The sequence below is a fragment of the Salvelinus alpinus genome, chromosome 31 (assembly GCF_045679555.1).
Source record: "Salvelinus alpinus chromosome 31, SLU_Salpinus.1, whole genome shotgun sequence".
In the NCBI taxonomy this organism is placed as follows: domain Eukaryota; kingdom Metazoa; phylum Chordata; class Actinopteri; order Salmoniformes; family Salmonidae; genus Salvelinus; species Salvelinus alpinus.
In genome coordinates this window covers 19,276,666-19,348,754 of record NC_092116.1, presented here as the reverse complement: position 1 = coordinate 19,348,754, position 72,089 = coordinate 19,276,666, and the positions used below count along the sequence as shown (strand labels likewise).

Sequence of the window (72,089 nt, the reverse complement as noted above, 5' to 3'; positions counted from 1 at the left end):
CTCACTCTTGTTAAAAGTAGACTTGTCAGATGTGATTTTGATAACCAAGAGGACAGCATTGGGCCCATATTCACATGACTTTACAGATGCTTTAATCCCCCCAAAATGATTTGCTTTACTCAATTTGAGTCCAGACTGACTCCAGTCTGACTCCAGTCTGACTCCAGTCTAGAGAGCAGATCACTGTTATTTCCCGATGTTTTTTCTTCACACGTTGTTTCTTACTTAATGTCCAGAGAGTGAATGTCTTGTCAAGGATTATGTTTGCTGCAGTACTCTTTCCAGCATCTTGACCACCAATGATCACAAAGTCCAGACGACTGAACAGGACCTCTGGTGATGATTTAGCAGGGAAAAGACAAACAAAAACTGAGGTAAGAGTAGATGATAACAGATGTTATGATAACTATAGATAAACAAATGTCATGATTCTTTCTCTAAATCTGCAATCAGCATATAGTATATACATTGAGGTACAAAAGTATTTGGACAGTCACAAATGTTTTCAACGATCCATCCTCTCCATCATAAGATCCATTGCTGATCCAATACGATGAAGGATGGACGTGTGATGAAGGACTCTCTCCTCCATCGTGGGGAGAGGGGTGGTCGCTGCTCCTGCTGGCTCCATTCTTGGTGCGGGCTTCTGTTACGCTCGATGAGGATAAAGGTAAGGAGTCAGGCGCAGAGAGCAAAGGTAACGGGAAAAAACCACTTTTAATGTCCACCCAGAAATACAACTGGTAATGTCAAAAAAAACATTGGCGTACAACTCCAACCTGAATAAAGTCCAAAACTGGAAACATAAATTCAGTCTGTGGTAAATCCCAATGAAAAATAGCAACCTCAACATACAAACAGAGAAACAAGCCCGCACAAACATAAACGGGCTAAACGAACTTAAATAACCCCACCCTAACAACCAAACACTAAACAGGTGAAATCAATTAGACAAAAACAAACGAAAAGGAAAAAAGGATCGGTGGCAGCTAGTAGACCGGCGACGACGACCGCCGAGCGCCACTCGAACAGGAAGGAAGGCCACCTTCGGTAATACTCGTTACAGTTATTTTGGATTTGAAATGATACAATGATACAGTCAAATGATACAGTCAAAAGTTTAGTATTTGGTCGCATATTCCTAGTACGTAATTATTACATCAAGCTTCTAACTCTGCATACTTGTTAAATGCATTACGGATAATCATGAATGAATCGTGAATAATGATGAGTGAGAATGTTAGAGGCGTGAATATATATATATATTTTTTTTACCTCCCCTGTTATTGGTAATGGTGAGAGGTTAGCTTGTTCTGGGGGGTATGATTTTTGTCCCTCAAACTTTCTCACTCATTATTTATGATTCATTCAGGATCATCCGTAATAAGGGTAGCATCCACATTAATGTAGAAGTGTGCAGAAACGTTGTATTCTTATTTACAATAAAAGTAACTCCAAAATGACACTACATTAATTATTTCTATTTCTATCATATGATGGAAAATGCATCATACGGGCCAGATTTCTGTATTTTGAAAGTTACATATCTTGAAAACTTGATTGCTGACATGCAAAACATTTTGGGGCAATGTCAACAAAGGACTAATGAAAAAAATACCAAAATAGTTTTGGGGTGGAGTTTTCCTTTAACATTTAGAATGAATCCACAGTACCATTACTCTTTGTTTGTAATTGATTGATTTGGGAATTGGGCATTATAATTTCTTAAAAGATTAACCTATCGTCTTTATCTAACTCTTCATTTTTTATTATTGAAACCTTATCAGTGGCTGGGGAGAGGACACAGCGCTGCAGGGTAATTTATTATTTCATATTAATTCAAAAAATGATTTTGATAAAGAAATGTGCATTAATATTTTTTGGGGCAAGTAATGATCAGAAACATACAATTTTTACTGTGTCTGCCTCCCATACCGCAATGTCATGTAGGATTCTTGTTTAAAATGCACTAGATCCAAGGGAACTACGGCAGATTCCATTTGATAGAAGACAATGGCAGCCGGGTTCTTTATATCATTCCATGGAGAGAGGACACATTAAGTCAGGCAAGGAAAATGTCAACCTTTAGATATAACTCCCCAGTGCTTTCACAAGTGATGCAGAACCTGCATGGTTTGGAGACTGCCAATCTGCCATTTCTTGCAGTTTAATATTTGATGTGTCATCAGTTTTAGAACTGCTTATATTTCAAGCTTATATACATCATGTTATTTGTAACTTTAGTCATTCTTACGTTTCTTACCTCACCTGGTCATTTTTGACATAAAGGGGAAGTTCAGTATTTTACAACCTTAATTGGTTTCTCACCCTGAACTATGGGCTAGGAGAAACTCTAGTCCTTGGTCCAGTTCTTTAGAAAAGCCACTACAAACTTCAGCCAAGTTCCGCCACTGCTATCTAAAATAAATCAATGGGAGTGATAGGTGAATACTAATCGTGAAATCAAATATCATGTCAAACCACATAATATACACTACCGGTCAAAAGTTTTAGAACACCTACTCATTCAAGGGTTTTTCTGTTTAAAAAAAAAACTATTTTCTACATTGTAGAATAATAGTGAAGACATCAAAACTATGAAATAACACATATGGAATCATGTAGTAACCAAAAAAGTGTTAAACAAATCAACAGATATTTTATATTTGAGATTCTTCAAATAGCCACCCTTTGCCTTGATGACAGCTTTGCACACTCTTGGCATTCTCTCAATTAGCTTCATGAGGTTGTCACCTGGAATGCATTTCAATTAACAGGTGTGTCTTAAAAGTTAATTTGTGGAATGTCTTTCCTTCTTAATGCATTTGAGCCAATCACTTGTGTGATGGGAAAAGACCATGTCCATATTATGGCAAGAACAGCTCAAATAAGGAAAGAGAAACAACAGTCCATCATTGCTTTAAGACATAAAGGTCAGACAATACGAAAAATGTCAAGAACTCTGAAAGTTTCTTCAAGTGCAGTCGCAAAAACCATCAAGTGCTATGATGAAACTAGCTCTCATGAGGACCGCCTCAGGAATACAAGACCCAGAGTTACCCTGCTGCAGAGGATAAGTTCATTAGAGTTACTAGCCTCAGAAATTGCAGCCCAAGTAAATGCTTCACAGAATTCAAGTAACAGACACATCTCAACATCAACTCTTCAGAGGAGACTGTGTGAATCAGGCCTTCATGGTCGAATTGCGGCCAAGAAACCACTACTAAAGGATACCAATAATAAGAAGAGACTTGTTTGGGCCAGGAAACACGAGCAGTTGACATTAGACCGCTGGAAATCTGTCCTTTCGTCTGGAGTCCAAATTTTAGATTTGTGGTTCCACCCACCGTGTCTTTGTGAGACACGGTGAGTGAATGGATGATCTCTGCATGTGTATTTCCCACTGTAAAGCATGGAGGAGGAGGTGTTATGTTGTGGGGGTGCTTTGCTGGTGACACTGTCTGTGATTTATTTAGATTTCAAGGCACTCTTAACCAGCATGGCTACCACAGCATTCTGCAGTGATACGCTATCCCATCTGGTTTGGGCTTAGTGGGACTATCATTTATCAACAGGAAAATAACCCAACATTCTTCCAGGTTGTGTAAGGGCTATTTTACCAAGAAGGAAAGTGATGGAGTGCTGCATCCGATGACCTGTCCTCCACAATCCCCCGACCTCAACCAAATTGAGATGGTTTGGGATGAGTCGGGCCACAGAGTGAAGGAAAAGTAGCCAACAAATTCTCAGTATATGTGTGAACTCTTTCAAGACTGTTGGAAAAGCATTCCAGGTGAAGCTGGTTGAGAGAATGCCAAGAGTGTGCAAAGCTGTCATCAAGGAAAAGAGTGGCTATTTGAAGAATCTCAAATATAAAGTATATTTTATTATATTTCATGGGTACTATGATTCCATATGTGTTATTTCATAGTTTTAATGTCTTCACTATTATTCTACAATGTAGAAAATAGAAAAAATAAAGAAAAGCCTTTGAATGAGTAGGTGTTCTAAAACTTTTGACCAGTAGTGTAGTTGATTTGAGTTGATGTCTTTAAAAATGGTACACTTTTTATGAACAATGTTAGATGAACTTTCCAAATTGTTCCAATAGTAGTTTAAACTAACTGAAAGTAGACTATGGTAAGCTTTAGTTTCAGTTCTATAATTATTTCAATAATTATGTTCAATAATTATATTATATGCATATTGTCTATGGGTAACATTCTTAAACACTTTTGGTTTGGTTCTTTTCCCTTTTTTTTTATTTATTTTTATTTATTTTTATTTTATTTTTTTATTTTTTTTTAAATTTTATCCCCTTTTCTCCCCAATTTTTTCGTGGTATCCAATCGCTAGTAATTACTATCTTGTCTCATCGCTACAACTCCCGTACGGGCTCGGGAGAGACGAAGGTCGAAAGTCATGCGTCCTCCGAAGCACAACCCAACCTAGCCGCACTGCTTCTTAACACAGCGCGCCTCCAACCCGGAAGCCAGCCGCACCAATGTGTCGGAGGAAACACCGTGCACCCGCCCCCCCGGTTAGCGCGCACTGCGCCCGGCCCGCCACAGGAGTCGCTGGAGCGCGATGAGACAAGGATATCCCTACCGGCCAAACCCTCCCTAACCCGGACGACGCTAAGCCAATTGTGCGTCGCCCCACGGACCTCCCGGTCGCGGCCGGCTGCGACAGAGCCTGGGCGCGAACCCAGACTCTGGTGGCGCAGCATAGCACTGCGATGCAGTGCTCTAGACCACTGCGCCACCCGGGAGGCCCCTGGTTCTTTTCTCTTAACATGATTTAGTTTTGTTATTAACTAAGCTCTTTTCTCTTAATATGATATAGTTTTGTTATTAACTAAGCTTGTAAATGAACCAAGAAGAGTGAAAAGACTCCTTGGTCATTACAGCATCGGTTCTCCAAAAGACAGTTATACTGTATATAGTGTGTACTTAATTATGTGGTGGTCAACACAATCAACAGGCACTCACCAGACAGTGAAGCCATCTTCTCATGAAGATAAGTGTCTTCTACTATAACAGAACATGAACATAAAACTTCATGAGGTTTTTTAAGCAATGTTTTATATCCGGTATTCTACAGTCACCTGTTCAATCCATTCAGCTGTGTCAAAAGCTTTGTTTTTACCTGGTGCTGTTATGCTTCCTTGGTCCTGATCTTTTAGACATTCTGAATTAGACCACATTTTCAGATCTGTGTCTACACACGCTATTAAAGTGTCTCTTACCCACCCACTGTGTCTGCATTGTGACCAGATATCATTGTTGTCCCTCCCTGTATGCAAATTATTTGACAGATATTCTTTTAAAATCCTTTTAAGACATATATTGATGTCATAAGCCAATGGTGCCACCTGTCAATGTTTTTATAGTTGCGGGATAATGATGATTTAAATTGTTTCACTGTCCAGATCTGTCTGCTGGCAGGTAGCCTACCAGTGAGAGCGTTTGAATGCAAGTTCGAATCCCGAGCCAACTAGGTGAAAAATCTGTCAATCTGCCCTTGAGCAAGGCATTCAACCCTAATTGCTCCAGGCCCGATGTCAATAATGGCTCATCCCTGGCTGTGACCCAACTCTCTGAGGGTGTTTCAGGAGGAGTGGGTTATGCAAAAAACACATTTCCATTTCACACCACACACTCGTACATTTTACACAATTGTACATGTGTCAAACAGGACAAATATAAGTACCCCCTATTCACACTTGTGAGATACCAATCCAGGATGTGTGAAGTTCTGATCCTAATCATCTCAAAATGTGCCTTTTGTTCATCTACACTAGTCTACAAATGTGGGCACAATCAGGACATGGGTCACATCTTAGCACCTTGTATAAACAGAGCTCAAATGTTTTCTCTATGAGGAAGGGTGTGGTTGTTGTTGAACCTTTTGAAACTGTGTTGTCAGCATGTGCCTTTCTCTCCTGCTGCATTCTTTCACTCCTCTTCACCGATCTGAGACAACTGGTAAGGTGTTAGCAGCTCCATCTAGTTTCCGCCACATTGTTTTTACATTTCCAGTCCTATCAGATTTGTGGAGGGGAGAAAATGATAGCAGAGGGGAGGGAACATCTTCTAGTGATAAAACACAGCCATCTTCTATATTGTCCTCTCTGTAGTTCCCCATAATCACATGACTTCTCATATCCTCCCAGACACATATTGTGGTTTGTATCATCATGAACTTAGAAACAGTTGCTCGAGTCTGTAAAACATCTTTGCTTTCACTTCCCTTCCCTTCATAAAACTGCACGTTGCTCAAATATGATTACTATTCTTTCATTTGCATGTGTTGATAATTGTTTTGCTAATAGAAGTATTTGATTATAAATATTGGATTATTATTTTGGATAAGCCTTGGATATTTAAAGATACAGGAATAGTGTAATATGATGAAGTTAATGTTTTGGGTAGTTTTTAATGATTGTTTTGGAACAGTTTACCACCTGTCAGTTGTTGCATTTTTTGGTGCCCTGCTACCAGAGTCGACATGGGTTCGAGTCCGACCCATACACTTCTGACTCGACTTCATCTAGGGCCTAACACCCGTGCCAATATATCCTCCAAACACCAGCTTCTCTGGCATTATCACTTATTGGGACCCTAGGACTAAACACCTCCCTCTGCAACTGGACCCTGGACTTCCTGACGGGCTGCCTGCCGGTGGTAAGGGTAGGCAACAACACATCTGCCACGCTGATCCTCAACACTGGGGCCCCTCAGGGGTGTGTACTTAGTCTCCTCCTGTACTCCCTGTTCACCCACGACTGCGTGGCCAAACACGACTCCAACACCATCATTAAGTTTGCTGACGACACAACAGTGGTAGGCCTGATCACCAACAACGTTGAGACAGCCTATAGGGAGGAGGTCAAAGACCTGGCCTTGTGGTGCCAGGACAACAACCTCTCCCTCAATGTGAGCAAGACAAAGGAGCTGATCGTGGACCACAGGAAAAGGAGGGCCGAACAGACCCCCATTAAAATCAACAGTGCTGAAGAGGAGCGGGTCGAGAGTTTCAAGTTCCTTGGTGTCCACATCACCAACAATCTTGGTCCAAACATGGTCCAAACACACCAAGACAGTTGTGAAGAGGGCATGACAAAACCTTTTCCCCCTCAGGAGTCTGAAAAGATTTGGCATGGGTCCCCAGATCCTCAAAATGTTATACAGCTGCACCATCGAGAGCATTTTGACCAGTTGCATCACCGCTTGGTATGGAAACTGCTCGGCATCTGACCATAAGGCGCTACAGAGGGTAGTGCGTACAGCCTAGTACATCACTGGGGCCAAGCTTCCTGCAATCAGAGGAAAGCCCATAAAATTGTCAGAGACTCCAGTCACCCAAGACATAGACTGTTTTCTCTTCTACTGCACGGCAAGAGGTCCTGGAGCGCCAAGACTATGACCAAAAGGCTCCTTAACAGCTTCTACCCCCAAGCCATAAGACCGCTGAACAATTAATCAAATGGCCAACAGACTATTACATGGACTCCACCCCCTACCCCCTCCATTTGTTTTGTACACTGCTGCTACTCGCTGTTTGGTATCTATGCATACTCCCTTCACCCCTACCTACATGTATATATTACCTATAACCTGTACCCCCGCACATTGACTCAGTACCGGTTCCCCCTGTATATAGCCTCGTCATTGTTATGCTATGGTTACTTTTGATTATTTTTTACTTTTAGTTTATTTGGTAAATCTTTTCTTAACTCTTCTTGAACTGCATTGTTGGTTAAGGGCTTGTAAGTAAGCATTTCACGGTAAGGTCAACAGTTGCTGTATTTGGCGCATGTGACAAACAACATTTGATTTGATTTATTGTACTATTTTATCACCCACAGCCTGCACTCGGAATGACTGCTATGGTGAAGGACTTCACAAGCAAGACTACCTAAACCATCTAAATTGTAACAACCATCTCAGGAATGGGTGTAATAAGTACAACCCCTTACAGATTGGATTAGTTTAGAAAAATGTCAGTTGTTTATCTTTGTATAGTATAAGCTCAATGAATCAATCATGTGCATTGGTTGTAAACTGACTGGAAAAAGCTGACTATCCTGTTTAATCTTTCATTCTAAATGCCTGTATTTAAGATGAGAACACTTATTGGCAAATCTAAATGCTTAAGTTTTAAACACTGTTGTTTAGGTTATAAACATGTCACATGTTTCATGGTTTCACCTAGTATACTGTATACGCTCAGTGTACAAAACATTAAGAACACCTTCCTAATTTTGAGTTGCACCCCCTTTTGCCCTCAGAACAGTCTCAATTCGTCGGGTCATAGACTTTAAATGGTGTTGAAAGTGTTCCACAGGGATGCTGGCCCATGTTGACTCCAATACTTCCCACAGTTATCAAGTTGGCTGGATGTCCTTTGGGTGTTGGACCATTCTTGATACACATGGTGAACTGTTATGCGTGAAAAACCCAGCAGCGTTGCAGTTCTTGACCAAAACCTGTGCGCCTGGCACCTACTACCATACCCCGTTCAAAGGCACTTAAATATTTTGTCTTGTCCATTCACCCTCTGAATGGCACACATACTGTACACAATCCATGTATGAATTTTCTCAATGCTTAAAAATCCTTCTTTAACCTGTCTGCTCCCCTTCATCTACATTGAGTATGGTTACATGCACACAATAATGAGATAATTGTGAATAGTCTGATTAATATAATAGTTTGTTTACATGCTTTGCAAGAAAAATGATTTTCTTAACAATCTTGTTTACATGGACACATCTGAAATCAGGCTACCTGACGGCACTCTGATAAATGGAGAAAATCGCCAATCAAAATAATGACACAAAACCTGTTAGCAAAGGTGTCAGTTAGATATGACGTGCAGGAGCTTGCAGGGATTTGTAGTTTTGCATGTCTACTTTGATGCTAAATAGCATTTTCAAATCTGAGAGTAAATAAATCCGAATATATTGATAAGTCACCTTGTCCGAGAGAGACATGGTTATCAAAACATCACGCCAAGGTAGGCCTACACAACCCTTATTTTAAGTGTTTCTAAAATCACTTTGGGAAAAATCTATAGTGGAAAAACGATTGTAACCATTTCCCTGTTTGACCGCTAGGTTTTATGGGTATTATGACACCTCCACTGTGGGGCTCCATACTGTACCTAAGAGCCAATCCACTTGATGCGAGCTCACCCACCTTAAGCACATGGCAGTCTTCCTGAAGTCCTCATTCACTCTCTGATAGTCTGTGTAGTCTGGTACAAATCCAAAATAGATTCATTAGTTGTCAATGGACACTTCCAGACGTATGAAAATAAAGAGGATGTGAAGAAATTCTATAACTTTGTATCGGCAAATGCTCACAGACAAAATGTTTGTTATGTTTCCGATTGCCATAGTAACATTGTAAGTACTGTCAGACATTTGTTTGGACAATAATAATCTAATGGCTAAAGGTGTGTGTAAGAAGTTATAAAGCACTTTTAGAGAAGAAGAGTGAGCAGAGGTCAGAGATTTAAATAATTCAGCTCCTCACCGACAACGTTCTCTGGGTGTTTCAGCTTGATGACGTGTTTCAAATCCTGAGCAGTGGCAGTCGCCTCCATCCTCCTCACATCCACGGCTCACCGGCCTCTCTGTCCATCCAACCTGTGAATGGCCTCCTTGGGGAGCCTCTCCTGGTCTCTCCGCCTTCCCAGGATGCACCACGCCATGCGAGCGTACACCTTTTCCAGCTCCCTCTCCCTCTGCAGCGACCCCTGGAAGCACCCCTGGAAAGGTACAATTGAGTGGTTATAGAATGAAATTAGATTATAGAATGAAATGACTGAAAACGCAGTCATTTAAGATATACAGTATGTCAAATTATATTTGAAACCCGATGCCTTTTATGATGTTTTTTGATTTAATAAATCAAAATCATAAATCATAATGCTGATAGGAACATGATGTTTGTACTTGTTAGTTAGTGTTTTTTCACACACACACACACACACACACACACACACACACACACACACACACACACACACACACACACACACACACACACACACACACACACACACACACACACACACACACACACACACACACACACACGCACACACACACACTATGAAATTAAACTCCTTACCGTCTTTATCCCTGAAGCGACCTTATACGTGTTGTCTCCCACCTTTCCACAATCCCCTCCACCAGAGTTTCTCCTTATCTGTCTCTTGATCTTCTCCATGTCTTTGTCAGTTTATTTTCCTCAAAAAACACAGAATGCTGGTTCTCAGCCATCTCTCTTCAATCCACTGGCAACTGTGGCAATTGTACTGTACCATTGTCTCTGAACAGTTGTTTGAGTATGTGTGTGGAGTTTCTTATCTTGAATCAAGTCAAGTCATCCATAACATTTTTACTTTAATTTTCTTTTTTGTCCACTCATGTCTCTGGTCTGTTATTCCGGCACACTTATACACCAGCAGTGACACATCTTTGTGTTTAGAAAAATATCAAAGGGCTAATATAATACAATATCAAAATTGAATATGGAAAAGGAAACTGATATTTCTTATAGTTACAATATTAACAAGAAATGGGTCCAAATACATATATGACTATAAGAAATCTAACTGAAAAGATGACAAAGATCCATGACATTGACTGTTGCAAAAATTCTATTGAGTCTGAAGTGAGTAGCACATACACTACAAAGTATGTGGATACCACTTCAAATTAGTGGATTCGGCTATAACTGTATAAAATCAAGCACACAGCCATGCAATCTCCATAGACAAACATTGGCAGTAGAATGGCCTGTACTGAAGAGCTCAGGGACGTTCAACGTGGCACCGTCATAGGATGACACCTTTCAAACAAGTCAGTTAGTCAAATTTCTGCCCTGCTAGAGGTTAACTGTAAGTGCTGTTACTGTAAAGTGGAAATGTCTAGGAGCAACAACAGCTCAGCCGCAAAGTGGTAACCCACACAACCTTACAGAACTGGATCGCCAACTGTTGAAGCACGTAGTGTGTAAAAATCATCTGTCCTCAGTTGCAACACTCACTACGAGTTCCTCTGGAAGCAACGTCAGAACAAGAACAAGAACTGGAGCTTAATGAAATGGGGTTTCCATGGCCAAGCCTAAGATCACCATGCGCAATGCCAAGTGTCAGCTGGAGTGGTGTAAAGCTCTCCGCCATTGGACTCTGGAGCAGTGGAAATGCGTTCTCTGAAGTGATGAATCATGCTTCATCTGGCAGTCTGACGGACAGATCTGGGTTTGACGGATGACAGGAGAACGCTAACTGCCCGAACTCATAGTGCCAACAGTAAAGTTTGATGGAGGAGGAATAATGGTCTGGAGCTGTTTTTCATGGTTTGGGCTAGGCCCCTCAGTTCCAGTGAAGGGAAATCTTAACACCACAGCCTACAATGATATTCTAGACAATTCTGTGCTTCCAACATCGTGGCAACAGTTTGGGGAAGGCCCTTTCCTGTTTCAGCATGACAAGCGAGGTCCATACAGAAATGTTTTGTCGAGATCGGTGTGGAAGAACTTGACTAAGCTGCGCAGAGCCCTGACCTCAACTTCATCAAACACTTTTGGGATGAGTTGGAACGCCGACTACGAGCCAGGCCTAATCACCCAACATCAGTGCCCGACCTCACTAATGCTCTTGTGGCTGAATGGAAGCAAGTCCCTGCAGCAATGTTCCAAAATCTAGTGGAAAGCCTTCCCAGAAGAGTGGAGGCTGTTATAACAGCAAAGAGGGGACCAACTCCATATTAATGCCCATGATTCTGGAATGAGATGTTCAATGAGCATGTAGTGTATTTAATTAATTATGTTTAAACCACCATGCTTCACCTATTTCTGACAGGAAGGGTGTCACGTTCCTGACCTTATTTCCTTTGTTTAGTCTTTGTTTAGTTGGTCAGGACGTGAGCTGGGTGGGTACATTCTATGTTTTGTGTTTCTATGTTGGGTTTCTTTTTTGGCCTAATATGGTTCTCAATCAGAGGCAGGTGTTTGTCATTGTCTCTGATTGGGAACCATATTAAGGTAGGCTGTTTTCACTGTTTGTTTGTGGGTGATTGTTCCTGTTCATTGCATTCTTTGTTTTCAATAGGTTCACATGTTCAGGTCTGTAGCGTCGTTGGTTTCATTCTGTTTATTGTTTTGTTCGTGTTTATAAGTGTTCCAATAAATATGGAAACGTACCACGCTGCGATTTGGTCCTCCTCTCCTTCATCCAACGACGAGAGTCGTTACAGAATCACCCACCAAACTCGGACCAAGCAGCGTGGTAACGGGCAGCGGCAGCAGCAGCAGCGATGTCAAGACTCCTGGACGTGGGAGGAAATCCTAGACGGGAGAGGACCCTGGGCACAGCCAGGGGAATATCGCCGCCCCAAGGCAGAGCTGGATGCAGCGAAAGCAGAGAGGCGGCGTTTTGAGGAGCTAGCTCGGCAGCAGAATGAGGATCTGGGTTACACTACTTGGGAGGAAATAGACAGGTGGTCGGTCGACCCAGGGAGAGTACCGGAGCCTGCCTGGGATTCTATGGAGCAATGTGCGGAGGGATACCGGCGAATGGAGGCAGCACGGCGACACGGTAGGTAGCCCGAGAGACAGCCCAAAACATTTCTTGGGAGGGGGCTAAAGGGGAGTGTGGCGAAGTCAGGTAGGAGACCTGCGCCAACTTCCCGGGCTTACCGTGGAGAGCGAGAGTACGGGCAGACACCATGTTATGCGGAAGAGCGCACGGTGTCTCCTGTACGTGTGCATAGCCCGGTGCGGTACATCCCAGCTCCACGTATCGGCCGGGCTAGGTTGGGCATTGAGCCAGGTGCCATGAAGCCGGCTCAACGCATCTGGTCTCCAGTGCGTCTCCTCGGGACGGTGTACATGGCACCAGCCTTACGCATGGTGTCCCCGGTTCGCCAGCACAGCCCAGTGCGGGTTATTCCACCTCCCCGCACTGGTCAGGCTACGGGGAGCATTCAACCAGGTAAGGTTGGGCAGGCTCGGTGCTCAAGGGCTCCAGTACGCCTCCACGGTCCGGTCTATCCGGTGCTACCTCCTCGCCCCAGTCCAGTACCACCAGTGCCAACACCACGCACCAGGCTTCCTGTGCGTCTCCAGAGCCCTGTTCCTCCTCCACGCACTCGCCCTGTGGTGCGTGTCTCCAGCCCGGTACCACCAGTTCCGGCACCACGCACCAAGCCTCCTGTGCGTCTCCAGAGCCCTGTACGTCCTGTTGCTGCTCCCCGCACTAGCCTTGAGGTGCGTGTCCTTAGCCCGGTACCACCAGTTCCGGCACCACGCACCAGGCCTACTGTGCGCCTCAGCAGGCCAGAGTCTGCCGTCTGCCCAGCGCCGCCTGCGCTGCCCGTCTGCCCAGCGCTGTCTGAGCTGCACGTCTGCCCAGCGCCGTCTGAGCTGCCCGTCTGCCCAGCGCCGTCTGAGCTGCCCGTCTGCCCAGCGCCATCTGAGCTGCCCGTCTGTCCTGAGCCTTCAAAGCCGCCCGTCTGTCCTGAGCCTTCAAAGCCGCCCGTCTGTCCTGAGCCTTCAGAGCCGTCCGTCAGTCAGGAGCCGCTAGAGCCGTCCGTCAGTCAGGAGCCGCCAGAGCCGCCCGCCAGACAGGAGCCGCCAGAGCCGCCCACCAGACAGGAGCCGCCAGAGCCGCCCGCCAGACAGGAGCTGCGAGAGCCGCCCGCCAGACAGGAGCTGCCAGAGCCGTCAGTCAGCCAGGACCTGCCAGAGTCGTCAGTCAGCCAGGACCGGCCAGAGTCGTCAGTCAGCCAGGACCGGCCAGAGTCGTCAGTCAGCCAGGACCGGCCAGAGTCGTCAGTCAGCCAGGACCGGCCAGAGTCGTCAGTCAGCCAGGACCGGCCAGAGTCGCCAGTCAGCCAGGACCGGCCAGAGTCGTCAGTCAGCCAGGACCTGCCAGAGCCGTCCGTCACTGCCCCTCAGTCCGGAGCTGCCCCTCAGTCCGGAGCTGCCCCTCCGTCCAGAAGCGCCCATCAGTCCAGTGGGGTTAATTTGGAGGGTCGCCGTTAAGAGGAGGCCACGGAAGCGGGGATTAACTATGGTGGGGTGGGGGCCACGTCCAGCGCCAGAGCCGCCACCATGGACAGATGCCCACCCAGACCCTCCCCTATAGGTTCAGGTTTTGCGGCCGGAGTCCGCACCTTGGGGGGGGGGGGGGTTAATGTCACGTTCCTGACCTTATTTCCTTTGTTTAGTCTTTGTTTAGTTGGTCAGGACGTTTCTATGTTGGGTTTATTGTTTGGCCTAATATGGTTCTCAATCAGAGGCAGGTGTTTGTCATTGTCTCTGATTGGGAACCATATTAAGGTAGGCTGTTTTCACTGTTTGTTTGTGGGTGATTGTTCCTGTTCATTGCGTTCTTTGTTTTCAATAGGTTCACATGTTCAGGTCTGTAGCGTCGTTGGCTTCATTCTGTTTATTGTTTTGTTCGTGTTTATAAGTGTTCCAATAAATATGGAAACGTACCACGCTGCGATTTGGTCCTCCTCTCCTTCATCCAACGACGAGAGTCATTACAAAGGGCTTCAGCTTGTCTTGCACAGCTGGGTCATTGCGTGGTATCTTCTTCATGAGGTCTCGTGTTTTTGTGATTGATCCATTAAATCCAAAGGCTTTTATCATAATTTCTGTTACATCCAGTTGATTTGCATGTTCCAGTTTTCCCCTGGGGATTTCAGTCAAAAAGTGTTTCAGTCTTTTGAATTCATCTTCAAGGAGTTCACACAAGATGTTGTAAAGTGTGTCCTGCCACTCCCCACTTTCGGTGACTCCTAATATGATAGAGAATTAGGATTATAATTTTGAGCTCTATAAAATGTTTTTGTTTGACTAAAATAACATTATCAAATACTTTGGGGGTATTTTTAGGCCCCCTGTACAATAACTGTATTGTATTATTTTATATAATCTACAAAAAAAATACAGTGGTGTAAAGTACTTAGGTAAAAATACTTTAAAGTACTACTTAACTCGTTTTTTAGGGTATCTGTACTGTACTTTACTATTTATATTTTTGACAACTTTTACTTTTACTTCACTACATTCCTAATGAAAATAATGTACTACATTCCTAATGAAAATAATTACTCCATACATTTTCCCTGACACCCAAATGCTTACCAGAACAGGAAAATGGTACAATTCACACACATCAAGAGAACATCACTGGTGTCAGTGGTCATCCCTACTGCCTCTTATCTGGCAGACTCACTAAACACAAATGCTTTGTTTATAAATTATGTCTGAGTGTTGGAGTATGCCCCTGGCTATCCGTAATAAAAAAAATGAAAGAAATCGTGCCATCTGATTTGTTTAATATAAGGAATGTGAAATGATTTATATTTTTACTTTTGATACTTAATTAAGTATATTTAAAATCAAATACTTTTAGACTTTTACTCAAGTAGTATTTTACTGGGTGACTCACTTTCTTCAGTTGCTGTCAACTTGTCTTGTGTTTGCTTCAACGTTTCTTTTGTTTGCTTCAGCTCTTCTTTTGTTTGCTTCAACTCTTCTTTTGTTTGCCTCAACTCTTCTTTTGTTTGCTTCAGCTCTTCTTTTGTTTCTTTGTCCTCTTCTGTCTGTTTATCATTTTTCTTTACTTTGGAACTTGACTGTTCAATTTGAGCCTCTAATTCTTGTATTTCTTCAGTCTTCTGTTTAATGATCTTGGTCAGTTTTTCTATCTCAATCTCAATGGATTCAATTTTTTTCTTATTCGTATAGCTTGGCAGATGTGATTTAAGTTCTTTGTACTTCTTTTCAAGTTTTTTTTTCAGAGATGTCTTTTTCTTCAGTTTATTCTCTGTGGCAATCTCTTTCATGTTGAAATTCTCATTTTTGTTCTCAGCTATTTTTACCTCTAAATTGTAGATCAGCTCCCTACTCTGAACCTTCCATGAATTTATGTCAGAAAGACAAAAATACCTTCCTTCACATTTCTCTATCAACCAGTCAAGTTTAACTTTAGTAATGTATTCGTCAATAGGGATATTTTCTTTCATCAATCCTTTCTCATTCGTGAACAGCACCATTATATTCTCCCATACTTGTTCAGTGAACATTTCTTCAAACATGCTTTTTCCTTCTTCATTTGTGAAAATAGCTAGAGAGTCTGTACAACCAATTTTAATAACCAAGAGGAGAGCGTTAGGTCCATCTGTAAATGACGACTGGACAGATTTTAGAATCTGCTGTTTTGTCTCCTTACTTAATTGTCCAGACCAACCTGGAGTGCGGATCACAGTAATTGTACGACTGCCTAGCTTAGTCTCTTTCTTCACAGCTTGTTTTCTCCATGATGTCCAGTAACTGAATTCCTTTTTGTTCAGGATGATGTTTCCTGCTGTATTCTTTCCAGCACCATGGTAGCCAATAATCACTAAATCCAGTTTTTCAAAAAGGACAACTGTTGGTGACAGGGTAATGACAAACCAAAAATAGTGTTAGATTATTTTTATATTATGTTTTTTTTCTAAAGAGATTAAGAATTTAATGATTTAAACAATATAACAAGTTCATACCACCATCTTTTGACTCATCCTTTTCAACCAATGGAATATTATCAGAAGCTATGGAGAGGACAGAGTATGGTTAAGTATATAAAACATTTTTTTGAATGAACATGTTGCTGGTAACTAAGTAAAGAAACCTACCACTTAATCCACATCCCATTTAAGCCACTGCGATGTAGGACTCCCAATGAATTCAAAACCACTGTGTTAATGTTTGGCTGCAGCTTCTACCGGTATTTGAATCCATCACAATGCCATCCTGTTCTTCTCCATGTTATGTTAATCCTCGGAGAGAATATAAATAATAATTGACAGTTAGTCAAGAAAGCTTTAGAATTATAGTTGTTTATCTCCTTGGTGTCTTTATACGTGATACAGCACCTACCCACTGGGCACAGACATCAGTTAAACTTATAGTTTTGAATTACATTTGGTTGAGTTGTCAACTAGCCGTTGATGACTTGCAAATCGAATCAGTTTTCCATGTTGATTCAATGTCACCACATAGATATTTGGGGAATTAAATGTGTAAACAACGTTGATTCAACCAGCTATTGTCCACTGATATTTTCCCCACAGCAGTTAAATGTTGTTGCATAATCATTGTCTCTTACATTACCTTGCCTAGTAAGTCCAAGGGCGTGGTTTGGTTTTATAGTTCAGTTGATAAGAAACTGCATCATGACAGTGTCAAACACAAACATACATGTACAACTGAGGATATAGTATTTTCTAGTTTTTCGTTTTGAATTGTCCTCTTAAATACCACATAAATTAGATATTTTTCTTCTGCATACTGCTTAATGTCCAGTAAGGTACACTGATGCATAGGCAATCAGCATAGAATATCACAGTGCATTTCCCACTGAAAGATCAGAGTTGTGTGATGAAATACTGCTAACAGCAGTTGAGATGAAATACTGTTGAGATCAAATCAAATATTGTATGAAATATTTAAAAAAAAATCTACATTCATGAAGTACTGAAGATAAATATTGAGTTAAATGTTTATAAAGAGTAAACATTTCAAGGTTTACATTCAAGAAGGATACCAGGTTTTGTCTGAGCATGTAACAGTTTCAGTTGATGAGAGCACATGACTAATGGAGTTTGTTTGAGCTGAAGTGAGACCTTTAAGAAAATGGACAAATCACTTCCTCTGCCCTTTTTGTTTTCCTGGTTTGGGTTTGGATGTTTGTCTGATATCAAATAGCGTGGTTTTTAGAATAAAAAGTAAGAGACAATTATATTTATGAAACAAAGCAATTGATCGGAATTATGTTGAAGCGGAATTGTCAAAAAACATATACATTTTTAAATACAAGTATTTTGCTGTTTGCCTCTGCTTCACTCTGCCTGCCCACACCAGACCTAGAACCTGACATTTTTCCAACTTTTGACAATTGAATAATTGTAGACCCAGGGTTCTGAAGCAACCTCCCCAAAAATACGTATTTTCCAGACGATGCAGTTAGGTTAATTTTGCAGTTAGGTACCTTTTTTAAGTAGATTTCAATGCAATTTCACCGGTTGTTGTTGTAGTGGCACGCTAGCAGGACACCGATATTTAACTGACTTGCCTAGTTATATTAAAAATATATAAAATCAGAGCCCTGTGGAGTGGGTGTGTGTCCATGATCATGTTTGTGTTTACTTGCAGCCTTTTTATCAACATGTCCTGTATTGATTCCAGGCTGCAGCAAATTATAGCACCAGCTTTGTTAATGATTTTGTCAAGTCTTTCTTAATTTAACTCTTGGTCTTCCTTTGCTGTGGCGGTCCTCATGAGAGCCAGTTTCATCATAGCGCTTGATGCTTTTGCACTTGAATTAACTTTCCTAGTTCTTGAAATGTTCCGTATTGTCTGACCTTAATATCTTAAAGTACTGATGGACTGTTGTTTCTCTTTGCTTATTTGATCTGTTCTTGCTATAATATGGACTTGGTCTTATACCAAATAGGGCTATCTTCTATATGCTACCACTATCTTGTCACAACACAACTGATTGGCTCAAACGCATTAAGAAGGAAAGAAATTCCACAAATTAACTTTTAACATCTGTTAATTGAAATGCGTTCCAGGTGACTACCTCATGAAGCTGGTTGAGAGAATGCCAAGAGTGTGCAAAGCTGTCATCAAGGCAATGGGTGGCTACTTTGAAGAATCTATTTGGTTACTACATGATTCCATATGTGTTATTTCATAGTTTTCATGTTTTCACTACTATTCTACAATGTAGAAAATAGTACAAATAAAGAAAAACCCTTGAATGATAAGGTGTGTCCAAACTTTTGACTGGTACTGTATTTTTGTTACATTTTCCCTTGGAATGGTCCTCTTAGACATCATACAGCCTTTCGATTAGAGTTTATTTAACTCAACCCGTACCGAAGTATGTAACAAAGTATGTAGTCTTCCATGCAGGTATTGGCTGCATTTCATTCCAGGAAGATGTTCCCTTCCCTCTGCCCTCGTTCTTCACTCCCCTTCACAGATCTGAGACAACCTGCCATATTGTTTTCACATATCCAGTCTGTGAAGAGGAGTAATTGAGAGCACAGGGGAGGGAACATCTTCCTGGAATGAAACACAGCCATTGTCTCGTGTTCTCTCTGTAGTTCACCATAACTACATGACATGTCATACAGTAACACTGACCTTGATTGTATGACAGTCATAAAACCAAACAGAATGGTTAGAGTTGTGTGATGAAATTTTGTTTATAGCTGTTGAGATTAAATACCCTTGAGATTAAATCCTGGAAGATGTTGCATGGAACATTTTCAAAATATCTACAGTACATTAAAATGTATTAACCTATTGAGTTAAATGTTTATAAAGAGTAAACACTATGAAAATGTATCATTTCAGAGATCCAGTATGACACAATGAGCAATAAATTGTCCCATTAGTGTAATGTTAACTAATGGCCCTCTTAAACATCAAACACCTTTTGTTCAAAGTTTGTTTGAGGTCAACCATTACCAAAATATGTAAACAAAGTATGTAATGTATTATTATTATTATTTCCTCAGTGTTCCATTCAGGTGTTGGCTGTGTTTCATTTTAGGAAGATGTTCCCTTCCTTCTACCTTTGTTCACTCCCCTTGCAGTAGCTAGAACTAAGAAGTATATATGTGAATAAGCTAAGCTGAACTAACATAGACCAGACTGTCTGGGGCCACATAGAATCTAGTCAATGCTATTAGACAGGTACATCGGTTAATAATTTCCAAGTGACACAGATCTGAACTGGTGTGGGACAGTGACTTTGCATTTTTACCAACCAATACAGTGGCCACAAGCTATGTATATGTATTGGGAAGACATGGTTGTATTAAATAAAAACTATTGGAAATATACTTATAATGGGAACATATATATGTAATAAATGTATTCTTTTTTATAGTGAACCTAGTGAAACTCCCTAAATACAGGTGTGCCAAGCTTATAGCGTAGAAGAGGGCTCATGTCGTTTGAAGAACTAAAGGGAATATTTATTTACATAAAAAAAAATGTTTAATTACTTACTTATTGAGAGGCTTTATTTTTCTCTGTTAATGTGTTATGGGAGAGGACAAATTACATCACTATATGGGAAAATGGTAGCTACTCTTAAAGACAACTCCGATAGTAAAAGACTTCAGTGGATACAAGATATTTCAGCAGAGGACTGGGGTATGATGCTCTAGAGCTCAGATACAGACAATAAACACCCGCCTGAGATTGGTGGAATACAATTGGTTAATGAGAACATATTTTACCCCAGTTATAAATTTGACTCTAATATCCCAGACCTGTGTGTTAAATGTAACATGCATCTAGGCACCTTGTATCATTGCCTGTGGAAGCTAGACATTCAATTGCCCTCCACTGGAACTATGTCAGTCACCCTCACTTGGTCATTGCTTTTTTTTAAATGACATCAAGCCTGGCTCTTGAAAAATTTACTTATATAGTGAAAAAGAAAGCCCCAGAGTTTCATTATATTTGGGATCTGTTTTTCGCATTTTAGCAAACCGGTGATATTGTAGAAGCATTGGAACTATAAATCTGTATATTCTGTATTTTTTTTATGTGAACATTGACTATAGTCAGTAGCGTAATCTGCATGTTTGTCACGACTTTCGCCGAAGTCGGGTCCTCTCCTTGTTCGGGCGGTGCTCGGCGGTCGGCGTCGCCGGTCTTCTAGCCATCATCGATCCACTTTTCATTTTCCATTTGTTTTGTTTTGTTTTCCTCACACCTGGTTTCAATCCCCTCAATCACTTGTTGTGTATTTAACCCTCTGTTCCCCCCCATGTCTTTGTGTGGGATTGTTTATTGTTTCATGTATGCGCACGTTAGGCTGGTTGTGCTGGGTTATGTCAACCTTTATTGTATTTCGTGTTTGTTGTGCCGTGTGTTTTTGGTTCGCCAAATAAAAGGCTCTGTTTTGCTACCCAATATCTGCTCTCCTGCGCCTGACTCCCTTTCAGCCATTCATGCATACCTAACAATGTTCTTCAATTATAATTGCTTATTTCTTTTTATTATTGAAAATGTGAGGACTTTTTTTCTGTTAATGTTCGGTTGTTGTTATGTCTTTGGGTTGGGGGGGGGGTGAAAAAACAAAAATGTCACACCCTGACCTTAGAGAGCCTGTTTATTTCTCTATTTGGTTAGGTCAGGGTGTGATTTGGGTGGACATTCTAGTTTTCTATTTCTTTGTTGGCCGGGTATGGTTCCCAATCAGAGGCAGCTGTCTATCGTTGTCTCTGATTGGGAATCATACTTATGCAGCCTGTTTTCCACCTGAGTTTTGTGGGTAGTTAGTTTCTGTTTAGTGTCTGCACCTGACAGAACTGTTTCGGTTTTTCACTTTGTTATTTTGTTCGAGTGTTTTTTGAGAAATAAAATATCATGAACACTTACCACGCTGTGCTTTGGTCCGATCCAGCGCCTCGAACGTGCCGGGCTAAAGTGGTGATTCAGCCAGGCTCTAAGCTCTAAGCTCCAGACCTTCAGTGTGCTTTCACAGCACAGTGCGTCCTGTGCTGGTGCCCTGCACTTGCTGGATTGAAGTGGGTATCCAGCCAGGACAGGTTGTGCTTGCTCCCCGAACCACGCCTCCAGTGTGTCTCTCCAGCCCGGTGAGTCCTGTGCCTGCTCCACGAACCAGGCCTCCAGTGTGTCTCTCCAGCCCGGTGAGTCCTGTGCCTGCTCCACGGACCAGGCCTCCTGTGTGTCTCCCCAGCCTGGGGAGTCCTGTGCCTGCTCCACGGACCAGGCCTCCTGTGTGTCTCCCCAGCCTGGTGAGTCCTGTGCCTGCTCCACGCACCAGGCCTACAGTGTGTCTCCCCAGCCTGGTGAGTCCGGTGCCTCCGGCGACGGTCCCCGGTCGGGAGCCTCCAGAGACGATCGGCAGTCCGGTTCCTCTTGTGAAGGTCCATGCAGGGCCGCCACCAAAGCGGAGGGATCTGCGGGCGGAGGGGGGTCTACGTCCCGCACCGGAGCCGCCGTCGTGAAGAGATGCCCACCCGGACCCTCCCCTTTAGAGTCAGGTTTTGCGGCCGGAGTCCGCACCTTTGGGGGGGGGGGGGGGTACTGTCACTAGGGTGGGCATTCTAGGTTATTTATTTCTTTGTTTTCTATTTCTTTGTTTTTGGCCGAGTGTGCTTCCCAATCAGAGACAGCTGTCTATCGTTGTCTCTGATTGGGAATCATACTTAGGCAGCCTTTTTCCCACCTGTGTTTTGTGAGTAGTTAGTTTCTGTTGAGTGTCTGCACCTGACAGAACTGTTTCGTTTTTTCACTTTGTTATTTTGTTCGAGTGTTTTTTGAGAAATAATATATCATGAACACTTACCACGCTGCGCTTTGGTCCGATCCTCATTCCGACGAGAGCCGTGACAATATCAAATAAAATTCACCCTTACTGAAAAGTAATTATAGCCTGTGTTCATCATTCATACCCAGAACACTTCAGGGTGAGCATTAAAACATTTACACAAAATGGTCATCATCTTGTAGAGGGGAATAATACACTAAATTTGTACCGTAAAACTTCAAATAAATGCCCGGGCTAGTAATTTAAGTTTTACGGTAATTGTCCACCATGGATTGTGAATGTGGAAAAATTATTCCTATTTAAACTCGATGTCTCTTTCAAACATATAGCTTGTGTTCATGACTAAAGTTATCAAATTATACTTTCTATCAGGAAAGGCGTCAACAGTACTTGAATCACCTCATCATTGTATGGTATCTTCTCCATAAGAGCCTATGCCTGGTCTACTGAGTTACTGCCACACAATTCAATCATCCACTCTGTTACTTCCTTTCTTGTAGCATTGTTCCGCTTTCCTTTTGGAGTTACTGGCACATGAAACTTCATGTCATAAAATTATTAATCACTGAGTTGATCCAGAATGATGGAAAGGGCCTCCCTCCAGCTATTGTTAACAGAGTTTTTCTAGAGTTTGTAAAGGATCTTTCACTTTGCCTCCCATCATAAAACTGCACTTTATACTATGATGGATCACTTTGTTGCATCATTTGCATGTGTACATCACTGTTTTACAAATATAAGTGCACAGAATATTTCCAAACCATTGTGTATTCTTTTATTTAGGTGATATAAAAAATGTTGTGCTAGAAGTCAAAAGTAAAAACAAAACAATGACACTTAACTTGTCCTTAACGTCATTACATTACATACTGTAGTTCTATTTTGTGAAAGAACATGATCATAGATGCATTGATTAATATTTAACAACAAAGCAACCCAATCTCTAAACTGTTGGTAGCTGGGTTACAGTAGCTACATGTATGATGTAGTTGTCTTTTACTTGTAGGCTATAGAAGTCATATGAAAACAAAACAACTGCATTGAACTACACTAAATGTTGCATAGTTAGAAAAAATATATATTTTGTGAAGCTACATGATCATTGTCAGCTCTACATGATCAGCTCTATTCAATCTGTATTGCTGAAGCGATATAGATTCCACGATAAGGTCATTTCCGATTGAGCCGACATATGCAGCGTTTAACGTGATTGCAGACTCCGCTAAAGGGGGAACATTGCCTTTAAATTTGAATCACGCAGTAAAGCTGAATTTCCGCGATGCGGATTGAATAGAGCCCCTCATCTCTAAACTGTTGCTAGTTGGGCTGTAACAAGGCTGTAACAGGGCTGTAGACGTGTTGTCTCCTGTATTGCTCAGGGCTTGACGGTGAGTTGGGCCTGTCCGTACACCTGTCTGAGGGCAGCACAGTCCAGACTGGCCATCAGCTTAGTTGGCCCCGCCCTACGGGGGGTGAAACCCTCCGTCCACGTCAGGGACGAGCCTGCGGAGATCAGACTGGAATAGAAACATACATACAGTACATGAGTGCAATCCCACACAAGTTCACACATACACACACACACCCACACACACGTAAGCTAAGGACCCTGGGACTAAACACCTCCCGTTGCAACTGGATCCTGGACTTCCTGATGGGCTGCCTCCAGGTGGTAAGGGTAGGCAACAACACATCTGCCACACTGATCCTCAACACTGGGGCCCCTCAGGGGTGTGTGCTTAGTACCCTCCTGTTCTCCCTGTTCACCCACGACTGCGTGGTCAAACACGACTCCAACACCATCATTAAGTTTGCTGATGACACAACAGTGGTAGGCCTGATCACCGACAACGATGAGACAGCCTATAGGGAGAAGGTCAGAGAACTGGCAGTGTAGTGCCAGGACAACAACCTCTCCCTCAATGTGAGCAAGACGAAGGAGCTGATCGTGGACTACAGGAAAAGGTGGCCCAACAGGCCCCCATTATCATCAACGGGGCTGTAGTGGAGCGGGTCAAGAGTTTCAAGTTCCTCGGTGTCAACGAACTAGTTTGTGTCACCAACAAACTATCATGGTCCAAACACACCAAGACAATCGCGAAGAGGGCACAACAAAACCTTTTTCCCCTCACGAGACTGAAAAGATTTGGCATGGGTCCCCAGATCCATGCATCAACGCCTGGTATGGCAACTGCTCAGCATCTGACCGTAAAATGCTACAGAGGGTAGTGCGTGCGGCTCAGTACATCACTGGGGCTAAGCCTCAACGTCAACAGTGAAGAGGCGACTCCGGGATGCTGGCCTTCTAGGCAGAGGTCCTCTGTCCAGTGTCTGTGTTATTTTGCCCATCTTAATCTTTTATTTTTATTGGCCAGTCTGAGATATGGCTTTTTCTTTGCAACTCTGCCTAGAAGGCCAGCATCCCGGAGTCGCCTCTTCACTGTTGACGTTGAGACTGGTGTTTTGCTGGTACTATTTAATGAAGCTGCCAATTGAGGACTTGTGAGGCATCTGTTTCTCAAACTAGACACTCTAATGTACTTGTCCTCTTGCTCAGCTGTGCACCGGGGCCTCCCACTGCTCTTTCTATTCTGGTTAGAGCCAGTTTGCGCTGTTCTGTGAAGGGAGTAGTACACAGCGCTGTACGAGTTCTTCAGTTTCTTGGCGATTTCTCGCATGGAATAGCCTTCAATTCTCAGAACAAGAATAGACTGACGAGTTTCAGATGAAAGGTCTCTGTTTTTGGCCATTTTGAGCCTGTAATCGAACCCACAAACACTGATGCTCCAGATACTCAACTAGTCTAAAGAAGGCCAATTTTATTGCTTCTTTAATCAGGACAACAGTTTTCAGCTGTGCTAACATAATTGCAAAAGGGTTTTCTAATGATCAATTAACCTTGTAAAATGATAAACTTGGATTAGCTAACACAACGTGCCATTGGAACACAGGAATGATGGTTGCGGATAATGGGCCTCTGTACACCTATGTAGATATTCCATAAAAAATCTGCAGTTTCCAGCTACAATAGTTATTTGCAACATTAACAATGTCTACACTGTATTTCTGATCAATTTGATGTTCTTTTAATGGATCTTTTTTTTGCTTTTCTTTCAAAAACAAGGACATTTCTAAGTGACCCCAAACTTTTGAACGGTAGTGTATATAATAGGCGGTGTCAGAGGAAAGCCCATAAAATTGTGAGACTCCAGTCACCCAAGACATAGACTGTTTTCTCTGCTACCACACAGCAAGCGGTAGCGGAGCGCCAAGTCTAAGACCAAAAGGCTCCTTAACAGTTTCTACCCCCAAGCCATAAGACTGCTGAACAATTCATCAAATGGCTACCAGACTATTACATTGACCCCCCTCCTCCATTTGTGTTGTACACTGCTACTACTTGCTGTTTATTATCTATGCATAGTCACTTCACCCCTACCTACATGTACAAATTACCTTAACTAACCTGTACCCCCACACTGATTCGGTACCGGTACCCTCTGTATATACCCTCGTTATTGTTATGTTATTGTGTTACTTTTTATAATGTTTTACTTTTATTTATTTGGTAAATATTTTCTTAACTCTTCTTGATCTGCACTGTTGGTTAAGAGCTTGTAAGTAAGCATTTCACGGTAAGGTCTACACTTGTTGTATTCAGCACATGTAACAAATAAAGTTTGATTTGATATACACACACACACACACACACACACACACACACACACACACACACACACACACACACACACACACACACACACACACACACACACACACACACACACACACACACACACACACACACACACACACACACACACACACACACACACACACACACACACACTGCTCACCTGTAATGTTTATACTTGGGTGGCATGACTCCTGGCCCCTCCACACGAACATACACATCCTCCAGGTTAAACTTGAATGGGTTTGTGAACTCCACGGTCACCATCATCTCCTCACTCACCTTGGCCAGACCAGACACCTACAGGGAGGAGGATGACAGTTTAGAACGGTCCTGACCCTAGCCGTGAAGATCCAGCTAGGATCGAGAAATGCAGCATATTTGTAAAATCCAGTGTACTTTATATACAGTACAAATTGATTCATTTTGTGCTTTCCACGATGTTCACAAAGTTACCACCAGGTGACCAGACCAGGAAAAAGTCCATCAAACCAGGTCAGGTCACATGGTCAGGTCACATGATCAAATGGTCAGGTCACATGGTCAGGTCACCACATGGTCAGGTCACATGTTCAACAAAAAATTCTCAGCCTCAGATGAGTGTCCGCAAAAATGTCCCCCTATGTGGATTAATACGCTTTTTAATTGAATGTAATTTCATTTAATCCAATATAAATTAATGGTTGAACATTGGTTGGATGGAGAGTTTGACGTATGTAGCATTATATGACCTACCTCTACGGAGAGTTTGGGGTATGTAGCATTATATGACCTACCTCTACATAGAGTTTGGGGTATGTAGCATTATATGACCTACCTCTACAGAGTTTGAGGTATGTAGCATTATATGACCTACCTCTACAGAGAGTTTGGGGTATGTAGCATTATATGACCTACCTCTACATAGAGTTTGGGGTATGTAGCATTATATGACCTACCTCTACAGAGTTTGGGGTATGTAGCATTATATGACCTACCTTTACAGAGTTTGAGGTATGTAACATTATATGACCTACCTCCTAGAGAGAGTTTGGGGTATGTAACATTATATGACCTACCTCCTAGAGAGAGTTTGGGGTATGTAACATTATATGACCTACCTCCGAGAGAGAGTTTGAGGTATGTAGCATTATATGATCTACCTCCGAGAGAGAGTTTGGGGTATGTAGCATTATATGACCTACCTCCTAGAGAGAGTTTGGGGTATGTAACATTATATGACCTACCTCCGAGAGAGAGTTTGGGGTATGTAGTATTATATGACCTACCTCTACAGAGTTTGGGGTATGTAGCATTATATGACCTACCTCCTAGAGAGAGTTTGGGGTATGTAGCATTATATGACCTACCTCTACAGAGTTTGGGGTATGTAACATTATATGACCTACCTCCGAGAGAGAGTTTGGGGTATGTAGTATTATATGACCTACCTCTACAGAGTTTGGGGTATGTAGCATTATATGACCTACCTCCTAGAGAGAGTTTGGGGTATATAGTATTATATTACCTACCTCTACATAGAGTTTGAGGTATGTAGCATTATATGACCTACCTCTACAGAGTTTGGGGTATGTAGCATTATATGACCTACCTCTACATAGAGTTTGGGGTATGTAGCATTATATGACCTACCTCTACAGAGAGTTTGGGGGTGTGTAGGGTGACGACCCTCATGCTGGTGATGATCTGGCCGGTCTCCTTGACCTTCCCGGTGGCAATGAAGTGGAGGTTGGCCTGCTCCACCAGCTTTTTCATGTAGTCCTGGGAACGCACCTCCATCACCTGCTTCTCAGCTGGGAAAACACACAGGGATGACTTAGGATATGCTTTGTCTCCTTGAGTTTTATTTTCATTTTCATGTATTTTCTGGGTCTCCTGCTTAAGAAATATTGTAGAGCAACTAGCTTGCTGCTAGTAGAGAATATTGATCTTACATGCACCCCTTACACATACGGACATACACACACACCCTCCTCAGCCCCTCCTCCCTCAACCCGCCTACCTTTCTTGGGATCCAGAATCACTCTAGGTGTCTTGAAGAGGAACTCAGAGCTGGTGACTCCAGTGTAATACACCACGTTGCCACTGACGTACACGTCCACGGTACGCGCCTGGTCACTCGTGTTGTTGAACTCCAGCTTCAGCTCAAAGTCATCCCCCACCCTCACCTCCATCAGGGGCATGTCCAGCTCCACGTCAGCCTCCGGAGGGGTGGCCTTCTCACGATGACAGCCGTACTCCTCCGCCTTCTCCAGCACCGTGCGCTCCTCGGGACTACCTGTTGATGTGGCGAGAGGGAGAGATTATAAGGTCTCTCTCAGAAGTTTCTAGTGTTGGTACCCAATTTACAAAGAGGCAAAACCCCTTTTTCCATTTTGTTACCTTCTTTAGGGGGTGTCAGCACAGGAATTACAATAGTATGTTATAATGCTGTTATTGCATCAAATGGTTGTTTTATGCAACAGAATAAGGGGTTGTTAGAACACTCATCTGTGTGTGTTCTACTGAGGAGGGGAGTCTGGAAGATTTACGATGTCTTTGGGTGATACCGCATTCCAGATCATGATTTAATGTTTCTGTTCAATAAGGTAACAGGGAGAGATCTTTCAGTATCTTTCATACAAATCTTAACTGTGTGACCTATTCCATACATCTGTTGTTCGTCATGTAGACTGAAGGGGGTGTATCTTGGCTATAAAAGACCTTTGTACTTTTGTCTCTGGGCTCTCAACGAATCATCTGAGGGTGATTCGTCGACCAGCCATCGGTAACGTATAGCACTCAATCAATTCACTTTATACAGTATGTGTGTGTTATATTGACCTGCTCCCTTATTAATAAGTGAATAAAGATTTGGTTTAAGTATAACTCTGACTTGTGTGATAAGTTTGTCTCGCCTCATTTGATAGTAAAGAAATGAACCATGACAGGGGTAAGATCCACGTGATGAAAATTCAGATATGGCGGGGTGTTAATACTTTTTATGACACTGGAGTAAGCAGGAACTGACAAAGACTGACACTTTTTGCGCCGGTATCCCGGACCCAGACAAAGCCTAGTTCTGAACTTTAAAACACTTCCAATGGAGACTCTCCATCGAGCATGCCTTTTAGTCCAGGACTAGGCTTAATCTGTGTCTGGGAAACCGGCCCTTTAAGTGTTTGCTCTGTGACTCTCCCTCCATCCCTCCACCCCTCCTCTCCTACCCTCAGGGAACTTGTACTGATCAGTGATGTCACGGCGAGCGTCCTGGCCGGGCACTTTGGTCACCACCATCCTGCCAACATGGCTGCTGTTGACCTTGACCGGCTCCAGGGTTCCGTCTCTGGGGTTCCGTGAGTAGAACACCACATCACTGTTCACCTACAGAACAGGAAGAATGGAACACGTTCATCATGTAAAACCAGTCATTAGTCACTTAGTCATATATTTGGTCATATATTTGGTCATTATTGTAATATATGGTAATATAAAGTGCATTCGGAAAGTATTCAGACCCCTTCCCTTTTTCCACATTTTGTTATGTTACAGCCTTATTCTAAAATGTATTTGAAAAAATCCCCTCAACAATCTACACAGAATACCCCATAATGACAGGTTTTAGATTTTTTTGACACAAAACAAGAAACTGAAATATCACATGTACGTACATAAGTATTCAGACCCTTTGCTATGAGACTCGAAATTGAGCTCAGGTGCATCTTGTTTCCATCCATTATCCTTGAGATGTTTCTACAACTTTTGAGAGAGTCCACCTGTGGTAAATTCAACTGATTGGACATGATTTGGAAAGGCACACACCTGTTTATATAAGGTCCCACATTTGACAGTTCGTGTCAGAGTAAAAACCAAGCCATGAGGTAAAAGGAATTTTCCTTAGAGCTCTGAGACAGGATTGTATCGAGGCACAGATCTGGGGAAGGGAACCAAAACATTTCTGCAGCATTGAAGGTCCCCAAGAACACAGTGGCCTCCATCATTCTTAAATGGAAGAAGTTTGGAACCACCAAGACTCTCCCTAGATCTGGCCACCCGGCCAAACTCCCGATGGTCACTCTGACAGAGCTCCAGAGTTCCTCTGTGGAGATGGGAGAACCTTCCAGAAGGACAACCATTTCTGCAACACTCCACCAATCAGGCCTTATGGTAGAATGGCCAGACGAAAGCCACTCCTCAGTAAAAGGCACATGACAGTCCACTTGGAGTTTGTCAAATGGCACCTAAAGGACTCTCAGACCATGAGAAACAAGATTCTCTGGTCTGATGAAACCAAGATTGAACTATTTGGCCTGAATGCCAAGTGTCACGTCTGGAGGAAACATGACACCATCCCTACGGTGAAGCATGGTGGTGGCAGCATCATGCTGTGGGGTGGTGCACAATTGGCCCAGCGTCATCCGGGTTAGGGGAAGGTTTGGCCGGGGTAGCCCATCATTGTAAAATAAGAATTTGTTCTTAACCGACTTCCCTAGTTAAATAAAGGTTAAATAAAAAAATCTAAATTCAAACGGTAGGGACTGGGAGACAGGATCAAGGGAAAGATGAACGGAGCAAAGTACAGAGAGATCCTTGATGAAAACTTGCTCAGGACCTCAGACTGGGGCAAAAGTTCACCTTCCAACAGGACAACGACCCTAAGCACACAGCCAAGACAACGCAGGAGTGGCTTCGGGACAAGTCTCTGAATGTCCTTGAGTGGCCCAGCCAGAGGCCTCACCATCCAACCTGACAGAGCTTGAGAGGATCTGCAGAGAAGAATGTGAGAAACTCCCCAAATACAGGTGTGCTAAGCTTGTAGTGTCATACCCAAGAAGACTCAAGGCTGTAATCTCTGCCAAAGGTGCTTCAACTAAGTATTGAGTAATGGGTCTGAATACTTATGCAAATGTAATATTTCAGTTGTTGCTTTTTTATACATTTGCCCATTATGGGGTAGTGTGTGTAGATTGATGAGAGAAAAAAAAAAATTTAATCCAGTTTAGAATACAGCTGTAACGTAACAAAATGTGGAAAAAGTCAAGGGGTCTGAATACTTTTTGAATGCACTGAATATTACCATATGTATTACCATATATATAACCATATGTATTACCATATATATAACCATATGTATTACCATATATATAACCATATGTATTACCATATATATAACCATATGTATTACCATATATATAACCATATGTATTACCATATATATTACCATATGCCTTACCATATATATAACCATATGTATTACCATATATATATAACCATATGTATTACCATATATATAACCATATGTATTACCATTTATATATTACCATATTTATTACCATAGTAATAACCCCCAAATATGTATAGGTACTGCATATTCACTGTTAGACGAAGAGTTCACTGATTCAAACTTTAAATTAGCTTTCTTGGTAAGTGGCCAGTAGGGGTTGTAACATTTTGTATACTGTCCTGTGCAGTTAGTGCCCTGCTCCACTAGGGTGGCTCATCGTTGTAGTCTTTACCTCGGCAAACACGAATGGTGCGTCGAACGGGAAGCAGATCTGTCCGTGTTTGATGGCCTGGACAGATGCAGGACCACACCTGTACATCCCTATAGAAAGACACATTAGGTATTTTATTACAAATAAGTATTAATACAGTATAACATAGTTACTACCTCTTAAATTAGCTAACAAAATGTAGCAACTGTATAACATGGTCAGCAAGTTCAGTAAAAGTGTACAGGCGCATGTGTGTGTGCGTGCATGTGAATGTGTGTGTGGGCACGTGGGTGCAATTGCGTGTAAACGTGTGCGTAGGAACACCTCACCATCGCTGGTCTCCTGGGGTGTAGCATCCACAGCCTGCCAGCCCCCAAACCCTTGAGGAAGGTCTGGCCTGCTCATGTAGCACTCGTTCCAGCAATGGTAGTTCCTATGGCAACATAACCATCCCTTCATTTCACTGTAACATCCAATGATTTTAAATGCAGTGTATGTACTCTTTAAATGCAGTGTATGTACTCTTTATATGCAGTTTATGTACTCTTTAAATGCAGTGTACGTACTCTTTAAATGCAGTGTATGCACACTCGTGGATGAATTGTGTTTTTAAATGGTCAATTCAAATCAGAAGGTGATTTCAACATTGTCTGTCACTGAATCAGTTCTACCAAATTAAGTAGTGCTGAGCGATTCACCAAAATTTTGTTTTTTGGGAGGGTTACATTACAATAGTTCACAAAAAAAATAAAGTTGAACTATGTGGGACGCTGGCTGAAGGGAGTTGTAATGTTCATTAAGCAAATATTCAAGCTAGTTCGGTGCAGAAACGTGGTAATGAACTACTTAAGCAATAATACATGAGGCCATGTGTTATGACATTTTATCATGGCTCTGAAGTGGTCATAACCACGAGGCGAAGCCGAGTGGTATTTGTTATTTTATTAGGATCCTCATTAGCTGTTGCAAAAGCAGCGGCTAGACCACCACAGCCATGATAAAATGTCATAACACATGGCCTCAAGTGTATTATTGCATTTATACAACGGGTTACCAGCATTAAAAATCAAGATTATTTCCCAAACTATCCATTTTTACACAAAATATGATGTTACATTCACTAACACTGATTGTCAAATGATTTCATTTATCGTCTGTCACTCTGAATCAGTTCTACCAGATGGAGTCTTTGGTGCGGTGCTTGTCAATTCTGCCGTTCTCATCCAGGATAACATCAGTCTTCAGGTTGCCGTCGTTGTCGTGGGCAGAGTAGAAGTTGGTGACAACCCTGGCGGGGATGCCCAGACAGCGCAGGACTGGGGAGGGGGAAGGGAAGGGAAATGATTTCATCAGAAAATACAAAGAAATATAAGGAATTCTGCACATCAAAGAGGGGAATAAATTATTTAAATTCTGTTTGTTACAATAAACTAAACAGCAGCAGATTGTTAATCCAAACCATAGACTACTACTGAACCCCACCCACCCCTAGTCTAACACTCTTCATTCTCTAATAATGGGTGGTATAGCCATTCATACTAAGGCAATGTCTCTCAATCCTGGTCCTGGGGACCCAAAGGGGTGACATTTTAGTTTTTGATCTAGTACTAAAACAGCTGATTCCACTAATCATCTCATCATCAAGCCTTTGATTATAATCAGGTGTATTAGTGCTAGTTGCAAAAACAAAAATGTGCACCCCTTTGGGTCCCCAGGACCAGGAAACCTTAGTATGAATGTCTTGGAAAACACTGGACTAAGGGTTGAACGGTAGTGTTGCGAGTCTCACAGGTGTTGAAGACGGCAGCATAGACCCAGCACTGGGCGTAGCAGACGGGTGTCTTGCTGCTGGAGTAGTTGAGGAGGATCTCAGTGCTTCCTGTCCAGGAGGTGGGTGCCACTCCGTAGGTGTAATCACCGCTCCAGTTCCCCACCAGCACCCCATCGTCATCATGAGAGTTCAGCTGGGAGAAAGAGAGGTAAATATGCTGTAGTTTGAGTCTGAAATGGCACCCAATTCCCTTTATAGTGCATTAGTTTGACCAGAGCCTTATGGGCCATGTCAAAAGTAGTGCACTATATGCTAAGAGTGGCATTTTGGATGCAACTGCAGCCTTTTACATGCCTACATTGAGTTGTAAGTACAAATCTGTCTTCCGTACAAATCTCTCTTCTGTACAAATCTGTCTTCTGTAAAATCTCTCTTCTGTACAAATCTCTCTTCTGTACAAATCTGTCTTCTGTACAAATCTGTCTTCTGTAAAATCTCTCTTCTGTACAAATCTGTCTTCTGTAAAATCTCTCTTCTGTACAAATCTGTCTTCTGTACAAATCTGTCTTCTGTTCAAATCTGTCTTCTGTAAAATCTCTCTTCTGTAAAATCTCTCTTCTGTACAAATCTCTCTTCTGTACAAATCTGTCTCCTGTAAAATCTATGTTCTGTACAAATCTGTCTCCTGTAAAATCTCTGTTCTGTACAAATCTGTCTTCTGTAAAATCTCTCTTCTGTACAAATCTGTCTTCCGTACAAATCTCTGTTCTGTACAAATCTGTCTTCTAATATGTCTTTTTAATTTCTCCATTGAGTTTTACTTATAAATGTACTAAGTGAAAAGGTTGTAAGAATGTTATGTGAATGGATTCTCTGTATTGTATTGACTGGTGGTAACCACGTAACCCTCACCATGGCGGAGGCCTTCCGGGCTACTTTGATGGCGTCGTCCCGGTTGGTGATGGGCATGGCAGCTTTATCCATGATGAACAGACAGGCATCCAGCACCCCATAGTCAAACTGCAACAAGCAACGTTGAAAATTGAGGATTAACTTGTAAAAATGCATATGAGGGTTTTATGGTCAGTCTTTGTATTCAAATTAATACATGCGTGGAAAACATCTTGTGTGGAACATGTGTGGAAAATCTCTGTTGCATGTCAGGCCAACTAACCCCATTTATCTGTGACTATATCCACAACACAGCATGGCCTCTTGGGCTTTATTAACAGACATACACTATGAAATTGTGTTTTGAAATGATTGTCCAAACAATGTCAAATGATTTGTACCTGACCAAAGTTCCAGGGCCGCTCAGAAATGTCGTCATATGCCCCGTGGTAGATGACCCCCACCTCGTTGAGAACACACTCCTCCCTATCATCATCATCCAGGAACACAGAATCACCTGATGGAAGGAAAACAGAACGTTAGAATTTTGAATTCCATTCTATGTTCAGAATGTACAGTTGAAGTCAGAAGTTTACATACACTTAGGTTAGAGTCATTAAAACTTGTTTTTCAACACTCCACAAATTTCTTGTTAACAAACTATCGTTTTGGCAAGTCGGTTAGGACATCTACCTTGTGCATGACAGAAGTAATTTTTCCAACAATTGTTACAGACAGATTATTTCACTTATAATTCACTGTATCACAATTCCAGTGGGTCAGAAGTTTACATACACTAAGTTGACTGTGCCTTTAAACAGCTGGCAAAATTCCAGAAAATTATGTCATAGCTTTAGAAGCTTCTGATAGGCTAATTGACATCATTTGAGTCAATTGGAGGTGTACCTTTGGATGTCTTTCAATACCTACCTTCAAACTCAGTGCCTCTTTGCTTGACATCATGGGACAATCAGAAGAAATCAGCCAAGACCTCAGAACTTTTTTTGTAGACCTCCACAAGTCTGGTTCATCCTTGGGAGCAATTTCCAAGTGCCTGAAGGTACCACGTTCATCTGTACAAACAATAGTATGCAAGTATAAACACCATGGGACCACGCAGCCGTCATACCGCTCAGGAAGGAGATGCGTTCTGTCTCTTGGAGATTAATGTACTTTGGTGCGAAAAATGCGAATCAATCCCAGAACAACAGCAAAGGACCTTGTGAAGATGCTAGAGGAAACCGTAAAATTAGTCCTATATCGACATAACCCGAAAGGCCGCTCAGCAAGGAAGAAGCCACTGCTCCAAAACCGCCATAAAAAAAGCCAGACTATGGTTTGCCACTGCACACGGTGACAAAGGTCGTACTTTTTGGAGAAATGTCCTCTGGTCTGATGAAACAAAAATAGAACTGTTTGGCCATAATGACCATCATTATGTTTGGAGGAAAAAGGGGGAGGCTTGTAAGCTGAAGAACAACATCCCAACCATGAAGTACGGGGGTGGCAGCATCATGTTGTGGGGATGCTTTGCTGCAGGAGGGACTGGTGCACTTCACAAAATAGATGGCATCATGAGGTAAGAAAATTATGTGGATCTATTGAAGCAACATCTCAAGACATCAGTCAGGGAGTTAAAGCTTGGTCGCAAATGGGTCTTCCAAATGGACAATGGCCCCAAGCATACTTCCAAAGTTGTGGCAAAATGGCTTAAGGAAAACAAAGTCAAGGTATTGGAGTGGCCATCACAAAGCCCAGCTCTGTCAGGAGGAATGGGCCAAAATTCACCCAACTTATTGTGGGAAGCTTGTGGAAGGCTACCCGAAACATTTGACCCAAGTTAAACATTTAAAGGCAATGCTACCAAATACTAATTGAGTGTACATAAACTTCTGACCCACTGGGAAGGTGATGAAAGAAATAAAAGCTGACATAAATCATTCTTTCTACTATTATTCTGACATTTCACATTCTTAAAATAAAGTGGTGATCCTAAATGACCTAAGACAGGGAATTTTTACTAGGATTAAATGTCAGGAATTGTGAAAAACTGAGTTTAAATGTATTTGGGTAAGATGTATGTAATCTTCCGACTTCAACTGTATGTTTTTAAACAAGATAGAGGTAGCTTGATCAATCAATCAATTAATCAATCAGCACAAACAACTGATGTGGGACCAGACTAATGGGGTAGCTGTCATCAGTCAGTGTCGATCACAGACCTGTTGCCCAGGCGTTGAAGAGGACGTAGAGGTCTCGACTCTCGTCCCTCCTGGTCCTGCGGATTCCGTAGGGCGTCACCACCGCCACGTACGTGCGCCACTTTCCCACAATGCAGTCTGGCGCGGGGGTGATGCCCACTGTGACTACATTGTCGGTGCTGTCCACCACCCGGCCGGCCCACGGGCTCTGGCGGTCCTTGGCCACAGACACAGGGATGTAGGTGCCCTTACTGAACTGGGGACTGCCCCCTGGTGGATTGGTGGAACAAGAGGAATGACATGTCTTGCTAGCTTGCTAACACTGAGACTTCCACTCCGGGGGTGAAGTTACATCTAGGATCAGCTCCCCCTTCCCCAATCGTTACCTTAAAGGCCCAATGCAGTCAAAAACTAGATTTGATTGTGTATTATATGTATTTCCATGCTATGAGGTTGGAATAATACTGTGACATTGTGAAAATTATGATAATGTCCTTTTAGTGTAAGAGCTGTTTGAAAATGTTTGAAATTTCTGCCTGTTTTGCTGGGATGGGGTTTTGGCCTTCCATGGTAGCATCACCAGGTGGTAAATGAGTTAATAGACCAATAAGAAAGAGAGTTCCAAACCTCTCTACCAATAACAGCTCATTTTCAGTTTTCCCCTCCCCACTCAGACCACTCCCAGACAGTTCTAGCAAAATTCTTGTTTGAGAAATTACTCTTTGCTGAGAAGCAATTATTATTTTTTTTTTGCATTTTAATTGAAAACAATCATAGTATGGTACTTCATTGTTACCCAGAAATGATTTGATATTGAGATACAAATGGCTGCTTTGGACCTTTAACCATTAGTGGGGAGAATGCAAAACTGACCCCAGATCAGCAACTTCACCTTACACCGAGCCTTCGCATTAAGCTATGGTAACACCCTGGACTAGAGATGTGGTACTAGAGACATAGTAACACCCTGGACTAGAGATACGGTAACACCCTGGACTAGAGTTATGGTATTACCCTGGACTAGAGCTATGTAATACCTTGGACAAAAGCTATAGTAACACCCTGGACTAGAGCTACGGTAACACCCTGGACTAGAGCTACTGTAAACCCTGGACTATAGCTGTGGTAACACCCTGGACTAGAGCTACGGTCAGTCAACCCTGGACTAGAGCTATGGTAGACCTAACCACTGATTCAAGAAAGAAAGATAGATACAGTACTACTTATTTTTTTTTTTTTTATTTATTTTTTACCGTTATTTTACCAGGTAAGTTGACTGAGAACACGTTCTCATTTGCAGCAACGACCTGGGGAATAGTTACAGGGGAGAGGAGGGGGATGAATGAGCCAATTGTACACTGGGGATTATTAGGTGACCGTGATGGTTGAGGGCCAGATTGGGAATTTAGCCAGGACACCGGGGTTAACACCCCTACTCTTACGATAAGTGCCATGGGATCTTTAATGACCTCAGAGAGTCAGGACACCCGTTTAACGTCCCATCCGAAAGACGGCACCCTACACAGAGCAGTGTCCCCAATCACTGCCCTGGGGCATTGGGATCTTTGTTTAGACCAGAGAAAAGAGTGCCTCCTACTGGCCCTCCAACACCACTTCCAGCAGCATCTGGTCTCCCATCCAGGGACTGACCAGGACCAACCCTGCTTAGCTTCAGAAGCAAGCAGGCAGTGGTATGCAGGGTGGTATGCTGCTGACATGCACACTGTTGAATCCCTCCTTAGTTTAATTATGTTTCAAGCTGTTGGATTAAAAACTGCAGGAGCATTTAACAGTGTACATTTCTTTCATGACATTACTTTTGAACTGCTTCTAAACTAGTAACTATGGATACAGAGTGAGATGTTTTTGATTCTGGGAAGCGTTTTAGGTGGGGGTTTATTTATCTCACCAATAACGAACTCCACAGCGAACTGATCATCGGAGGGTTTGTAAGGACGGTCAAAGGTCACCTTGAGCTGGAACTCCTGGCCCCTGCGGACGATGAGGTGGTCACTGGCATACAGGTGTGTGCTGTGCTGTGGCGTATTGACCTCATCTGGCCTCCGCAGCATGTTCACGTCCCAGATGTCCAAGAACTCTGGAGGGAGGGAGCGAGAGAGGGAGAGTGAGAGAGAGATGGGCGAGAGAGAGGGGGCGAGAGAGAGAGAAAGGGCGCAAGAGAGAGAGAGGGGGCAGGAGAGAGAGCGAGAGAGAGAGAGGGGGCGGGAGGGAGGGAGAGAGAGGAGCGGATGAGAGAGAGAGATAGATAGAGGGGGCGGGAGAGAGAGAGAGAGGAGGCGGGAGAGCGGAGGAGAGAGAGAGAGAGGGGGCGGGAGAGAGAGCAAGAGAGGGGGCAGGGGAGAGGGAGAGAGAGAGAGAGAGCAGGAGCGAGAGAGAGGGGGGGGCGGGAGAGAGAGAGAGAAGGGATGGAAAAGAGAGAGATAGGGGGTGGGAGAGCGGGGGAAAGAGAGAGAGGGGGGCGAGAGAGAGAGAGAGAGGGGGCGGGAGAAAGAGAGAGAGAGATGGCAAGGGAGAGAGAGATAGAGGGGGGGTGGGAGAGAGAGAGAGAGAGAGAGGGGGCGGGAAAGGGGGCAGGAGAGAGAGAGAGGGGAGGGTGGAAGAGAGAATATATAAGTGTATAAGGAAAGAGGAGAGACTTGAAGACTGGAATTACTGACTTTTGTCATCGTAACTTGGGCCCTGAGTTTTTCCTGGTCAAGTTAGGTGGTCATGGAAAACTCTGGGCCCTAAATTTATGGCTATATGGGATACAGTTGAAACATACAGATGCAGGATGCAATGCGGGAAATGTCAAATGTGGTAGCGTTTATAATGTTACCTCATAAGCATAGCAGGTATTTATATGGGAGTGTTCATGTTGATTCACTAGCATAGGGCAACCTGTCATCATTATCTGGCTCCAAGGAGCATTCCTCGGAGATGAGGCCATACCCCAAACTATTCAATCTTTGTTGTCATTCAGTTAAGCCTGTACTTGATTGAAGTGTATTTGAGATTTAAAAAGGCTTCTGAAAGTTTGTAATTTCCAAAATGTCAATTACTTATAATCCACATAATTCACATTTCCTGTTGCTGCAGGATTAATTTCCTGCAGTAGCAAATTTACTCAAATTAAGACCCCACATTAAGAGTGGGAAGTATTGTTCGAAGTGGTCCGTAGTGGGGCTATGCCCCCCCCCCATCCATAAATTTGAGAATTTTATTTTGCATTTTTCAAACACCTGAAACAGCTTTTTCCTGTAATCCAGAGCCATAATCGTTATGCTTAATTTTAAGTAAAAAATATGTATATATTTCAGCATATCTATGCATACCTCTTGTGCTCTCTGTGTCCTTCTTACTGCTGGTTCTTTAAAAATATATATAAGAAAGAAAAGGATTTTCTGCATCTCTGCTAAAATATTGAAAGGAATGTGAGTCTTATTCAGTATATTTATTTATTGCTTGCTTTTCTAAAGTCTACCAACCTTGCCAACAGGCATGCCAGCTAAGATAGTTAAACAAGCTAGCTACTCCAACTTGATTGATAGCCTGAAATGTCTTCTTGTTAGCTAGTTAGGAGGTTGGGAGATTGGGAATCTATCTGGGTTAGCTAAAGCAAACTTCATAAAATTGCTAGGTGGCTATAGTATTTGTTTTAAAACAGCACACATCTGAGGGGGCACACACACAGCGCCTCCTTATCCTCCTCACACACACACACGTACGCACATACATACACACACACACAAGCTCATTCTCCTCCTCACCCCTGAGTGGAGGAGGTCCTCGGGGTCCAATTATGCCGAAGGAATCGAACTCAGGCACCTCCTCCCCCTCTGCATTGGAGCTGGCGATGGGGGCGGCGCTGCGGCCGCGGTGGGACACCTGGGGTGGTGGCTGGGCTGCGGGCTCCGGGTTAGACATGGTACTAGCGCTGAAATGTCACCTCACAGGCCTGGGACACATTCAGATGGACGGACAGACAGACAGGCAGAAGGACAGGTAGACAGGCAGACAGACATATGGGCAGACACACAGGCAGACAGGCAGGCAGACGGGCAGACAGACAGACATAGTGATAATGTTATAAGATACCGCAGAACAGTTCAGAAGTTCATAAAGAATAATATTAAATGGGCAGGAGGGGATCTGATCCCAGATCAGCAATCTGAGATGCTTAATGAACACCGGTCCTGAATTCCATCGATGGTAGCGTATCACTGACAACTCCATTCATATTCAGCTAACCCTTTGAGAGGACAGTTGTACTGTGGATGCTAAGGGATTAACTGTTTCGACAACCATCTGTTTCACATTGAGGTATGGCAGCAGTAGTGAACGTGAGTACGGAGCTGGATGAGACACACGTAAACTTTAACACAAGCCACATGTATATATATAAAAAAAATGATTTGCATATCAGTGACTAGATCAGCAAACTTAGGTATGAAATGGTTTGTGGTTTCACTGAGAGGAGCCTGTGTTTTTTATTTTCTTGTTGTTTATTTATGTGCTGTACAAAGAAAACGAGGGCTCAATTCCAAAAAGCGGTTGGCAAAGTCAAACATTTTGTGTGTGTTGTTTGTTTTGGCGTTGTGTTGTTCTGAGTGCCATTAAACTGTGCAGTTCAACTGAACAAATTAAAGAGAAAAAATGGTTGTTAACGATCAAGGAATTCTAAACTTGAATCATCCCTGATTTTGTATCAAGGTGGGTCACAAAAGTGATGTCATCACATTTCTTTGTTTAGAATCAACATGTTGGATTCATTTTAAAAAAATAGTAAAAACATTCCATTTGCTGTGGGTCATTTTGATAATTTGGGCATGTAGTGAAAAAGACTATGTACCAATAAAAATATACCAGTATTTGTGGTAAAATTAAGTAATATTATGGAACAGATTTACAAGTAGGACGTAATAATAGTAATAGTAAGTAGGGGGTTATAATATAAATTAACAAACTATATACTCTGTATCCAAGTCTAAACCCGGCAGTTCACGAAATAGGCTTTGCATTTAGAGCAGGTCCAGCAGTCATAAAACAACAAGCTATTAGACCCATCATAAACTACAAGCAGTGGTGCAAAGTTACTAATGTTGGATTAGTTCAAACTCCTTTGAGCCACAAGCTTCCATCTAATAGGGACTAACATCAAAACCATGGAAGTAAATTAAGTCTCTAGACACATACTGTAAGTCGATCATCCACAGATGATGCAATCTCTATTGCACTCCACACTGTGCTTTCACACCTGGACAAAAGGAACACCTATGTGAGAATGCTATTCGTTGACTACAGCTCAGCGTTTAACACCATAGTGCCCTCAAAGCTCATCACTAAGCTAAGGACCCTGGGACTAAACACCTCACTCTGCAACTGGATGCTAGACTTCCTGACAGGCTGCCCCCCAGGTGGTAAGGGTAGGTAACAACACATCCACCACGCTGATCCTCAACACGGGGGCCCCTCAGGGGTGCGTGCTCAGTCACCTCCTGTACTCCCATTTCACTCATGACTGCACAGCCAGGCACGACTCCAACACCATCATTAAGTTTGTCGATGACACAACAGTGGTCAGCCTGATCACCGACAATGAGACGAGCCTATAGGGAGGAGGTCAGAGACCTGGCCGTGTGGTGCCAGAATAACAACCTATCCCTCAATGTAACCAAGACTAAGGAGATGATTGTGGACGACAGGAAAAGGATGACCGAGCACGTCCCCATTCTCATCGACGGGGCTGTAGTGGAGCAGGTTGAGAGCTTCAAGTTCCTTGGTGTCCACATCACCAATAAACTAACATGGTCCAAGCACACCAAGACAGTCATGAAGAGGGTACGACAAAACCGATTCCCCCTCAAGACACTGAAAAGATTTGTCATGGGTCCTCAGATCCTCAAAAGGTTCTACAGCTGCACCATCGAGAGCATCCTGGTGGTTGCATCACTGCCTGGTATGGCAACTGCTCGGCCTCCGACTGCAAGACACTATAGAGGGTAGTGCGTACGGCGCAGTACATCACTGGGGCCAAGCTGCCTGCCATCTAGGACCTCTATACCAGGCGGTGTCAGAGGAAGACCCTAAAAATTGTCAATGACTCCAGCCACCCTAATCATAGACTGTTCTCTCTGCTACCACACGGGAAGTGGTACCGGAGCGCCAAGTCTAGGTCCAAGAGGCTTCTAAACAGCTTCTACCCCCAAGCCATAAGCCCCCAAGCCATAAGACTCCTGAACATCTAATCAAATGGCTACCCACACTATTTGTATTGGCCCCCACCTCTTTTACACTGCTGCTAGTCCCTGTTATTATCTGTGCATAGTCACTTTAATAAATCTACCTACATGTACATATTACCTCAATTACCTCTACTAACTGGTGCCACCCCGCACATTGACTCTGTACCCCCTTTCATATAGCCTCGCTATTGTTATTTTACTGCTGCTCTTTAATTATTTGTTACTTTTATTTCTTATTTTTTTAGGTATTTTTTCTTAAAACTGCATGGTTGGTTAAGGGCTTAAGGGCTTGTAAGTAAGCATTTCACTGTAAGGTCTACTCTATTCGGCGCATGTGACAAATAACATTTGATTTGATAAAGTAGCACTAAGATAAATATCCCCTCACCCAGCCATCCCCTCTGGGTGTCTTTACTTTCACAGCCTGTTTATTATAGGGAGGGAGGAGGGAGGAGGGTTTTATTGAAACGAGTATGCAAGAGTGTGGTATCACTGTTTTAATAATTCAATACACAATGGTTGTTTTCATAAAATGTAAGTATGGCACATCATACGTCATGCAGCTTTGTGGCACAAACACATATTTGAGAATGGAGTCGTTATGTAATGGACGTGTGCTGTGCTGGTCCAGGAGACAGGTTTGGGGTTTATGTCAACCAAACAGCATTTGTGTCAACCAAACAACCCAGCATTGTTTTTTTTTAGAGCGCACACAAACGTGCATTCTGTAGAAACAACATCACCACAGGTTTTTATAGATGTTCTTTGGGACTGTGCCTATTTGTTGTGGAAATGCTGCAGGTTATTACTATTTTCAGCCATAAATCAATGGATTATACAATAGATATACTGTATAGAGCTACATTTTCATAGTGCAAAGTGCAAAAAATACCGTGAACCTCATTATAATCTCGCACTGTGATTTAGTTTTAAACTTTTCTTCAACAATGTGCGTTATAAGGAGCTGATTATTAAAACATTGTTTTAACTAAGCAATACATCAAGTCTTCTCTTTAGGAAGCACATTGTTGAGGACATTTTTCAAGTGTAGTCATTCTGTCAGATTATAACTAGCTTTATATCATTTTTCCCACTTTGCGCAATGCCTTTGCACTACAAAAATGTCCCCATACAGTTGTATGTAGTGTGGTGTGTACATGCATTAACATAAAAATACACACTTGTGCAAACGTGACTCCTGCATTAATAGTTTAACAGCATTTTACAACCAAATGCCAAAGTAAAGGAAAAAGACGCAGAAGCATCAAATAATCCTGATTCTGAACCAGATCACGGTGTGGAATAAACTGAACCAGATCACGGTGTGGAATAAACTGAACCAGATCACGGTGTGGAATAAACTGAACCAGATCACGGTGTGGAATAAAGTACAATTCAAACCAGCACTCTGTTCTCATGCTGGAACATTCCATTTAGGACTTTCATAAGCCCCCAGGTCCCCACATTAAAATCTGCTTTTATTAGCGTTTATAAAAAATGTAAAGGTGCTGTAGTATGTAACAAAATGGAGAGATGGAGACACGGGCCGAATTAAAGGGCTCGCAGTGACCAGTGAAGACTAAACTCACCTCTGTAGAAGTTGAAGAGGGGAAGGCTGCAGTAGACTGGTAGAATTGTTCCTCAGTGGGCTGAGTGTGTCTCTCTCACACAGAAAAGCTGCTACTGGCTCTGGCTCTCTGTATGGGGACCCTCTGCATCCACTTATATACAGGGGAGGGAAGGGCCCTCTCCATGGCAGAGATAGTGTGTGTGTGTGTGTGTGTGTGTGTGTGTGTGTGTGTGTGTGTGTGCGTGCGTGCGTGCGAGAGAGCCAGTCTCAGTATTAGTGGTGGGATGGGCTGTGTGTATAAGGAGTTTAGGTTGCATTGGGCTCTTTGGGTAGGCAGTTCGGCCAACTTGGGATGAAGGTGTGGAATGTGTCATCTCTGTTTGACAGACAGTGAAAGATGGGCAAGTACTGGAGACAAGCCAACTTGACTCATAATCAGAGTGTGAATGTCAAAAATAATTTACGTCATTCTATAAAATAGAATGACGTAAACTAAACACACTTTACACTGTAGCCTCAGCGTACACAATTAGTTACATTATCTACTGTACATCTACATTGCCTACATTATCTACACTACTTACCACAACATTATCTGCATTATCTACCGTATATACATCTACATTTCCTACATTATCCACATCCAGAGTTCCTACATTTCCCACATTATATACATTACCTACATCTATATTACCTACATAATCTACATTATTATACTTTATAACATGTTTCTAAACACTTCTACATTAATGTGGATGCGACCATGGTTATGGATAATCCTGAATGAATCTTGAATAACGATGAGTGAGAAAGTTACAGACGCACAAATATCATACCTCCAAGACATGCTAACCTCTCCCCATTACAATAACAGAGGAGGTTAGCATTTTGGGAAGGGGGGGTGAACGGTTCACCCGATATGAATGGAAATATCCACACATTAAAGCTGACAGTTGCACTTTAACCTCATAGTCATTGTATCATTTCAATTCCAAAGTGCTGGAGGACAGAACCAAAACAGCAACAACATTGTCACTGTCCCAATACTTTTGGGGCGCACTGTATATTGTGTTATACCTATGTATACTACAATCAACACAAAAATAACTCTCCAACACCAAAACAACAGTCTAGTTGTGTTAACCCCCTAGTGACATTGAGGGATATATGACTCCTAGTGGTGAGCTGAGCTATAACGTGTGGTGTGCTGCTGTGCTCTCTGGAAGTGAACCAGGACAACACACTGTAGCCAGGACCACAACAGAAGCCCAATAGACATTGTTTTAGTGTGGACACTAAACATTATTACAATTTAATATGTATATACTGTATACACTTACCTGCAGTATTCTTACTATTCATGTGTGGATTGTTATTGGCATTGATCATGTTACCACAGACTTGTTAACTGTATCATATGAAAGCTAGGACCACAACAGAACCAAGGTGTAAAGGAAAGTCTGAAGCCCAATAGAAGGAAGGTCAGGCACTGGTGTCATGCCCAATGAAACTCAGAGAAATGGCAATGGCAAAAAAACTCAACGAAAAAAACAAGTATTGAACGATAATCAATTTTCTCTATATTTTTGGGGAAATATAGATGTTTTCTAAATTTGAATCTTTATTTTTGTGGTTATAAACATGACAATGAAAGTTTAATTTACTCTTTATAAAGGCATTTTCAATAAAGTAAGTTTATCATCAGAGACCAATACAACATGTAGGTTGGTAGCCTAGAAGTCAAACGCGTTGGGCCAGTAACCCAAAGGTCGCTGGTTCAAATACTGAGTTGAGTAGGTGATTTTTTTTTTTGTCGATGTGCCCTTGAGCAAGGCACTTAACCCTAATTGTGCATATAAGTCTCTCTGGATAAGAGCATCTGCTAAAATGTCTCCAAAACATGTAGGTCTCATTTACAGTATGTTCTATCAGATACCAATACAATATGTTAGTCTTTTACAGAATGTTCTAGGTCCTCAGGATTATGATTTGTCCTGTTAATGGACAATAAAACATTTACACAGAGCAATACAATATTTTTAAAACAAGTCAATAGGGACCAATTCTGAAATTCTGAAAAAGTCAGACACGAAACAATTAACAATCGTAATTTACACAAATAGCAAAAATGTTACATTGAGGAAAACATATTTTCAAATTCACAACCGTTACGAGTAAAATAAAAATCAAGTCGAGTAGCATGTTTCTCCGTGATCGCTAAAGTTACTTTGTATCGTTGGGTCAGCTAAGCACAGCAGCTGACTCGGGACGGGAGGCTACTGCAATGACTCGAGTCAGAAAACCTGCTTCGTGAAAACTCATGTTAGCAGCACTTCTACAGTAGCTTGCTAGCTAGGTTTTTGTTGGAAGCATTCAACATTAACTGTGCAGCACTAAGTATGTTGCAGGTTGGTAGCTGCATCGTTTCAGTGACTGGCTCAGTAACAAGCTAATGTTGGACAAATTATGATAGCTTTCGTGCCCATTGTCAAACTTCAGAAATACAACTAATTGAAGCACAGACCTGCTATGCTAGATGTGAGATGGTGCGAATAGGAAATTCTTAACCAAAACAGGTCAACATTATTTACAGTTGTATCATTTTAGCTTTGATTAATTCAGCATGTTTTGAGGATGAAATTAAGCAGACGATGTCACCTAGGTAGTATTTTCGAATGTTACGGCAGCCCATTGTAGCCGGACTACTTTTGATCTATCCCATTACCCTTTGCGAGATACGAGACAGATCAGTGAAGGCGGAATCGATGCTCTATCAACGCGTGCGCTGAATACAACAAGTGTAGATCTTACTGTAAAATACTTAGTTACAAGCCATTAACACCAACAACGCAGAGTTGAGAAAATATTTGCTAAATATAAAAAATAAAAAAGTAACACTATAAAATAACTATATAACATAACAGGGGGGGGGGGGGTGGCACACATCAGAATCATTTTGGTGACTTATTATGCCCTCTGATGTGTGCCACAGGAAGTATTAGACTCTAGTCACAAAAGGAAGTGGTTATTTCAGCAATAATCGTTTTCAGAGCCCTCTACTGTTCTCTCTACCCATCCCTCAACCCTCCATCCCATCGTGCTTTTTTTTCCCCTCTTATGGCTTTTCCTACATTTTTTTTAACACTTTTTCTGTTTTAGTTTTTAAGAATGTAGGCACAGTAGTAATAATAAAATAATAATAAAAATAATAAATCAAAAATGTTTACTCTGGGCGAAAAAGACAGTTCAAATATATAAGTCAACATGAGTGCATATCCATAATCACAGTAAACTGTTATAATAATATTTTTTTTAAATAGGAAAAAATAAACAAATGTAAATAATACAATAAACAAAACTATGACTGAATGTTTTTCCATGAAGAATCCCCTCACCAATAGGTCCCTTCACCCTCAATAGGACACCACCTCCACCTCCACCATCCCCATCAACCTCCCCCACCCCTTAACCACAAAACACAATAATGATAATAATAATTGAAATTAAAAATATATATATATGTACCAAGATCTATATACACATACACACACAAGTACAGTACATATACCTAAACATATTCACAGGACACTCAACTTATCTCTTATCTCTTTTCCTACATCAGATATACAGGTGACATTTCCACCTGGATGACAGCACATAATCAGCAAGACGGAGATGCACTTCATTCGAGGGAATGCCTGCCCATTCCCAGATGTTAGATCATCCCAGATGATCACATGTCATTTACATTCCAGCTCTAACCTGAACGTTCTGCTTCTTCCTCCACACCATCCAGCGATGCCCCCAAGATGCCAAGTCAGAGCCTTGTCAGCTCCAGATTTGACTACTTCAACTCACACCCTGCTGGAATCCCTGCATTCTCAGATTCCCCTCTGTTATTAATCTCTATATTCTAATCAAGGAAGTGTTTCAAAATGCTGTACTTGTATTAACATATATGTTCAGATCATTCCTGAGAGAGAAGGGGTGTAGTATCTCCAGATGGGCGTGTGGTACCTTCCTCACCCATGCCAACAAGATGTTACTTCTTGTGGGGTCTTTGCCTTGAAAGTAAGTATGAGAGTATAAGTAATGTTCAATTAACCTACTGAAAGTATACTGACTAAAAGGCAAAACAGAACTGTCAAATTATATTATAGCTGTGTCGTTGTTTACTTGCGAATTAGAATCTTAAGTGTGACATCATTTTGTTGGGGAAGACTGAAATGCCCATCCAATTTTTTTCCCAGTTTGCTGAATGTGTTCTGAAGGAGGAGTCGATTGTCTTTTCAAATACGGACAAAGATGTTAACATCATGAGAGATGAAATAGCAGTGACTCTCCTCCAAAACACTGGTATGTTCAATTTCTAATTTCATATAATTATAGATTAAAAAAAACATTTATATGGATCTTTCAAGGTGGACAATAATGAGGAAGACACAAACTGGGTAATTGCTTGTTCACTTTTAAAGGCACATTTTTAGGAGTACAAATGTGTATAAGCAGTAATATTTCTAGAGGCAGTATCATCCGCTTTGTCTGATAATGAAATAATTGTAATTCAAGAAAATGTATTAAACATTTTCATAATAAATGTCAGTTATTTTCAGAGTTTCTCCCATTCTTCTCTCAGATCCTCAACCTCTGTCAGGTTGGATGAGGAGCTGCACAGCTATTTTCAGGTCTCTACCAAAGATGTTCGATCCAGTTCAAGTCCAGGCGCTGGCTGGGCCACTCAAGGACATTCAGAAACTTGTCCCGAAGCCACTCCTGTGTTGTCTTGGCTGTGTGCTTTGGGTCTTTGCCCTGTTGGAAGGTGAACCTTCTCCCCAGTCTGAGGTCCTGAGCTCTCTGGAGCAGGTTTTCATCAAGGATCTCTCTGTACTTTGCTCTGTTCATCTCTGCCTCGATCCTGACTAGTCTCCCAGTCCCTGCTGCTGAAAAACACCCCCACAGCATGATGCTGCCACCACTATGCTTCACCGTAGGGATGGTGCCAAGTTTCCTCCAGACGTGACGCTTGGCATTCAGGCCAAAGAGTTCAATCTTGGTTTCATCAGACCAGAGAATATTGTTTCTCATGGTCTGAGAGTCTTTAGGTGCATTTTGGCAAACTCCAAATGGGCTGTTATGTGCCTTTTACTGAGGAGTGGCTTCCATCTGGCCAATCTACCATAAAGGCCTGATTGGTGGAGTGCTGCAGAGATAGTTGTCCTTCTGGAAGGTTCTCCCATCTCCATCAGGTTCTTGGTCACAACCCTGACCAAGGCCCTTCTCCCCCTATAGCAGAGTTTGGCCCGGGCAGTCAGCTCTAGGAAGAGTCTTGGTGGTTCCAAACTTCTTCCATTTAAGAATGATGGAGGCCACTGTGTTCTTGGGGACCTTCAATGCTGCAGAAATGTTTTGGTAACCTTCCCCAGATCTGTGCCTCGACACAATCCTGTTTCGGAGCTCTACGGACAATTCCTTCAACCTCATGGCTTGGTTTTTGCTCTGACATGCACTGTCAACTGTGGGACCTTTGTAGACATGTGTGTGCCTTTCCAAATCATGTCCAATCAATTGAATTTACCACAGGTGGACTCCAATCAAGTTGTAGAAACAGCTCACGAATGATCAATGGAAACAGGATGCACCTGAGCTCAATTTCGAGTCACATAGCAAAGGGTCTGAATACTGATGGTATTTTTTTGCAAAAATGTCTGAAAAATGTCTGTTTTCACTTTGTCATTATGGGGTATTGTGTGTAGATTGATGAGGATTTTTTTTTTTTTAATCAATTTTAGAATAAGGCTGTAACGTAACAAAACGTGGAAAAAGTTAAGGGGTCTGAATAGTTACAGAATGCACTGTATATGCATAAGTATATACACAAGTACAATTCTCTCTAATATAGTTTGTACCTTTCAGAGAGAAACACATGCATGTTGAAAGCAAACAGGAATGAGATGTGACTGCTGCTTACAATATTGATTAAATCATTTTTTTTCAACATTCCCAGAGTCACAAAGAACCCACTAACATGAGGAAACAGCCCATAATAGTAAAAAGAAAATATACTTAGTATGTATACAATACAGCAGAATAACAAATGTTTATCAGCAGTATAAAAAGGTTCCCAACACATTAAGGTCTGTGTGCAGGTATTTGAACGACCAATCAGTCAAAGCACAACGCAGTCAACAGTACAAAACGCACCACTTCTTTCTGATCTCTCCATCACACTTGCTCATGGGAGATTTATCCATTTATACCACAGCTCACCCTAGATTGTAGTCATCCTTGAAAGCTACGCTGACGACTTACCTAAACAAACTTTGTGAGTGTAGGAAACATTAATCTAGTTATTAAAGTCCTTGCCTTTCAACGCTCTCTTATTGTCAGGAATTTTTTCAAGATTTTGAATTTTTCTGTCTTGTACTCATCTGTCGAAGTGTAGTCCAAAATAGTTCTTTGTAACGTATCCTGTCTACCACAGGAGGTTGGTGGCACGTAAATAGGGGAGGACGGGCTCATGGTAATGGCTGGAGCGGAATTAGTGGAATGATAGCAAAAACATCAAACACGTGATTTCCATGTGTTTGATGCCATTCCATTTGCTCTGTACCACCCATTATGATGAGCCGTTCTCCCCTCAGCAGCCTCCACTGCTGTCTACCTGATATGTACTGTACAACATCCTGATTTGTGTCCAGAGGGGTATACTACACAGGAAGATCAATGACAGCCAGCTATCTTGCCAAAATATTCTGAAATAACCTTTACTTTTTTAGAAAGAGTAGCTTGAAATGGTCATTGTCTAATTGACTCAACAACCAAAAACACATATCTAAGTTTAGCTTTCTTTATGACCCAAAAATTATAGTTATTTCTGCTTGTTTATCAAATTTAGCTGGCTAACTCATTAATCCTGCTTATAGTATACCCCTTGAAGGAGGTGTCACCCAACGTCTGATTGTTCTGTTTGCTTCTTAAATGGTAAACGGTTTTCATTGCAAGACGTAATGAATATAACCCTGGGGTGCATTCATTACGAAAACCGTTTACCGTTTAAGAACCAAAAGGAAGCAAACAGAGCAAAATTAGTTTATATTGGACAAATTCAGGTAGGTCACTCCACATTTCACTCTGTTTTATTCCATTTAATTAATATTTTGCAACAGAATCAGTATAATGAATACGCCCCTGTTATGTTAGGTTAGGGTTGGACTGAAAACATTCAGGACGGTAGTCAGTAGATCTCCAGGAAAAGGGAGCCTTGGCATAGGGCACCTGTCACTGTCAACACTGAGTGTTCTTAGGGCGCCAGCTAAAACTTTATATTATTTGATTTTTGAGAGAATGTCCTAAAATATATATATTTTTTGAATGATCCATACACTGCACGGTAGACAAGGGAAACAGAAGAAAAGTGAAATATGTCCTGAGTGAATATGAAATGGAGGATTGCACAGAACATCTGGAAGAGCTGGAGAAGGAAATGAACATGCAAAGAGTGAGGGTGAATCAACTGCGGTGGAAAGTGTAATGATGACAGCCGAGAATGAGTTGAGTGTAGCGGGAAGGGGAGTGGTAAGGAAGGTGGGTGACAAGTGTTAAAAGAGGGATACGTGCTCTAGTAGTTCGGAGATGGAACCTGGCGGGAGCGTGGATGAAGTACCCTCGGTGAGGACTGCCTTGTTCGGGCCTCGTTCCGAGGATGTAAAGAATTATTACAGCCCAGTGGGAGTGAGATTGGTGGAGAGAGTGGACCCTTGCAGTTTGGCTGAAGAGTGGAAGACAGTGATAAAGGAAAATGGAACAAAAAGGGCTAAAGTTGTTAATGAGTATAGGTTTTTAGTTGGAATAAGTTTCACTGACAATTATGCTTTTTTGGGAGATCCGTTTGAAGTATCTAGGATGGTAAGGGATGCATTGGGAAAGGTGGAGTCGGTTAGAGTGACCAGAAGTGGTTTTGTTCCGATTTTTTGTGTGTCGAAAGAGCAGAAGGAAAAGGCTATCGACTTATGAAGTGGAGATTTTTGTAGCAGAGCACCGTTAAAAGGTGTCTTCTCTGGTGTCGCATTGGTTGTGCATGCCTTGTGGTTTACGAGGCGCATACCAGGAGTAGTTGGAGCACGCCGGCTGAACCGTGTAGTGGATGGGGGAAGAGAAGAAAGCCTGTCTGTATTATTGATGTTTGACGAAGAGTATCTCCCTTCACATGTGAAGATGGGATATGTTAAGTATTTTTACATTTAACTAGGCAAGTCAGTTAAGAACAAATTCTTATTTACAATGACGGCCTACCCCGGACGACGCTGGGCCAATTGTGCACCACCCTATGGGACTCCCAATTACGGTCAGATGTGATACAGCATGGATTCAAACCAGGTACTGCAGTGACACCTCCTGCACTGCGATACAGTGTCTTAGACCACTGCGCCACTCGGGAGCCCAAATATGTGATGAGAGCTTTTGTGTCCAAGATGTTATTTTGCCGTAATTACAGAAAGTATGGAGATGTATCAAGTGTGTGATTCACCGGAGTGCCCGGTTAGGGTGAAGGAGTATGAAGAGGCAAGGGTCAGGGATATACAGCAGGTCTCCTACACAGAGGCACGTGAAATAGTTGAAGGAGCGAGGGGAGCTGAAAATATGGCGATGGATGCTCCGCACACTGTGGAAATTCAGTGTTGTTCAACTGTTGAAGGAAACTGATATGCTGATTGTGAAGAAGGTGGATTTTATGGTGTTTATCTCGCATGTGTTTAATTGTACAGCACAAACAAACAAAAAAGGCCAAGAAACTGGACATAATAGTACTTGGTGCTGAAAGGTTTTTGGGGTTTCCAGAACTTCACTGTCGAAACATTGCAAAGAATAGTTTCCAAAGATGTTCTTCCTTCTCAGGCGTTGGGCGTTGGGCGTTGGCAGTTGAATCTGAATAAAGGAGTACATTAAGTTTTGTTTTTGTTTATTTTGTTTGGTTTCATTTGGTTAATTACAGTATTTGGGCAGATATACAGCCAAGGCAGTGGGTGGCGGCATACAACTGTGGCATTTCTTTATGGACTGCCATAATATAAAAGAAGAAGACCCAGTACAGTAGGTGGTGGCCATAAAACTTTAAAGAATAAGAAGTTATCTGATCGTGTCTACCTTATATTTGCCACTTCCTGATTTTAAGAAAGGGAGTAGTCATCCAACACCTGCCTCCCCTCTACATCTCTCTCTGTTGATGTTGTAGGGCACCAGTCACTGTCAACACTGTCTGTGTTCTTAGGGTGCAAGTTAACACATAATATTCTTTGATTACTGATAGAATGTCCTAATTAATTTTTGTAGAATTATCTACATACAGTGCATGTTCATTTAAGTACAAATAACGCTACAGTAATGTCATAAGGAATCTGGTATTGAAGCCCAGTAGAGGGCACAATTTACCCAAAATGGAGGAGCCACCCTTGCTACCACAGGGCAGTGTTGTAGCAGTCCCTGCTCTATACTTCCTATAACTGCAAATAGAAAATATACTTACAGTATATGTATGCAATATAGTAGATTAATCATCAAGATAAACAGGTTCACAACAAAATGAAGGTCTGTATACAAGCATTTACATTACCAATCTTAAAGGGAAATAAAAATATCTTCAACTTTATATTCATCATCTCTAGCACTACCCCAACATCATATGTTAAAATGGCACGTTTCTATGTTTTGTAGTAAAAAAAATAGAGGAAGACAAGTGTTTTTGATTACATCATCTGGTGTGTATTGTGTGATTTTAACAATTCTAAGGAAATTTAAGACATTAACAAGTTACCTCCAAGCGGCAGGTAGCCTAGTGGTTAGAGTGTTGGGCCAGTAACTGAAAGGTTGCTAGATTGAATCCCCGATCCTAGGCTGTCATTGTAAATAAGAATTTGTTTTTAACTGACTTGCCTGGTTAAAGAAAAGTCAGGGACCTCCAGTGGCTCCTGGGACAACTTGGGGGTAGATATAGTACTATGTTCTGGCCAGCAGGAAGATCAAGTCCCAAACAGCAGAGCTAATGGAGAAGATAGAGAACCAGTGACTATCAATACAATGGAGACTGATCTTCAGTTTGGATGAGAGGGTGGACTGGGATGAGAGAAAATCCTCACAAGCTGTTTGGAAAGAAACCTTTGTGAAGAGATCAATGGTGGGATGAGTTGTATTTAATGTGTTTCTTATTTTTTTGAAAATGAGATTTAAAAAAATAATTCACTGATAAACAGATACAACAGAAGGAAAGGAAACACCGATTTTTCATGTGGGTCGTTCACAAATGTCACAAATATTCCAAATGTAATTATTAATTCCTCAACAATCCGTTTACATACAAATGTCAAATATGTAGGCTACCAAACAATCTTGCTCCAAAATATGTTTTCATGTAAAAAAAATACAAATAAATAAAGATCCAAATTATTTTTGTTCCAGTTTCAAGCAGAATTACCCATATGACCGCTTATAGTTTTACCACAAGATGGAGATCTTGTGTCACTTTGTGTAGATGACAGACCTGGGCCCAGTTTCCCAAAAGCCTTAAGTCTTAAGATGCCTTTGGGAAACTGGGCCTAGTACATTTCATGAGTGTTGAAATGTGTCCAGCACCAGTACAGGTGTAGAAATGTTTGACATGGACCTATATAAGGTAGTATACAGGGTTAAATATAAAGTAGCATACATGGTCATAGAGGGTCCATATGCACAAAGTATATCAAAGGTGGAGTGCTGATCAAGAATTGGGTTCCCCCTCTCCGTGACATCTTGTTCATTATGATCAAAAAGGTTAAACTGATTCTAGATCAGCACTGACACACTGAGCTGCTTTGTGAGTACAGGCACAGATATCCAATGTTTTTTTTAAAGCATTTAGAAAAATATAAGAAACTGTACAATCTTAAGATGTGAATTATTAAATATTACTGAATTGTTGCAGTGAATCTTTTGAGATGTTATTCTACTGTGCGTTGTTGGTGTTGAAGCAAACAAGGCACTGTTGCGGTATTTACAGACAGGATTGATAGACTTGTGAGCTACATCGATCTTTATTTGATAGACCTACCAGAGAATTGAACATGTTTCCACATAAATAGAAACTACATATTGGTCGGGGAGAGCGTTAGACAGGCTTTCATAGAATTTAAATTGCTCTCTATAAAGAATGTTGACTAATATTTTGTCATGAGGAGGGCAGGGGAGCCAACCCTTCCGCCGCAATTATCACCGCAGGGAATCGCCCTCTCACTGAAGACAGCTCTGCCATTGACAGGTAAATTATGAGTCGAGATGAGAAGGTTCTAGTCTATATGGCTTTTAAAAGCATCAAGCTTTTATGCCCAAGTAAAAGATATGAAAACCAACTGCTTTTCTAGCTCACAGACCGCTAGGAGAGCCAAAACACTCACGCGCAATCAGCGGTAATTGTGGAGTGGTCGACTCGTCATTGCTGCGAATGTTGCCATTTCTGTAACCAATCATCGTACAATGCCAGCTGTCTGTCATGGCGCAAGGAGTGGACGCGCGAAATGCTCTTTCAAAGAAGTCCATTTGTGTTTGAACATCGCTGCAGGGGGCAACCATCTTTCAGATAAATGTTTTGTTTTAAATCAACCACTTTAAAAAAAAAGATACATGGCTTGTCCTCATCTTCCCACTCTTTCAATTTCCAATTGAAATGTATGTAGTAGCTAATACAGGCCTACACTGTAATTGCTCACTAAACTTGCAAATATTGAATGTGTGGTGGAAACAATGCTCGTGTAGGTCGAAATGTCCACTTTGAATCATTTACTTAAAGTCCACTCACCACTGCAACAATGTGGGATAGCCAAGTCACCCACTCATAGTTCACCGCCTTGGTCGAAAAAAAACAAGTAACGCTGATGCTAGCTTAGCATAGCTAGAATCGCTGTCACCAGCAGTCTCTAACCCTAATTTCTATATGTAATTATCTATCACCTTCTCCGATTAATAAAAGGTTACAATAAAGTGCCTTTCTACAGTTTTTAATGTGTCCAAGTAGCAGCAGCACAAACAGTGGCACAACAGGGCCCAGTTTCCCAAAAGTATCTGGAGGTTAAATCACTGATAGAACCGGATCATATGGTTCTAACGATTAACTTAGACGTAAATATGCTTTTGGGAAACCTCTAACGATGAATTAGCCTTAAGATGCTTTGGGAAACCGGACCCAGGTTATTTCCAATTTTCCATCACTTCACTTATCTGTCACTGGCACATCCCAACATAAATGATCAATGGCGATACCACAATGAAAGTCTTTAGATATAGGCCTACATTACAGCTGTTTACTTAACATATACTGTACAGTATTTCTTATTCAAAACTATGGCAACACTACCTTGGAGCTTTTCAGCTACACATTAGCTTTGACTGTATTTTGAGAAACATTAGAACCATAGCATGGGCTACTATCATTTTGCACCAAAATGCGGTTGTTTTTTGAAAACCTCATATAGTGACTCATGTTATGTGATAGAGTCCCATTGCACTATATCATATCGCTTTCTCCCTCCCTTCTATCCATTCAGGCTTACTCTCATGGCTTGCATCCCAAATAGCACACAAATCCCTTTACAGTGCACTACTTTTGACCAGAGCCCTATGCTCTATATGAGGAATAGGGTGCCATTTGGGACACAAACATGATGTTAATGTAGGGAGACAAAGATCATCTTTACTCACATCAGCATAGGCCTACTTGTACCTGTATCCCTGGTGTGGTGGGAACAATGGTGGCTGATGGAACCATAGCCTGCTTCCCAAATAGTTCCCTATTCCCTATTTAGTGCAGTACTGTTGACCAGAGCCCAGGGAATTAGGGTGCCATTTGGGATGTCCACATAGAAATAGATGGAACCACTTTGAGCCAACCTCTTACTGGTTCCAGGTGGACTGAGCTTAGATTGGTCCACAATGACCTTTCACCTTTTTTAGAGCTCTTGTGATTGTAAAGCTGCATTTACATAGACTAGATCAGAACAGTGCACCCAATGAACACTCACTAGCCTACCTACCATCCACAAGTGGTGCTGTAGTAAAAAAATATATATCTATGTTTGTGTCCTAAATGGTACCCTATTTCCTTTGTAGTGAATAACTTTTGACCTGAGCGCTTTGGGAGGTAGTGAAACTATGTAGGGAATAAGGTGCCATTTGGGATGCATTTTATGGCTTTGTTAACACAGGAGTTAATGGTTTGGTTGATTTCTATTAAAGAAAATGCACACAAAAAAAAACGAATTTGAATAATGGCTTTTGGAACAATGGAGTTTTTCCTCCACTCGACCCAAGAGGAGAAATATAGTGCTGTGTTCCAATTGGCACCCTATTCCCTATGTAGTGCACTACTTTTGAACAGAGCACACAGGGAATAGGATGACATTTGGGACGTGGACAGTGATGCTGCTTCAACGTTCCCATTAATATTCAAGTGGTTTTAATAGCTTATATTCCAACACAATTAGCATACCTTTCACCGTGTTCACCGCATGCATTATTCAAAACCATGTAGCTTTCCAAAGAAATAGCTAGTAGCTTACTGTACAACATGATAGACAGTAAAGATAATAAAGCCTACTTAATCTGTCGGATGCTCAACGATGAAGAACAGATGCTAGATTTTGATGAGCCTTTCGGAATGGCGAATTAAAGTACATTTTAGCCATGGTCGTTATATTGAATTTTTTAACTAACAACATCAATAATATAAAAAAATGCAAAAAAAAATTCAGCAATTGATTATATATATGCTTTTGAAAGCCTTTGTAATGTGGAAGTTGTGACGAGGTAGTATTCTAACCCCCCCCCCCCCCCCCCCAAAAAAAGGTGAGCTATTGATTATATCTTGCTTTGAAAGCCCTAGGTTTGGGTATTGGAGAGTTAATTGTTTAAAAAGCACTAGGTTTGGGCATTGGAGAGTTAATTGTTTTGAAAGCACTAGGTTTGGGTATTGGAGAGTTAATTGTTTTGAAAGCACTAGGTTTGGGTATTGGAGAGTTAATTGTTTTGAAGGCACTAGGTTTGGGTATTGGAGAGTTAATTGTTTGAAAGCACTAGGTTTGGGCTTTGGAGAGTTAATTGTTTTGAAAGCACTAGGTTTGGGTATTGGAGAGTTCATTGTTTTGAAGGCACTAGGTTTGGGCATTGGAGAGTTAATTGTTTTGAAAGCACTAGGTTTGGGTATTGGAGAGTTAATTGTTTGAAAGCACTAGGTTTGGTTATTGGAGAGTTAATTGTTTTGAAAGCACTAAGTTTGGGCATTGGAGAGTTAATTGTTTTGAAAGCACTAGATTTGGGCATTGGAGAGTTAATTGTTTTGAAAGCACTAGGTTTGGGTATTGGAGAGTTAATTGTTTGAAAGCACTAGGTTTGGTTATTGGAGAGTTAATTGTTTTGAAAGCACTAAGTTTGGGCAATGGAGAGTTAATTGTTTTGAAAGCACTAGGTTTGGGTATTGGAGAGTTAATTGTTTTGAAAGCACTAGGTTTAGGCATTGGAGAGTTAATTGTTTTGAAAGCACTAGGTTTGGGCATTGGAGAGTTAATTGTTTTGAAAGCATTGGTGGAAGGGATAGATGTGAGTAGAGTGGAAGGAAAGATGGGAGATCTCTGGCGGGAAAGGTCAGGTCTCATGGGGGTACAGGATGTTTTAAAGCTGATGGACCATGAGGTAGGGGCTCATCTCCCCTATCTCTCTCCCCCCCACCTACCTTTGCCACCGCCAAGGGGCATCTCTGAATTAGGTAGCTCGCTTGGCTTGGGCTACAGGCAGCTTTCTTCATGGCTATTTAAACCCACTCACCAAGCCCTCTCTTCTCTGTCCTCTCGTCCCCTGCCAGGTCTTAGGTTTGGTCCTATCTAAAAGCTCAGAATAGAGCATCCAAAAAAAAGGTATATAAAAGGTATATATGGTATATAAAAGGTATATACAGTGGGGAGAACAAGTATTTGATACACTGCCGATTTTGCAGGTTTTCCTACTTACAAAGCATGTAGAGGTCTGTAATTTTTATCATAGGTACACTTCAACTGTGAGAGACGGAATCTAAAACAAAAATCCAGAAAATCACATTGTATGATTTTTAAATAATTAATTTGCATTTTATTGCATGACATAAGTATTTGATCACCTACCCACCAGTAAGAATTCCGGCTCTCACAGACCTGTTAGTTTTTCTTTAAGAAGCCCTCCTGTTCTCCACTCATTACCTGTATTAACTGCACCTGTTTGAACTCGTTACCTGTATAAAAGACACCTGTCCACACACTCAATCAAACAGATTCCAACCTCTCCACAATGGCCAAGACCAGAGAGCTGTGTAAGGACATCAGGGATAAAATTGTAGACCTGCACAAGGCTGGGATGGGCTACAGGACAATAGGCAAGCAGCTTGGTGAGAAGGAAACAACTGTTGGCGCAATTATTAGAAAATGGAAGAAGTTCAAGATGACGGTCAATCACCCTCGGTCTGGGGCTCCATGCAAGATTTCACCTCGTGGGGCATCAATGATCATGAGGAAGGTGAGGGATCAGCCCAGAACTACACGGCAGGACCTGGTCAATGACCTGAAGAGAGCTGGGACCACAGTCTCAAAGAAAACCATTAGTAACACACTACGCCGTCATGGATTAAAATCCTGCAGCGCACGCAAGGTCCCCCTGCTTAAGCCAGTGCATGTCCAGGCCTGTCTGAAGTTTGCCAATGACCATCTGGATGATCCAGAGGAGGAATGGGAGAAGGTCATGTGGTCTGATGAGACAAAAATAGAGCTTTTTGGTCTAACTCCACTCGCCGTGTTTGGAGGAAGAAGAAGTATGAGTACAACCCCAAGAACACCATCCCAACCGTGAAGCATGGAGGTGGAAACATCATTCTTTGGGGATGCTTTTCTTCAAAGGGGACAGGACGACTGCACCGTATTGAGGGGAGGATGGATGGGGCCATGTATCGCGAGATCTTGGCCAACAACCTCCTTCCCTCAGTAAGAGCATTGAAGATGGGTCGTGGCTGGGTCTTCCAGCATGACAACGACACAAAGCACACAGCCATGGCAACTAAGGAGTGGCTCCGTAAGAAGCATCTCAAGGTCCTGGAGTGGCCTAGCCAGTCTCCAGACCTGAACCCAATAGAAAATCTTTGGAGGGAGCTGAAACTCCGTATTGCCCAGCGACAGCCCCGAAACCTGAAGGATCTGGAGAAGATCTGTAGGGAGGAGTGGGCCAAAATCCCTGCTGCAGTGTGTGCAAACCTAGTCAAGAACTACAGGAAACGTATGATCTCTGTAATTGCAAACAAAGGTTTCTGTACCAAATATTAAGTTCTGCTTTTCTGATGTATCAAATACTTATGTCATGCAATAAAATGCAAATTAATTACTTAAAAATCATACAATGTGATTTTCTGGATTTTTGTTTTAGATTCCGTCTCTCATAGTTGAAGTGTACCTATGATAAAAATTACAGACCTCTACATGCTTTGTAAGTAGGAAAACCTGCAAAATCGGCAGTGTATCAAATACTTGTTCTCCCCACTGTATATACATCCGCTGTGTACAACGTAAAACACCAAATAATGCATGCAGAGCAGAATTAGACCGATACCCGCTAATTATCAAAATCCTGACAACCTTCCATAACAAAGCCATCACCTACAGAGAAAGGAACCTGGAGAAGAGCCCCCTAAGCAAGTTGGTCCTGGGGCTCTGTTCACAAACACAAACAGAACCCACAGAGCCCCAGGACAGCAGCACAATTAGACCCAACCAAATCATGAGAAAACAAAAATATAATTACTTGACACAGAATTTACAAAGAAAACAGAGCACACTAGAATGCTATTTGGCCCTAAACAGAGAATGCACAATGGCAGAATACCTGACCACTGTGAATGACCCAAAACTAAGGAAATCTTTGACTATGTACAGACTCAGTGAGCATAACCTTGCTATTGAGAAATTGAAGGCAGACATGGCTCTGAAGAGAAGACATGCTATGTGCACACGGCCCGCAAAATGATGTGGAAACTGAGCTGCACTTCCTAACCTCCTGCCAAATGTTTGACCATATTAGAGACACATATTTCCCTCAGATTACACAGACCCACAAAGAATTCGAAAACAAATCCAATTTTGATAAACTCCCATATCTATTGGGAGAAATACCACAGTGTGCCATCACAGCAGCAAGATTTGTGACCTGTTGCCACAAGAAAAGGGCAACCAGTGAAGAACAAACACCATTGTAAATACAACCTATATTTATGTTTATTAATTTCCCTTTTGTACTTTAACTATTTGCACGTCATTACAACACAGTATATAGACATAATATGACATTTGAAATGTCTTTATTCTTTTGAAACTTTTGTGAGTGTATTGTCTAATGTACATTTTTTATTGTTAATTTGACTTTTGTTTATTATTTATTTCACTTGCTTTGGCAATGTAAACATATGTTTCCCATGCCAATAAAGCCCCTTAAATTGAAATTGAAATTGAGATAGAGATGGACATGAATAAACAGCGAGTGTTTGACATGGATGGCAGAACTTCTCTTATCTCTTCTCCCCTCCTCCCCTTTCCTATCCTCCCTCTCCTCTCTTCCCCGCTCCTCTACTTTCCTCTCCTCCACTCTCCTCTCCTGCCGTTTCCATCTCCTCTCCTGCCGTTTCCAACAGAAGGAGATGATGCAGATGATGTCGGCCCCTCTGGAGCGCATCTCTTCCGACTGAGCGCATGCAGTGGGACAGAGCCAGGTCCTGGAATCTAGCTAATGAGACACACCCCTGAGGGTCTGCCGAGCTCCCATTGGCTCAGAGGGCCGAGAGGGGGCGGATGGGGTGGGCGGGGAGACCGTATTGTATGTCCAGCTCCAATACAGCTTGCATCTAAATCAGAGAGAAATAATACTCTGGCTATCTCAAAATATAGTAGGCATTTTACAATGAAAAGCTACTTCTGTCTGGATTTGTCCATGTTGATATACAGGTTGGAGTGACTACTAAAATCCTTGTGTGCAATTGTCTGTGAGCCTAATTCATATCTAATGAATACTATTGGATTGGTTTGAGCTGATAGCAAAGAATGGCTGAGTTTGTTTTTAGTCAACAATATTTGCCTGTTTTCGAACAGATCTGTGAAAGGGGTTGGAGAAGATTATTTTGCGTTTCATGGTTTGAAATGCAGTGACTGTTGTTGTCCATAAGATGGTGTCATGGAGATGGATTGTTCCCTTCACTGTCACTTCTCTCTTGAATAGATTGTTCAGCTTGCTCTTGAATCTAGAATATGTTTATTCAACACTTTTTATTTCATTTTATTCCCCACTTCTGTTCATTCTTGTATTGAGATTCCATTCATTGTATTAAAAAAACAACTGTGCTTTAAATACTTATTTTTTATGACTTTATTTCAGGACGAGTGCCTCTGTCCTATACAGCGCCACTGTATTTTTTTATTTTTTTTTATGACCATGCATATTTCCCCGTTCATCAACCCAAACCCCAATACACTCTTAGAAAGTGTTTGACCCCACTGTATCCACAGCGTCTGCTTGTGGAAGAAGAAGAAGGAGGAGGAGGAGGAGGAAGGGTGAGGTGCTGTTGCTCATCGCTCGTCCTCGCCTCCCGATCGGGACGTTACCCCTGGCGACAACGCTATGGTTGACGGAGAGGTCAGGTGGCAGGACAGGAGGAGTGGTTACGCGACGTGACAAGCGTGACATGACACCGCCGGGTCCCAGGTGAGCTTCCCCAAATGAACAAACAATGTCATCGCCACAGACCCCTCTGAAGCCTTGAGAGGGAGCGCTGGGACAAGGGAGCTGATGAGGGGACCCAAGGCTAGATAGAGAAGTCAACAGAACTCACATGCCTGGGTATTTAAAAATATATATATATTTAACTTTTATTTAACTAGGCAAGTCAGTTAAGGACACATTCTTATTTACAATGACAGCCTACCAGGGATCAGTGGGTTAACTGCCTCGTTCATCAGACCTACCTGGGTTCAAATCAGTAGAGTTTTTTTTACATTACTTTTTTGAGTATTTTATTGAGCTTGTTCTTGAGTGCCAGATAGACAAGATTGATTTGCACTTTGAGGAGTATTCAATTGGTTCTATTGCACAAGGCAAGCGCCTCTTATGTATTTTAATTTGTTTCATATACTGTTTGAACCCAGGTCTGGAATGCATAGGGGTCAGGTCAAAGCCAGGCAGGCATTGCGATTCTCAATTCAGATCATCACTTCTCTCAATGTCAGGCTGGATCAACAGACAAACACTTTGGCATCTATAACCGCCCTTTTTCCCGATGTCTGTATGTATCTCTCTCATCCTCTCTATCTCTGTTTATCTCGCTGTCTTTTTCAAATTTGTGCATAATTTCTTTCCTTTTAATGATTGTTTGTTCCTGTGCATGGTGGAGTCTATCCCAATTTGATGTAGTCAATGTTGGCGTGTGTCATCGCATTTGCCTAATTAATCGAAACAGCTCACCTGACGGCTGTTACCCGAAGCCCTAGGGTTGGGGTAAAAAGTTCACCATGGTCTTTGTCCAACTGCTGGAAACATCTAAAAACAGCCTTTGCCACACCTAGATAACCTATCCGCACACTCACTCACTTAGAGATGTGTATAGTTAGATATAAAGTAGACAAACTCACACACACAACACATAGAAGCCTTGGGCACTATTTATTTAGATGTATTTGTCTCAATTACCTAAGCTTTTCTCTCTCATTCTTTCTCTCTCTCATACACACACGCACATACACACACACACACACACACACACACATACACACACGCACACACAGAGAAACCAATTCCAAACAGTGGGGCTGATTCTATCGCCCTGTCACTAAAGAATGATGCAGCTCAGCACAGCGCTTTGGAAAACAAATACCAATGACAGACTAACAGAGAATTAGATAGACACGCACACACACACAGACACACACAGACACACATGGATGCACACACACATGGACACTCATAAGCACACACATGCATGGATGCACACACACGCACACACCACGGTGGCCTCAAACCTAGATCTGAACAAGATTTACTCTGTATGTTTTTCTGTGTGTAACGGTAAAATAGTCCAAACATTAACAAAATATTTATTGAATATTTTACATTTATCTGCAGTTCTTGGAAGGATGTCAGTTTGTGAGAATCCAAGCCAGAATCTTAGAACATTTGAATATTCTAGAAGGGGGACAGGAGGATTCTGGTAAGAACAATGAATACACACAGTGGTGTGTTTCTGTGCCAGAGTGCAGCTTATGAATGTGTTATGTATGGATTATGAATGTGTTATGAAGCTCTTATGTAGGTACTCTTCAAATATGAACAAGTTTTACCAAAAGAATCATAACTCTAAGAGCGCTGTCTGGCACTGTCTGACACCCTGTGAAAGTTCTCTCTCTTTTTTTGGTGGGTTATGGAAGGGAAAGTTATTCCATTTTGGTTTTATCTCCATTACCGCCATCAAAATGTAATGGTTGTGTAGAGAGTGTGAAAAGCAACGTCAGGTTCAGGAGAGGAGATTAAACATTGATTATGTATAATAAAGGTACTCTTGCCTGGTCTGGCCTGGCAGCCTGGTATCATAGACTAGATGTAACGTAGTAAATGTACTGTAAGTCCGGGACACTCAAATTAGTATGATATGTTACGTTTAATATGATTAAATAAGACCAATAGTTAGTAGGATGGTTGGTCGGGGTGGATGGGTGGGCGTGTAATTCGAATGTCTAGCAAATCTCATCTCAACACGGACAACTTTAGCATTTTGCTAATTAGCAATCTTTCAATTACTTACTACTTTTTACTTTGCAAATACTTAGCATGTCAGCTAACCCTTCCCCTAACCTTAACTCTTTTATCTAATCTTTCCGCTAACCCTAACTTAAACCTTTTAGTGGACCCTAACCCTATCCTTAACCTAACTCCTAAAGTTAACCTTAACCTTAACCCTAATCCCTAATCTTAACCCCTAACCTAGCTAATGTTAGCCAGCTAGCTACCGTTAGCCACCTAGATAGAATTTGTAATATATCATACGCTTTGTCGTAACATATTGTATGTTTTGCAAAATCGTAACATATTTTACATTTTGCAAATTCTTAACATATAATACTAATTGTATTTCATAACATATCATACGAAATGAGTGATGGACATTCACAAATTAATACATACCATACGAAACGTAACATATCATACTAAATGTGTCTCGTATTTACATACAGAATAATACAACATTTTCTGAGACCAGTCTTCCTTTACCTTGGGACTGGGTGAAGTCGGAGAGGGAGAGAGAGAGAGAACAAGAGAGAGAGAGAGAGAGAGCAGAAAGCAGCAATGAGCAAACGGACCAGAGGCAAATACAGTAGGCTAACAGGGAGTGAGAGCAAGGGGGATGGAGGGATCTCATTGGCTCGGTGGCCAGGCCGTGAAGAAGGATCTGAGTGTGTCTGCTCTGGTTGTGTTTGTTTTGATGTATCGGTGGCAGGGCTTGTATTGCCTAGCCTATAGCCTGGCAGAAAGTAGAGTAAAGTGGAGTGGAGTAGAGTAGAGTAGAGTAAGAGGCTTGGCAGCTTGGGGCTCCAGCCGGCCAGGGCAGAAATGGCTTTTGGCAGTGAGTACCCCCTAGCTCCCTCCACCACAGTGGATTTTCATTAGTGATTTCACAACACATAGTCCCAGTGAAAACAGACTAATGGACTACACTCTTAGAAAAAAGGGTTCCAAAGGGGTTCTTCGGCTGTCCCCATAGGATAACCATTTTTGGTTCCAGGTAGAACCCTTTTTGGTTCCATGTAGAACCCTCTGTGGAAAGGGTTCTAACTGGAACCAAAATAGGTTCTTCAAAGGGTTCTTGTATGGGGACAGCCAAAGAACTCCTTTAGGTTCTAAATAGCACCTTTTTTTCTAAGAGTGTATACACACAGTGAACAGAAGAGGAATCTAGTGCAGAGAAGAACGGAGCTATATCCCAGTCAAGTCAATTTAAGAGTTATAGGAAGATGTTCTCCAAACTACAGTGAGTGTACCGACACACTACAATGGCCTGTAGGTTATTTTCTCTATAGCTTACTTAGACAAAAATTCTATGCCTGCTTGAATACTATATCATAGTCACAGTTGGATAAAATTATTGTTTTCTGTCTATGAAGTAAGCTAGTAAGCTAAATGTCTATAGTCTATATTATCCTGTCCCTGCTTGGAAAGAGATCTAATGTAAAATAGACACAGTGACATATGGTGTGCCAAGCTGTGGCCAGGAGAATGGTCATATACTCATAAAACCAGATCCATTACTGGAGGATTTTAACAGCGAGGTCAAGAGTTCACATCACATCACATGAAGAGAGAGAGAGAGAGCTTGACATTTGCTGATGTTACCATGGGGACTGCTGCCTAGCCTAGGGGCTGGTCTGGTGAGAGAGTGAGAGAGAGAGAGAGCGAGAGTGAGAGATGCATAGCATAGCTATCTTTCAGCCCATGTCCCAGCCCAGGTGCAGATCATGTGCTCTGACTGAAAACGTGCACACTCTAAAAAGTGCTGGGTTGTTTGGTTGACCCACCTGCTGTGCTGGGTTGCAGGCATTGAGTCACTTAGTTGGGTTGTTTTCTTTCAAAACTGCTGGGTTATTGATGATGGGTGCTGGTTTATTGGTGCTGGGTTGTTTTAAGATAAGACCCAGCTGGTCAGATCAGAAGACTGGAGGCGTAGTTTAATATGGGCGTGGCTTTCAGATAGTTATTTTTAGTCACCCATGAGAATAAATGTCATTCCTGTTCATCTGTTCTGTTGTATAGTTATCACATGTTAATGTTGAAGATTGACATTTTTGTAGCTTCAATGAGGCTTACAGATGTGTAGGAGTTCCCTAAAAGCCTATGCCTTATCAGGCAACAAGATGGTGTACCTTATTATAATATTTAATAAATAATATTATAGAAGAATGTGTAAATGTAATATGATGAACAACAATGACATTTACTCTCATGGGTGGCCAATAATATCTAGCTGAAAGACAGCCTCTAATAAGCCACGCCTCCTGAAAATAACCTAAGGATTATATTAAAAAAGACCCAGCTGCTAGGTCAACCAATCTTGAGAGTAAAAAATACATATTTAAATTAACCCATGTTTGGGTTATCCCAACCTGGTCTACTACTATTGTTTTCACAACATTTCAAAACACGTTTAATGTCTGCAGGCGAATCCACTTCACAGTCTGCACTTCAGGGTCTGCATTCTAAACGCTCTTTGTGCTGTTGTTGAGTTTATGCCTTCCCTATTGGAATAAAATGCTGCATTTGTTTTGCCTGCACCATGCTAGGAAAAATGAAGACATTCAATATATTAACGTGTGTGTTTGTGTGTGTGTGTGTTTTTGAATGTATGTGTGCTGTTGCCCTCGTTATTCATCACATAGACCGAGGTCTGATAACAATAGGAGACAGATGCATGAATAGTGACTATGCTTGTCGCCATGAATGTTCAATGTAGTGAAGCTAACATTAAAATGTGTTTTCATCTTTGCACCGATGTGCAAACTTGCCCTCCCCGGGCCTAAATATTTTGGCAATATGCGTTTATGAAGTATATAATCCTCCATGAGGTTAGGATGACTATTGTGCTGTGTTGTAACAACATGTAGCCTCGGTTTCAACGTTTTGGGACAACTGCCATGGCTGTTTAAAGTGGAAAGGTGACATGGAATTTTAGGGGCCAAACATAATTTCTCCTCCATGCGCATTCTGTCTCTAGGCTGGGCTGAACCCAAGTATGTCCAGTAATTCTATATTATGTTACTCTAGCCTACTCATGTGAGGAAACTACTTCATTAGAAAGACAGATTCAATTATAGACTATACTATCATTAAAATAATATAAAATTAGCCCATATTAGCTCCATATCACAATTGTAAAATATCTCAATATTCCATTTCAATAATATTTTTTTATTGTAAAAACAGAGGTTAGGGAAATAAATTAAAATTGTATTTTGTGTTACTTGACATTTTAGGATTACACTTTGGGAAGTGGATTGTGGTTTTGCAATTATAATAATTATTAGCTACTAAATAAACAGATGCAGTTTTTCCTGTTAGATAGTCAAATGATAAGGTATAGGCCTCTTAATAATGAGTATATATGTTATTATAGTAGCCTATATAATAGTACAATGCCTGCACAATAATATTTTTATAAAATCTCTTGAGTAAATCGGTTAAATAACCGTTGAAAGAGATAATCTACCGATATTCTCCCTATACACAATTTGAAATATGCTACAATTGTAGGCCTAATGTTAAAACTGCAATATAATTGTATAATTAATTTAGCTCATACAATACTGTACAATTCAATTTCATTTGCAATAAAATCCTGTTTTCATAGCCTATGAAATAAATGCAATAGCCTACATATTTATTTACCAGGTATTTTACATGCTTCTTTTGAGATGGATTAGATTCCATTAGTTTGATTATGATTCGAGGATAGGGATACATTTGAATCATTTATTACATCAGATGAAAATAGAAAGGAGAATGAAATGATGAAACCTGCGCACTACTCAAGAAGGACTGCCACGAGACTCCAGCCTGGCTACGTTCTTCCTAGAATGCGGTCGGACAATCAACCACGTGCGGGCGCGCTACGTACATGCTGATCACACTTGCAGTCTGTTGGGCGGACAAAACCGCAGAAAACCAGGTAATTTTAAGAATAATAACAATAGAACATGTCTTTTATTATTGTAATGTTTAAAAAACATATATATATATATATAGGCTATTGAAATGTATAAAATAAGTTTAGACTTCAATCAATTAGATTTATGAGTGTGCTGAGATGAATAGTCTTGTTGCATGCATACAGATTTATATCCTATACTTTGTGAAAATATATTGGATTAATCACAATATCCCTTTAGATGCAATTTGACTAAACTTCTGTTAATTGACTAGCCTACATAATGCCATTTTATTTGGGTTATTATTATTTTCACATTTATATTTAGGTAACTAATTAATTCTGCTGGTTTGTTTTATGTTTTACATTCATCCCTACAGCCTTTCGACAAGAAAGGAGAACGTTTCTAAATAGAATACGAGGGAATCACTTGAATCCGACGGAGCCAAGGACCCAGGGCGCGATGCGAGGCAGGCACCTTTGCACAACCCATGTCCCTGCGCGCGGTGCATTCACAGTTCACGGAGTCCTCGACCTAAATGTGATGTGACGGGAGAACCTTTACTGAAACTAACGGGAATATAGTATCGTGGAAGGCTGACCGAGCTGTGAACCGAGGCCCTAACACGGAGCAAATTAACATCAACGAAAATAGCACTGCGTTTTAAGATCGCTATATGCGCGAAGCAGCAAATGCAGCCAGCGGTGTCAGGTCTCCTTAGCGCGCGGATGCATAGCAAATAGCCTCCCCGCTTCAAGTTACAGAGCGCGGGCGGGCAACTCAGTGAACGTCCTCTGGCCTAGGTCTTCGAACACCAGACACAGAGATGGAACTGGAAGAAGTGGTTCGGGAAATAATATTTGCTCAGCCTGCGTCCTTTTGGCAAGCAAGCAGTACAATAGCAGTCTACTACATTATCTCTCATCATGGCATCGGCTGAACTAGTAGCCAGGATGATAACGCTGTCTCTGCCCCTGTTATCCTTGGCACATAGCCTGCCAATGCAACGGCTGTCCAGTTTCATTGGACAAGTCAGGAAATATATATATGATAGCACACTATAGCCTGCATGTGTTACCTGTTCACAGGGTGGCCTATACACCTGTTTAGATGGTATGCACAATAAAAAACAGTTTGGGACCTAAACTATCCAACATCCCCATACACCATATTCAACCCTGTCGCAGATATTCAGCCACAATTCAGAGGTCTGGATACAGCTACAGGGACCTTGCAGGAGTAGTGAGCAGAGACTGGGTCTGAGACAGATTACTATCATGCTGTAAGAATGGCTGAGGCAGAAATGCATTTTCCGGTTCAATGGAATATATAGGCTGAAATGGTACCCTATCCACTACATAATGCACTACTTTGAGCAGGGCCATGTACAATATTAAGGCTGATTCTAAAATGGATCTGGTCAAAAGTAGCACACTACATAGGGAAAAGGGTGCCATTTGGGACATAACCATAGTGTGCTTGACCTGCATCAGGCAACAGCAGCTTATACACCATGGTGTCAGATGTGGGTTCAGTTACTATTTGAAATCTTTCAAATACTTTTGCTATAGGCTGCCTAAAGTGCCGTTGGGATATACAGACTTGGGACTTTTCTATTGGTCCATTAAGCCAGATGAACTCAATCAAGCACAGATATATTACTTGAAATCATTTCAAATAGTATTTGAACCCAGGTTGAATGTTAGAGGCCTGCAGCTGAACAAAGTTGGTTCGACATTCATGATCATCAGAAGGAGTTACATACAGCCGACTGTCATTAAGAAAATGCCTTGAAGTGCTTTTAAACCAATTATGTATGCCATCAGCTAATTAATTCCACTGCTGGCAATCCAGGCTGGGGCTTAGGAGGGGGAGGAGTGGACAGAGGAGGAGGCGGCGGGGGTGAACTGTTGACTCTCTGTTGTTCATCCTTTCAATAACTTGCCCCTAGGCCTATGTGTGTGTGCGTGCGTGTGTGCGTCCGTGTGTGTGTGAGCGTGTGTGTGTGTGAGCACATGAGTGCTCCACTGAACCCTGCCACCTAAAGTTTGCAAACTGCAGGATGGCTTCATCCCAACATGTAGCTTCAGTCCATTAGCTAGAGTCAATTCAGTCAGACTCTGCCACTAACACAATGGGGCTGTTACAACACATCAATGGAGAGGTTGAACGCTTTCTTAATCAAGTTGGATAGATTACATAAGATTCACCTTTGTTACACATTATTTGAATACACAAAACTATATTTTACTTGAATGAAAATTTGCTTGACTAATTGGTAGTAATCAAAGGGAGCAATTTGAAGATAAAAGATTAAACGAGAGGGAGGAATATGGAGAGTGTGAGGTGAGGAGCATCGCTTAAAAGCAGGGATGGGCAACTGGCGGCCCCCTTTTGAAGGTCCTTGGATCAATTTCACCCCCCACCCCAACAAAAAAACAACAACTGTGGCCCGTCATGATGAGTTCATATTTTTTTGTGGCCCCCACCCCAATCAAAGTTGCCCATCCCTGCTTTATTACAAGTCAAAAGCAAAAGGGAGGGCGGGAGAGAAGTCCTTCATCATTGCAAAAGGAAAAGTAATAGATGTTTTCTGCCGTAAAACAGAAAGCAAGAGGGACGGGTATGAGAGAGAGAGGGAGAAAGAGAGAGGTCCCCTTCACTTGCATCCTTTAAAGGTCCAATGCAACCATTTGTATCTAAATATCAAATAATTTCTGGGTAATAATTAAGTACCTTACTGTGATTGTTTTCAATTAAAATGGTAAAAAATAAACAAAAATTGCTTCTTAGCAAAGAGAAATTCCTTGATTTTGTCCCCCCAAACCAGACGGGATCAGAACACACAGGTTGCAATATCAAAACAAACTCTGAACCAATTATATTAATTTGGGGACAGGTCGAAAAGTATTAAACATTCATGGCAATTTAGCTAACTAGCTTGCTGTTGCTAGCTAATTTGTCCTGGGATATAAACATTGGGTTGTTATTTTACCTGAAATGACACAACCGACCGGAGTGTGGACCTCAGTTCTTCTTTCAATCACCCACGTGGGTATATGCTCCTAAAAACCAATCAGGAAA

The 72,089-nt window shown here is 41.8% G+C and overlaps 1 protein-coding gene and 2 long non-coding RNA genes across 4 annotated transcripts; 2 read left to right on the top strand and 1 right to left on the bottom strand.

The window, feature by feature from the left end:
- The first annotated feature begins 5,900 nt into the window (after positions 1-5,900).
- LOC139561511 (uncharacterized) lies at positions 5,901-18,841 on the top strand. The gene is made up of 3 exons (XR_011672160.1): positions 5,901-5,987; positions 9,568-9,785; positions 18,650-18,841. It is a non-coding gene; the product is annotated as an uncharacterized lncRNA (long non-coding RNA).
- Positions 18,842-23,162: 4,321 nt separating this feature from the next.
- Positions 23,163-44,364, bottom strand: LOC139561711 (coagulation factor XIII A chain-like). Of its 2 annotated transcripts, XM_071378970.1 has the most exons (15): positions 44,264-44,364; positions 40,200-40,387; positions 38,339-38,527; positions 36,451-36,699; positions 34,630-34,745; positions 34,250-34,357; positions 33,356-33,530; positions 32,744-32,882; positions 31,896-31,999; positions 31,588-31,676; positions 29,299-29,455; positions 28,095-28,370; positions 27,725-27,885; positions 26,256-26,392; positions 23,163-23,915 (listed from the first exon to the last, which is right to left on the bottom strand). In XM_071378970.1, the coding sequence occupies exons 2-15, from the start codon at positions 40,354-40,356 to the stop codon at positions 23,774-23,776; spliced, it is 2,199 nt and encodes a 732-aa protein (XP_071235071.1). In that variant the 5' UTR covers positions 40,357-40,387; positions 44,264-44,364; the 3' UTR covers positions 23,163-23,773. The 2 variants fall into 2 exon arrangements, with proteins under 2 accessions (XP_071235071.1, XP_071235072.1); XM_071378971.1 differs by lacking the exon at positions 44,264-44,364 and having other exon boundaries at positions 40,200-40,599.
- Positions 44,365-47,385: 3,021 nt separating this feature from the next.
- LOC139561495 (uncharacterized) lies at positions 47,386-50,536 on the top strand. The gene is made up of 3 exons (XR_011672157.1): positions 47,386-48,315; positions 48,495-48,600; positions 48,881-50,536. It is a non-coding gene; the product is annotated as an uncharacterized lncRNA (long non-coding RNA).
- The last annotated feature ends 21,553 nt before the right edge of the window (positions 50,537-72,089 follow it).

Excerpts from the sequence above, each read along its gene's own strand:
- LOC139561711 (XM_071378970.1), bottom strand. The coding sequence starts at position 40,356 with ATGTCTAACCCGGAGCCCGCAGCCCAGCCACCACCCCAGGTGTCCCAC. Across the intron at positions 38,528-40,199 it reads AGGACCTCCTCCACTCAGGG|AGTTCTTGGACATCTGGGAC; the intron begins GTGAGGAGGAGA and ends CCCTCCCTCCAG. Across the intron at positions 32,000-32,743 it reads CGCACCAAAGACTCCATCTG|GAACTACCATTGCTGGAACG; the intron begins GTAGAACTGATT and ends ATGTTGCCATAG.